Here is a 72089-nt window from a genome sequence, read left to right as displayed (position 1 = left end):
TTTTTTTTTTTTCCAACCATATATACTTTAATTACTTTCAACTACTTCGAAATTCAACTATATATATTAATTAATGCATCTATTTATCATCATCATTATTATTATTATTATTATTATTATTATTTAATTTTTTTGTTAAAAAATCTATTTTTATTTCATATTTATACTATAGGGCCTTAGATATCCAGGCGTGTAAATGATGTGCCCCTCTACAAATGGTCAGTGATTTGAGTCCTGTGATAAACAATATAACATAAGATTAAAAGTAGATTAGATTGTTGAGGTCTAGAGATTAAGTTACGATCTCATGTCTTTTCTCTATAGTTTTCATAGTTTGACTCTATTATCTTGGTCGTTAAACCGCTTAGACGACAATCAAAAAATATATATGTATTAAGGTTGGTTTTTTCAATTTTGGTCAAAAACCGTCATTAAACGTCTTGATAAAGAAATGTGAACTAGAGACTTGTGATGTTTTAACATTACCGTTCACATATATTTTAATAAATATTGAACTACAGACTCGTGATGTTGAAACAGTTTAAAGTCGAACCAAATTACATATTTAATTTTCGGTTAAGTTTTAAACTGAAGTGAGTTAGGTAATTGGTTACTAGTTATAGGAAACTCAATTTGGTTAAAACAGAAAAACCCGAATTATATTTTAGTCTAGTCCTATTTAACCCAAATCAAATTCGAATTTTGATTGAAATCGGAACCTAAAAAATTGAATAAAAATTTATTCTTTTGTTAAAATCTTGTTTTTCAGTTTGAAACAGAAACCACATTCTGTTTGTGGATTGATTTTGTCAAATTTATATTAAGTTGAACAGTTTTGTTTCGGTTCGAAAAATCGTTGAACTCATTAAGGAAGATGCTTTCTTGTGGGTTTGCAATAGGGCGAAGATCACACCTCCATTATGGGAAAAACGGGTAAACTTTGATGTAACGGATATTCTATAAGTCTCATTTTTTCTTGTCCTCCTTTTTTTCTTTGCTTGGTTTGTATTTCTTCCCGTTTCTTTCTGACCCTATATACATACATAAATAGAGTTGTTGCCCTTCAAAAGAAGTTCGACAGTTTTGAGCAGAAAATACTTCAAACCATGAAAATAGAAAACCGAATCAATGCCCTATTAGCTATGATATATAGCCATATAGGTTTCCCTAGTAATAAGTTCCGGTGTGGGCTGTTTTTGCATATAACTCAAAAATGTTTTAAAAACTGTTCGGTTTTGACTAATAGTTCAGTTTTACAGAGATTAAATCAACTATGGGCCAAAAATTGGGATTTGGCCCAACAAACACAATTATCTTTTTTCTAGTCAATAGTTTTGGGCTAAAACTCAACAAATATAATTAAAAACCTCGTTTTTTATTCGTAAAGTAGTCATTATATGAACATTTTCAAATTTTCAAATGAATTACTTAGAGCTAAGATTATAAGAATATATATATTATATTTTAAAAAATATACAGAGCGGGTTGGTTTCGATTGATCCAACTCGGTTCCAGGGCAAATGCAAGCCAGTAAGCCACACCGAAAGTTTGTGTTTTTATAATTTGTCTCGGATTGAGCGGGTGTATATATTTTAACAATGATTTTATATGATTTGATTTTTAAATTTACAAAATGTTTTTTTACCTCAAAGCTAAATTACATACATTTAGGTAAATTGTACATATCGGATAATTAATAGTCTTGGTAAGAGACTTCGTCCCAAGGACACGATAGCTTTTGATAATAAACAAGTATAACTATTGACCCGACAAACACAAATGGTAAGATTTCCTTTTTTTTTTAATTTTAAACTAAACTAATGCATCAATAAATGAAAACGTATAAATACCAACCACTTATAAAAGATCTTAGTAAATATGTAACTTGAGTCGATGTGTAACACCTTACACGAATCTCACATTCACATTTAACATGAGAGATGCATGGTTAAGTAGAGTACACCATCTAGCTAGGATTGCTCATTGGGGTGAAAATACTACTAGAATGGGTGTAAGTTCTCGCGTGGTCATCAAGAACAAAACTGCAAGCTAGTCGTGCAAAGCAAACAATATTATAGTCACGGCGCTATGTGTTACGTTGGCGTTGAGTGGCAAACCTCATCGATGAAGAAAAGTCCCTAGGCGGGATATTTGTAGCGTATTAGCTTGGCTTTAAAAGACGTGAGATGACTGGAAGAACGCATAAGTGATGGTGAAGCGTACGATTAGATGAAGTGCCCCTTGAAGCGGCTTAAATCGTTTGAGGCATTGGCATAGCCTAGACCTGCGTTTCATGCGTGTATTGCATACGATGACGCATTCGAAATTAACCATTAAAATTTGAAAATTAGAAACATGTTGATATGAAAAAGATTATTAGGTGGTTGGGTTTTTTGTTTTTTTTTTTTGTTTTTTTTGGTTTTTTTTTTCTAGTGTCATAGGAACATATTAAGAGGAAGAGATTTGAGTTTTTCAAATACTAAAAATGTGTGAACACTATTTTAAGTATTATTAATCCCACTATATCCTTGTAGGAAGTTGTCCTAACACACACCACAACTATTTAAAAATCTCCTTTTCTTAAAAAGCAAAGTTTGCCTTTTAATATGGAAATAAAACTTCCTAAAAATCATTTATCTTAAAAGCAATGTCCGTCTCCAGTGATTCAATCCAATATACATTTGGACTTGTAAGCCCATCTCAATTCTATCCTCTCTCTATGCAGGCCACTTCCAAACACAACAAGTTCTTACCATAAAAGCAACACAATTATGAAATTTATATATATGGTGTATCAAGCAAGTCTATAATTTGTAACCATTAAAGACAACAAGTCAACAACAAGATGACTTTAGACCAATTCTACAATATACAAGTATATATCTACGAATAACCCGAAACGCTGCATCACGAGGCCGGGACTCAAAGTTTAGTAATGGTAATGCGCAAAAGTCCGTCCCTGCACGAGTGATATTCTATCAGCTTCAAGTCTTTAAATGGCATTATGGAAGGCCATAGATTAAGTTATATGTCTAACAAGTGTAACATGTAAAACCAAACAAATTAGCTAAAAAGAAAACGGGTTGACCGAGTCAAAGTTGTGTAAAGTGTCACTTAATGCATTAAACCTCTCAAATCATATTGCTTCAAAATTTATATTGTTACTGAAATAATAAGGTTTTATAGTTCTATCCGTAGTAAAATGCCATTTTTGTCCCTGAGGTTTGACCACTTTTGCGACTTTCATCTAAGGGTTTGTTTTTCTGCATCTGGATCCAAATGTTTGAAATCTTGTCATTTTCATCCGACTCGTTAACTCCATCCATTTTTCTCCGTTAAATAAGGGGTATTTCTGTCTTTTCAGAATTTTTTTATTAAAATAAAAAACACTATTAAGAAACAAAGATACATCTCTGTTGACTTTCTAGAAATGACTTTTCTTATGAACATTGACAAATAGGTAAAAGTACGAAAATACCCCTGACTTAACGTTAAAACATGGATGGAGTTAATGAGTAGGATGAAAATGGCAAGACTTTATAACTTTTGGATCCAGATGCGGAAAAGCAAACCTCTGGACGAAAGTCGCAAAAGTGGTCAAACCTCAGGGACGAAAATGACATTACTGACACAATGATTGCTTAAGGAATGATAAGTGTTATGCTTGACCCGACCCAACCCGTACCAAAAAGACCCTTTTTCCCTGAACCCATTTTCACTTGCTACTCAACCGACCCGACCCATTTATCTTTCTAAAAAACACAACCACCATAGCAGTAAGGTGCTGACTTACAAAAATTCAGCTGAAACAGAATCCGGGTTCACACCGCAGGGTAATGGCCACTTGATTTCGAACGGTCCTTCTAGAATCTCCTTTTTGTAATATGAAGAGTTTGTACAACCATTAAAATAGCATGCTGCAGTCTTCCCATTGGTTGTTCGTACAGTCAGACTACCAACAAATTTGTTAGTGATTGTTAAGAATCGGAAAGAGGTGACAATGTCGACCCATTTGGTTATAAACGGGCCAACTTGGGTCATGTTTTATCTCAAACGGGTCAAATCAGTAAATTTAGCTACAAGGAGAACCAGTCAAACTGGTGATAGTCATCAAAACTATATTATAGTTGTTAATGGCGAATAGCGACAAATAGCGATAAGGCGGGCACTATTTTACAAATAGCGATACACTAGAAAAAAAAACTTTAAACAAATTTTATATGTATATGATCTCAAAATACCCTGGTATATACGCTAATTTACATATATATTTAACAAAAACCTAAAATCCAACTGGTATATACGCTAATTTACATATATTTAATCACTACTTGTAATTTAAAAAAAAGACTTAAATCCTGCTATATATGGCTCCTGTAGCGACCTTCGACCTATACGCTATACTATTCGCTATAGCGACCGCTATTGACAACTATTAATCAAAACTCAAGATTTTGTAATAACATTGTTTTTGTAATCATAACTTAACGCATCGGTTATTTCTAAAATCTGTTCTAAAATTTGACAAAAAAATTTGCAGGTTGGGCTGTTCCAACTTCCAACCCGTTTTATAAAAATGACCCGTTCTAACCCAACCTGTTTTGACCCATTATGCAAACTTCTTAGAAATAATCTTACGTTGTATTATCGACTTCAACTCTTATATCATCTATACTAATCCCGGGCAGTTCTATCAGCAGAATGTATTTTCCTACGGATTCTGCAATGTTCATCCTCGGGGATCTTGTCTTCTCTAATCCTGCACAATATGCACATTTTTTTCCAAAAAAAATAATAATAATAAATAACTAAAGTGCCAGTGTGCAAAATTTTGCAGAAATCAAGTTGTTGCTGATGAGTCAAAGTTTAATTACCGAGACGCTTAGTAGCATGTGTGTTGTTCTTGTGGCTGAATTTCATCGGTACATCGGTTATTCTGGAATATTTAGGTGGTTGTAATGAAGGTGACATGTAATCATCAACAGCATATTGAATATTTCTAACTTTTGGAGGATTGGAATTAATACTGGCTGGCTGAGAAAACATGGGTGTTGTCACAAGTTCAGATGATAAATCTTGTTGGGAATGAGTTGACTTTGAAGTCAAACTTGATTGGTCTACACAATCCTGCAAAAGAAATGGTGAATGTTAATTTGGTTAATCCGAAAGAAAATGTAGTGTTTTTTTTTTTTTTTTTTTTTGAACGGCCAACAAAACCAAAGATCTTGTTAAAAACGCACCAACTAGCTAGATAGTGTTTTTAAGTTATGAATTTTGTTAGTAATGATTGTGGGGACCACTATTTAACCGACGTTAAGACTTTCGTTGACCGGACCGTACCTGTTCTGTTGAAGCGGGCCTCATGTAACAACCTTGGGACTTCAAATTTTGTCTGGCGAAATGCATAGTATTGTCGCATCTCCTCTTGATAGAGGCTAAACCGCCACTGCAATTCTGAGGCAATAAAGCAAGCAAACGAGTGAAGTTTGTATAAACGACAGATATTGAGCAAAAGAAGTATCAGGGCTCGGGCTATTTAATCCGCAATTAGAGGTGGCGGTTCCTTGGCACGACCCGAAACTTGACATGAAAATAATCAGGTTTGGGTTGTCATATCTAACTCGTTCAATAAAAAGTTTGAATGCTTGTTGATTTGTTTAATCCATTTAATTAAACGTGTCGTGTTTGGGTTGTCAGATAAACTCGTTTAATTAAACAGTTTGACCGGTCATCATTTTAAAACTGAACACAAAATTTAAAAAATAAAATTATAAGGTCAACTTGCCAACCTGTTTGACTCATTTAAATAAATGTAAAAAAATATTTTTATAAGGTCAACTTGCCAACCCGTTTGACTCATTTAGCTAAATAGGTTATATGGTCGTGTCCGGTTACACGATTTTAAATGTGTATGGAGTTATGCCTAATGTTATTTGCACAAACATACAGGGTCGTGTTTAAGTTCATGAATTCAACCCGCCAGCTTGAAACCTACCTACCTACCCGACACGAGTGACACCCTAAATTCTACAACATAATATCATATTTATATAAACACATATTGATTCCTGGGCATAATAATCAATCAATGACATATAGCTACATATAGGCCTTAGTATTCATCAATCTTAAAAATAATCTGGATACAAAAGTACGTTTATACTGCAATATAATCTAATCTAATCTAATCTAAAAATATATCTTAAAAATAATCAAACACAAACAGAAGAATACCAGAGGGAAGAGATGAGGTGCAACTGCGGTGGCGGAGATATGATCGACGGCGGAGAAGTGAGCGCCAATCATCTCAACTCGGCGTCTTGCTGTTTCACTCGCCATCTTTGATATTTCTGCTGCTGACTGAAGCTGCTGCTTCAGTGAATATCACCATTTTAAATGGTAGAGATATTATGGGTTTTTATTTTTTATGGGTGGACGTACAACAACGTGTCATGTGCCTCACTCTCAGCTTCACCGGGTCGGGTCGGGTGGTTTTGATTTAAAAAAAATCTACCAAAAAGTGGCTTCTAATCTTCTATACAACCATCAAAAAAAAAAAAAAAAAAAAAAAAAAAAAAAATTCAAAAACTGGCTTCTATACTACCATCACGCACTATGGTTAAAACAAAACCTACAAGTACTTTTTATGCAAAGAATTTTACGTGTAAATTTATTCTTTTTGGGGTTATGTTTAAAGTCGGCTTCTCGACCATCATGAGATCGTGTCTTCTTATACACGATAACCGGATGGAATTCGTAAAAGGTAAACCCTTGCCCCCCCCCCCCAACCCGAGATTAAATCCCTGATTCGTCCATTCACCGAGATGCCCATTGAAAATAGCCAAATCAAGAATCAAATTTGCATCTCCATTTGGAAAACAGAACAATTAACCGGTGAACCAAGTTCTTTTGAAGAAAACCTACAACTATTTACTTGATTGTCACAGTTTGTTTAAAACTGATTTTGATCCAACGGTTTCCTTAGATGATAATGTTGTTTTTTTATATTTATTTATATATAAATAAACCAACTTGTAGATTCAATCATTCTTGTTCCAATCATTTGGATTATATTATTTGTAAATTGTAACTGAATTTTATATTAAACATTTTAACAACTTTAATTTAAATACAACTTGAAACGGCTTATTTTAACTAAATAAACTAAAGTTTACATAACAAATAAAACATAAAAAGACAATTGCTTTAGTATAGTTATTAACATTAGACTTTGAGAGATTTAGATATAGAAACACGTTATAGAATATTTTTTTGATACAATCATATAAGGCTGGGTGGTGTGGAGTGACGCCCCACCCCCGCATTAACCATTAATGTGCTGAATACGGTCATGTGGGGGTCAAAGGAGCTTCTCGTGAGTTTGTTGGTGGGCGGGAGAGTGAGGGTGTGGAGTGGACCCCATTTTTCAAACCCGTAGCCAATAAGAACATCCCACTTGAAGGAGGCGTCAAAGGGTTTGAGTGTATACCATTTAGCCTAATGATGATGTAAAATATATTTGTATATAATACTTGACTTAGTTGTCTAGTAATATGGTTATTGTCTTTTACATAAATAGTGTGATTTTAAGTTCTTATAAATGCAAGATTATCTGATAATTAGGTGTAAAGGATGTCACCTAAAACTGATTTCATGATAATTAAAAAACATAGTGAACAAAAAAAACATAAACCTAAATTCCAAACCTTACATGGGATTAAAGAGATCATCACCTGTGATCTAGTAGTAGGAGACTTGGGTTCTTCAGTGAAGATCTAAGTTTGATCTTCACTCGTGTGTCATTTATGTGGAATAAGGCAATAAAGGATTTGAGCTAGGCCTTGTGTGAGGTTGTCAGTTCGAATCCCGAGCCCACCTGGGTTTTCGTCCCACCGTGTGTTACGTCAGAGAGTTCTACTCTTGTTGTGGCATAACGATTGTCAAGTGACAGCTAGCGGTATGATTTCTCATGGAACGCCCAAGCCAAACTCTAAAACCGCTGTAGGCCCAATTAAGACAAAGGGGGTGTTTGGGTTAGCTTATTTTGGAGCAACTTATGACTTATTGACTTATAAACGTTAATAAGTTGTTTTATGGGTGTTTGGGTTAGCTTATTTTGGATGATTTTGTGTGTTGAGAAGTTATTTTTGAGAAGTCAGAATTTCTAACTTCTCACTTATGACTTATATAAGTCAATAAGTCATTTTTGAGAAGGATATAAGTCAATAAGTCATTTTTGAGAAGGAATCCCAAACACCCACAAAATAATTTGACCGGAGTAACACAACCGAGCTTTCTAATTTGGAGAGTCTAGCACAAGAAAGTTGCCTTAAAAAAACATTGGGTTAAAGTGTACTTTTTCACCAAAAAGTAAAAAAATTGTTCAACCATGGAAGCCAATGATCACTACACAAGACACATGGCGGCGGTGGCGGCTCCTTAAAGTCTACCCGTCTCTTCCATTTCTTTCCAATTTCAACAAACCCAGATCACAACCCCACCCCTTTTCTTCATTTCCCCCAAAATCAAACACACGGTTTCCCCTTCACCTTGGCTTTCTCATACCAATCACCAAACCTCTTCCTAACTTCAATCTCCAAAGTCAACCCCATCATCTTCTTCCCCAATTCTGGTCAAAGGTAAATCCCTTATTCCAAAATTACCAATACTTTCTTTGATCTAACCCCCTGTTGTTACATTTTAATATTATTAAATAGTCAGGGATCTCCAATTTGTTAACTTTCTTGAAAATATTTGGAAATTTGTGTTAATTGAATCTTTAACTGGAAAAGTCTTGGAATTTATTATAATTTGTGTTTGATTTTATTAAAAAATTGAATCTTCAACTTGAAAAGTTTTGTAATTTATGATAATTTGTGTTTAATTTGGTGTAAATTGAATCTTTAACTTGAAAAGTCTTGTAATTTATGATGATTTGTGTTTTATTTTATGTAAATTGAATCTTTAACTTGAAAAGTCTTGTAAATTATGATGATTTTTGTTTTATTTTATGTAAATTGAATCTTTAACTTGAAAAGTCTTGTAAATTATGATGATTTGTGTTTTATTTTATGTAAATTGAATCTTTAACTCGAAAAGTTTTGTAATTTATGGTAATTTGTGTTTTATTTTTATTAAAAATTGAATCTTTAACTGGAAAGGTCTTGTAATTTATGATAATTTGTGTTTTATTTTATTAAAAATTGAATCTTTAACTTGAAAAGTCTTGTAATTTATGATAATTTGTGTTTAGTTTTGTGTAAATTGAATCTTTACCTCAGAAAAGTTTTGTAATTTGTGATAATTTATGTTTTTGGGTTGTTTGTGGTCCTGATTCTTATTTTTTTTTTGGTGGGCAGAGTTATTGATTTGAAATAAAGAGGGGTTTTGATCCAGATGATTATATGATGGATGGGTCACAAGGGGGTTCAAGTTCATCGCCGCCATTTCTGAATAAAACATATGAAATGGTGGATGACCCTTTGACAGATCATATTGTTTCTTGGAGTCATACTGGGAGTAGTTTTGTTGTTTGGAATCCACCCGAGTTTGCTAGCGAACTGCTTCCGAAATATTTCAAGCACAACAATTTTTCTAGCTTCGTTCGACAGCTTAATACATATGTAAGCATGTTCTTTTACTTTTGGCATTACATTCTGAAAGTGATATGGAATTGAGAATTGTATCAAGATGGGGTGTGGAAGATGGTGTTTGGATGTGTTTATAACACCACCTTAGTTGTTTGCATGCATGTGCCTTGGCTTGTTGTTTATTATCTGAATATACGAGTGCATAACCCTGCTACCCTGATTAGTTTACCTAGCTTAATTAATCTAGTGCTTGAGATATTTAATTCCAAAATTATAGTTGTTACAATAAATGTGAGACCAAGGTTAGTGTTTAGACGGGTTAGGCAAAAGGGTTCAAGAGTCTTGATTTGCCTAACGCAGGTCGTGGGGTCCCCCACGTATGCAATACGTAGGGTCGGATCACTCTTCTATTGATTGCTTTGAGTTCAGGATTGAAAGAGATTCAACCCAGAACTGATGCATGCAATGTGATAGTGTTATGATAAGTAAAGAATAGAACAAGTAGAGTACAAGTTCTAGAGAGAGAGTAAGAGAGGAAACCTTTGACTAGTGATCCGTTGATGCAGTGAGGGGGTTGCCCTTTTTGGTAGGTTGGAGGCTTCGGACCTACGGGTAAAAGAGTGTCACTTCCCCACATGCTCTTTTGCGGCTGAGTGGGAGAAGTCACACGTAAAGTGTGATGGGACGTGACACTGTTCCATGCTTTTTGCTGTTCACTACAGCTGGTCGTCTTCCGAACCTTTTATCCTTTCAACCCTTTAAGTTGTATTGCACTTATAGTTAGTTTATTAAGCTTGAGCTACCCACGTCATCGATAGTAAGTTTTTATAGTTGACAGATCATGTAAGTAGCTTGCCAAAGGGTATATTAGTCAAAATTCTTATAAATAAAAAAAAAAAAAAAAAAACTTGCACATTGAGGAAACCATGGATTTCAATGTAAGAAAATTATTCTAGCGCTTCTACTAGTGTACTCTTATCCACAATCTTTTAGTTCTATATGCTCAACTTTTTAGCTTTTTTTGGCTGTAAGTAGAGGTGGCGTTTTCGACCCGTTTGCTTATGAATGGGTCTGTTTGGGTTGCGTATTATATCAAATGGGTCAAATATTCCTTTTAGCTAAAAGTAGAAACGGATCAAACCGATTACACATACCAAAAGTTTATTCTAGTGCATGCTACCATTCAAAGATTTAGATCATAATGTTTTACGATCATAACTAATTCAATAATTATTTTTTTAAAAGGAACCAAATATTGGACTACGAAGTGTTCACTAGTTAACCTTGTCATGTTGTCGATGTTGGTTCAAGTTGATTTTACGGGTACACATCTTTAGGCTGTTTTATATCATTGATGTGACTAAAAAATGTTATTTAAAAAAAGAGTAAATTACGTTTTTAGCCCCTGTGGTTATATCACTTTTACTATATTAGCCCAAAATAAGAATTTTTAACATATCTGCCCCCATGGTTTCTATAACTAACCATTTTGGCCCCTAAGTCTAAAGATCATGGGGGCCACAATGGTTAGTTATAGTCTTATAGAGACCATGGGGGCTAAAATGGTTAGATTTAGGGGCCAAAATGGTTAGTTATAGAGACCATGGGGGCATATATGTTAAAAATTCTTATTTTGGGCTAATATAGTAAAAGTGATATAACCACAGGGGCCAAAAACGTAATTTACTCTTAAAAAAATATAATTCTATTATATGATGACATCTGCTGAAAATGATTTTTATAGGGTTTTAAAAAGATAGATCCTGACCAATGGGAATTCGCAAACGAAGAATTCATAAAAGGTCAACGACACCTTTTGAAAAATATTCACAGACGGAAACCGGTCCATAGCCACTCAACAGTACCGACACAAGGGGCTAATATAAACCAATTATCTCCTTCAGAAAAAAAGGAATACGAAGACGAAATCAAGAAACTAAAACACGAAACAAGTTCTCTTCGGTTTCAGTTACAAACCCACAAGCAAGAAAATCAAGAAAACGAACACAAGTTAACCTTTTTACTCGGACGATTAAAGACCATACAATCAAAGCAGAAGAACATGATGTCGTTTCTTGCTCAATTACTCGAAAATACAAGAACGTCTTCCTCACGACATTTGGAAACAAACAGCAAAAAGAGAAGATTACTAATATCGACATACTTACATGACGAAGCCAATGCAGAAGAAAACGAAAATTTGGAGATTCACGTGCTAATAAAAAAACTCGATTCATCGTTGAATTTTTGGGTGGATTTTGTGAACGAAAGCGTAAAACCTTCGGGTCAAGAAAAACATGATTCAAAAGTGGATCATGCTGACAGCCCTATTGATGTTTCGTTGGTCTACGTTAATCAAGATTCTCGGGTGAAATCTAAATCTTCAGGGATCGACGTGAATGTAGAGCCAGCTGGCGGTGGTGGTGATGCTGGTGGTAGAGTGGTGGTACCGCCAGTGCAAACGGGGGCGAACGATGTATTCTGGGAACAGTTTTTGACTGAGACGCCTGGCGGTGGTGACACGCAGGAAGTTCAGTCTGAGAGACGAGATGTAATTAAGTCTTTGTGGAGTGCAAATAATGTAGATAAAATTACAGAAAAAATGGGGAATCTTAGTAGTCCTTCTGGTAAGCTTGACGTTCGATGATCGTAGATGTTTAACGTCATCGAGGATTTCTGGTTCATACTCGCGTCGCGTAACGGTTGTTAAAATGTTGTTGAATATTAGTTACTTGTTTTAAGCATTGGATTTTTCTGTCTTGGGGAGATGTTGTTCAAGGCTTTGTTTTATTTGCATTTGTGTGTCTGTTTATAGCAAAATGTCACTTCAAGTGGGCGTATAGAAAGTTTTAGATGTTACATTTGAGTTTGACCCATTTGCCCCCATTGATTTTTCCGCCCGTAGTGTTTAGTTTTACCGAAAATTTTCGGAAAAAGAATTTGTAGTGTAAAATATTGAATTTTTAAGAGTCCAGTCCCCACCGATTTGGATTTTAAGAGTCTGACCCTCCCCACTGGCTACTAGCCAGGGGAGGATCTTAGTGATATTTGAGGCGGTGGTGATAGTGGAGGCGAGAAATGCTTTATGAGCCCAACATCCCTTCAGCTCACAACAAATGTGGATCTTCCTAGGGTGTTACATATTTAATGTGAAATGGCTCCTGAATAATTAAAATTAGTTTTGTTACAGGTGAGCGTAAAGGATTACCTAAAACCAAGTATTTTGATCCCCAAATAATATCACAATTAAAATAGCTTAGTTTCATTATAAGAGGACCCGGGGTGGTCCGTGTTCGGCCCCCCATCACTCGTGATGGCCAATGTGTACACCGCCGCCGCCATATTGTTAACGCGTTATATTGTTAACGCGTGCTGGCCATAACGCGTTGAAAAAGTAGCCGTTGAAACATTCGACCGTTGATGAACGGTAACTTAAATAAAAAAAAAAATCCACTTTATTTATATATATATATCCACATTTAACCATTTTTTCACACACCAAACTCTATCTTTTAACCATTTTAAACCCATTTCACCCAATTTTGTATATCTTTCTCAAATGGAATTCCCTACCGATTCGACGTTTCCGATGTCTAGCGATTCCGAGTCGTCTTCCGACAACGACACACTAAACTATTTTGTGTCGGTGTATAACGAGCTTGATGCCGAGTCGTCCCGCCCAAAGAAGAAGATGGTCGGCCGTGATCGTATACGTGCCAACGAAGTTTTGATGAACGATTATTTTGTGGAAAACCCGCTATACAATTCCAAAACTTTTAGAGATCGTTTTCGTTTACCCAAAGAATTATTTTTAAAGATTGTTGGAGACATCGAGGCAAGCGAGGGATGGTTTCAAGAAGGTTACGATGCGAGGGGCAAACCAAGTTTCACGCCGATTCAAAAATGCACGTCCGCCATTCGCCAACTAGCGACAGGTAACCCACCCGATCAATATGATGAATACCTAGCTATGTCTGAAAGAACTTCACGTGAGTGTTTGCAATTTTTTTGCAATGCGGTTATTAAGTTGTATTCTAACGAGTTTTTACGAAAACCGACGAGCCACGACATCTCTCGTATTTATGCCGCACACGAGGCTAGATGACATTTTCCCGGGATGCTCGGTAGCATCGATTGTACACATATCGAGTGGAAAAATTGTCCAAGAGAGTTGCGAGGGGCGTATGTGAGGGGAGACATCAAAAGACCAACCATCATACTAGAAGCGGTGGCGTCGAATGATTTATGGATTTGGCATTCGTATTTCGGTGTCCCAGGTTCAAACAACGACATCAATGTGTTGCACACGTCGTCGTTGTTCCAAAGCGTAACGGATGGTACCGCACCTTCCTCTCCTTTCTATGTGAACGGTCGACATTACAGACGAGGCTTTTATCTTGTCGATGGTATCTACCCGTCTTGAAATAGTATGTTTTAAAATTAATGAAATTTTTAATTTTAGTGTTTTATTGTTAATTTCTAATTTAAAAATAAAAGTTAAAAAAATTGGGAGGGAGTGATAGAATCCATCACTAGTGATTCCACCCCTAGTCCATTTCTATCACTAGTGATGGAAATATGGTTGATGACATGGCATTAGTTGATTGGATAGTGGGAGTGATGGAATCCATCACTAGTGATTCCACCCCTAGTCCCCTAAGGGGAGGAGGGGTGGTTCACTAGTGATAGATTCTAGTGATGGGAGCACCCAATCAAATCATGCCATGTCAGCACCCAATATTCTATCACTAGTGATAGAAATGTAGTGGGGGTGGTATCACTAGTGATAGGGATTCCAATGTACAAATATTATTGCAAGACACATGTTCCATTTTTTGATTTGCAACGCTTTATACACTCAACGAGTGATAGATTAACGAGTGATAGAAAGGGGCGGCGGCGGTGTAGAGTGATAGAATAACGAGTGATGGGGTGGTATCACGCACCACCCCGCCTGCCCTAACACTATGAGTTGAATACGCTTGACTCAAATAATATAGTTTCAAAACACCTGCTAAAATTATGATCAAATAATTTGTTTTCAAGCATCTACTCGTTGCAGTGATGACTACATAATGCAAAGATTTGGGTATATCAATCACTCGAAATCACATTATATTTTGTGAAAACTCTCCTAACTCGTTTAATATATTTAAGAACGAAAACCACCTATTACAATGTAAATCTTCTATTTATACTAAAGAGCTTGATAAATAAGTAACACAGTTCTAATCCTACTACCTTTTAAATCATAAAAAAAAACAACTTTTTTGAATGGCGACATTCAACATTTGGTCTCATCCCCCACGTTGGGAGACCCATCACTCTACTTCGGCTAGTTATGTTGTCTTAGCCGGGCTCATGTTGGTTTCAGAGTTTGGCCGGCTAGTTATACTGTCTTAGCCGGGCTCATGTTGGTTTCAGAGTTTGGCTGGGCGTTCACAGAAAAAACCACACAGATACTCACGCAAGCGTTTAACAAGGAGTGACCCCCCCCCCCCCCTATGTGTAAAACCTATTGACTCCCAAGACTTGAACACACGACCTAAGACTAGTTCAAACTTCTATTAAACTAGAAACGCAACCCGCCGCGATGCGACGGGGGCGATATTTATATTCAATCGGTTGCCATTGAGTCGCATCGATTGAGTTAATTACATAAGATAGTGTCTCAGCTGGAACACACTTTCTTAAACACCAATGATTGTCCAAAAACGATACCCGTGCTTATCGGCGGGTCTGAACTTGGTAAACCGTCATATTCCTAAATTAATATCAATTTATTGATGTCTCATGCTTGTATTCCTAATTAGTAAACACCAATTGATGTCTCATTGTATTCTCTTATTGCAAAATAAAAAGTTGCAAGACAAAAAAGCCAAATCTACATTTACATACGAAAACAAAAACTACATTTATAGCATAAGGAGCGTTCCATTTTTTGGATCTTTTGTTCTAGCCGGCTCGTTTTTGCAACCTCATTGGAGTGCATAGTCAACAAAGTTGTCGAGGTTCCATTATTGTTCCTTGCATCTGCAAATATAACTTGAAATTACCACTGCCAATTCTCAAATCTTGAATATAATTACTTACCCTCTAAGTTTTCTTTCCTCCAGTTCGCAACCAAAGCCCACCAAACTAAAGACAACCCGCTCCATTGTTAATTCTTATACATCAATTAAGCATTCAAAAGTTGTAAATTATCAAACCATTATGATCTTATTGACCGAAACTGCTACGGATTTGCGGTCACTTATGCAAGCAATCAAACTATACAAAGCATCAAAAAGAAGTTATTAAAAACACAAACAAATTAATACTAAAATCGAGGTTGACGAACCTGAGAAACTTGAGTAAAGAATTGACAATGAGGAATTTAGAAGACAAATAAAAGAAAGGAGAACACCACCGTCAAACAATCAGCACGTCTTTGCTACAAGAGATAAAAGCCGCCTTTTATGGCTTGGATAATCAAGCAAAAGAACCTCGGGCTCCTTTGGTTTCATATAGAAGACTCGTCTTATAGAGAGTACCTTATTGAATAGATAGAAATAAAACTAAATAGATAGAATTTAAGCTAATCTATGGTTCTTATAAAAGCAAATTAAATATAAGCATGTCAGCAATTTGTAGTACCTTTGTCGTGTTCATTGAACTCGCTACAATTGTCACACGACCAGATGTCAAGGGTGCCATAAGAGCTTCAAATCTATGAAATCAAGTGTCGCGATGTATGACAAAATATTAGAGAGTAAAATAGAAGATAATGATATATGAGCTATGAAACTTATAATTAAAAAAATCTTGAGCGGATCTTTTATTGCACTCAAATATTGCCCTTCTAGTGAAAACAGCAGCAACATAATTCAACGAATTCAACAAATTATGTCTAGGAATCTGTAGTTTGCCAAACCTGAATGTTGATTAAGGTTATTATCATGGGCGGACCTAGCTTTTGGCCAGGGTGAGCGGCCGCACCCCTAGAAAAAAGAAATTTAGTGTATATTTTAGGCAAAAAACCGACCGCACCCCTTGAAAATATAGTTGAACACCTCATCCGCACCCCCAACAAAAAAATTATGGGTCCGACACTGGTTATTATTAGTATCAGAAGTGTCTTATACAATGATTTTTCCTTTCAATTCATACCAGATAAGGTTGTTATCAACACCGTCCAAACCAATTTTATGACCACAATTGGCTATACGAACATTTTGACACATTATCATCTTTTTACCTGATCTGGGCTATAAATGCATGTACCATTGACTTCAAGTTGTGCGAAAACAACTGCATGTTTAGCATGCTGAAAACACAAACCAACATACTATATAATTTACAGCAGTACAGTATAATGGTATAACTAATGTGTTACGTATCTTATTTATTTTAGTTTTATTACTATTGTTAAGTCAAGGGATTAGGATGTTATTTTGGTTTAGTTTGGGGGTGTCTTGTGTAAGTGTCTTGTTTATTTAATTGGTTTACGTATGGAATGAAAATCAGCCAGAATTTGAGTCAAATTTCCTTCTATCTCTTAGCTTTCTTCTTCCCCAAGGTTTTAACCCTATCATAATGTATACATATTATCCTTTGAGATAATAACAAACCAAGTTCAACTTTGAAATAAAATGTAGATGTTGTCTAAAGTGTAGCAGGTAGGCGAGAAAAATTTGAAGCCATTTTCGTCAAGGTTGTGCTATGAAGTTCACAAATCCGCTATTTAAAATTTTGGATTTTCTTGAGTAATAACCTAGATTAGAGAAACTAATGATCAACAGTTGAAACTAACTATCTATTTTGGGTCACAAAAAAATAATATTAGTAGGGCTGTGAAGTTGTTACTTTGTAATAGGACCAAAATATTCAACCTGTATAAGACCATGTGTAGTGGTAGAACACTATAATGCCCCCACCATAGGGCGTTTTGCGCCATGTGGCGTCCTAGTCAGCAAGGGGGCATTATAGCAAAAGTGGTGTAGTGGGTATAATGCCCCATAATGCCCCATTCGAAAGATGGGGGGTCGAAAGATGGGGGGTCGAAAGATGGCAATGGTCGAAAGATGGGGGGTCGAAAGATGTCAACGGTCGAAAGATGTGGGGTCGAAAGATGGCAACGGTCGAAAGATGGGGGTCGAAAGATGGTGGCAGCGTTATAATTTAAACGCCGAACGGGATTTTTTTCGAAAATCACGCCGGAAAACGCCCCCTGTAGTGGGGGGTTGGGCGTTTTAGGGCGTTTTGGGGCAATTTTTTTTTAAAAAAAACGCCCCATTACGCTTGGTCTAAGAATCATGATTCATTAAAAGCCTTTTTCCAATTTCCACCTTTTTTCTATCCAACGGATTTAAAAATTAGGAAAAGCATGATCACTCATCACTAATCAAAACTACTTTTTCAGTATCGTCCCTAAATTATGTTGCCTAATTTCACATGTTGTTATTAGTTGATTTCGAGTATGTATGACGGCCAGTTCCCAGGTTTTTAGTTACGAAGTCAATTTTGCCAAATCACATACTCTTATATGCACACAACAAAGAAAAACCCTAACCTATGAACCGGATGAAACAGAGATAGGCAAATCGAACAGCAGATGGAAACGGGGCTTACCGGAACCCTGACGTCTTCTAACATCGTCTGATTAGGTTTTCGACGCATCGGAACCCTAAACAAAGTTGACAAAGTCGGATTACGTGCGTCTGATTCCGTGAGTCCGAAATACTGATCGATTGAAGCTGAATCTAGGACCGATTTGATCGTCAATCGGCACTTTTGTTGGTGAGATATTCGGCAACTGATCGATGGCCAGGTTGATGCGTTGTTGAGGAGAGTGAAGGAGGTGCCGGAGCGGATGTAGGAGCGACGGGAAGATGGAGAAGAGGGCGGTGGGAGATAGGGTTTCCATTGACGTTTTTGTCTCCCACTCTCTCCTGCGATTTTGTGGGATGAATTTACAACAAATGTACAATCATGAATGCTCAAAATACAAACACTAAAGCATGGAACAAAATAGAAACACATGTTACAATATGTTGCAAATTAGAGTATATATAAATAATCTAAATCTTATCCACCAACTCTTTTAAACTTCTTATGCCAAATCACAACTTCAACCCTTTAACTCTCACAACTTATCAAAATTCACCTTTCATTATTAACTTTTTCATGGTTTCAAGTAACAATAATGAACTATTACTCACATCTGAATCCATATATCTCTATTCAATCATCATCATCATACTCAGCAATTCCACCAATAGCAAAGCTAACGTAAAGTCTGAGGAGGATAAGATGTAGACAACCTTACCTCTACCCCATAGGAATAGAGAGACTGCTTACAGTAAGACCCCCGGCTCGATAGTAGTTTTGCATCAAGCCTTAGACATAAGGCAGATAACACTCAACGCAATTAATGAATACCCAAAAAGTGACATCAATGCCTTTTTATCCAAGTTCCATTAAAAAAAAATATAACCTACATTAGGCTACGAATTTCATCATCATCATTATCAACATGGCTAGAAAACAAATCTTTACAAAGCTCCCCATAAAACCTACACACCAAGTTCATGAACACTGGACTCTTGAGGTTCTTCCAACAATATAGAAGCTCTTCCACATCCACCAAATCCTTCATTTTCCCTTCTTCTGCTATCATTTTCACTAGATAATTCTCAAACCTCTGGCAAGCGTCTTCACCATCATTGTCTTCTTCCACCATCGCTGCAAACATATTATAAATCCTCGCGGTTTAGTCCAAAATTATACTAATGTGTAAAGATAATAGCAATGACACACCCCTAACTGTGTGTGTGTGTATATGGTGCTGTCACAAACAAGCTTAGAATTGAAACACATTGAAACCATGTCGTTTTGGTTAATTTAAAGCAAAACCACGTCGTTTTCTAAGTTTAGTACATATATGGAAACTATTTTTCCTGATTTTACTCTCCGCATCAAGATTACTTCGTCTTTGTTGTTTTTTTTATCACTTAGACAATCATCTTGTTTGTGTAATGACGAGTGCTACTTTTCGAGTTCATGATGCATATGTCACAAATGTGACGAAAAAAGAAGTTAAATAAAAATTACCATTTGTCACAGATATGTTGAAAAAGTTAAATAAAAGCTGATTTTTGTCGGATATGTGATACAGAAAAAAAAATAAAAACAACTAAATAATTATTTTAGTCGCAAATGTGACATAAAAAAGTGAATTAAAATTACCAATTTGTCACAATGTTGCAAAATAAAAAATTAAACAAAAGTTGACATTTGTCGCAAATTAAAAAAAAATTGTAAAGAGTATTAATTATACAAATAATAATATTATAAATAATAAATTTAATTTTAATAATAATAATCACGAAACTGTATAAGAATTTTCGTCATTTGATTTTTGTCGAAAATGCGTAGAAAAATTGCGTAGAAAAACCATTTTTTACTGAGTTTTCCGCCATAAATTTTTAGTCAAAAATGTTGTTTCCTACGCAACTATGACGAGTATGTGCGTCGAAAACTACATATTTCCAGAAAATTTCTAGCAATGCATGGTGACCGAAAGAATTTTTCGCATGGAGAGTACCATTAAAAAATTGTTTTTTATATCGAAAATGTTAGTAGTTTTGACATAGTTTAATGAGGTTTTGCATCTAAATTTAATTAGGTATCTTACAACACCATATCTATTTTTCTCTTACTTTAATACGTATATATCAAAATATATATATATATATATAGGATAATGCTAGATAAAAAACCCTAAAATTCTTAGAAAACTCTGGAAACCCAAATGGGAAGCCATTTTTACCCAACCTCCCGACATTTTTTTTTTTTTGAAAAAAATTACACATGTAATATACATGTTTTAGAGTGTTTTGGGCCAAAAAAAACAAAAAAGCGCCGAAGGGATTTTTTTAAAAAAAATAAACAAATTTCAGCTCCTAACACGTGTTAAGCAAAAAAAACAGAATTTCGCTGAAAATTGCTGAAACTTGTTTTTTTTTTTAAAATATCCCTTCGGCGCTTTTTTGATTTTTTTGGCCCAAAAGTCTTAAAAACATGTATATTACATGTGTTATTTTTTTCAAAAAAAAAATGTCGGGAGCTTGGGTTTTCTCGGGTTTTTTATATATATAGGGTTTTCTATCTAGCCCTACCCTATATATATATATATATATATATATATATATATATATATATATATATATATATATATATATATATATATATATATATATATATGCGTGTGTAAAGACAGGGTTAGAGTCATGAGAAAACCATTAAAAACTACTATCAATAAATCAATTCTTTTTCTCATTTTTTAATTATAAGGTTCGTATTGTAAAAATAAATAAAAAAATATATATATGTAGCTCGCGAAACTGCCTATATGTTGCTCGCAAAATTAAGTATATGTATCTCGCGCACACGACCTACATATAAATTTTTTTCTTTTTGTTTTTTTTTTTTTTTTGGTTTTGTAAAAGATAAACATATAAAAAATGAAAAAAAAATTAGTTCCTATATAGATATAGAATCAATTGATATGTTGTGATACATATTTTCCAATGCCCATACCAGTTCTTGCCATCTTGATATATGCTGGGGTAGGAGGTGATGGGCATGGTGCCTTTTGCACATACCCACCGTCTGAAAAGCTCTTGAGCTCCATCACCCGATCCATGTCCTTTTTCGTTCTTAACGACCTGAAAAACGACGTTAAACAACCCAAATGGCGCGTGTTTTTTGGTTTTGTTTTGCGAGGACGAATAGATCTTCTTATAGAGATTGGTGTTTTGAATTTAAAGAGGCGAATGAAGCTTTTGCATGGGCCGGTAAAGAGTTTCTTGCATGTGAAGGTACTAATAGAATGTTTGGTGACCATGTTTGTGGGTAATAGCTTGTGAGTGAAGCAATAGGGAAGAATGATGATGAGTTCTTGAGAACTTGTTTAAATGGAGGTTGGTGTTGTAGTGAGTTGTTATTGGATAATTTTGTTAAATGGAAGTTGGTGGATTGATGAGTGGCTTTCACATCTTTTCTTCAACAAAAAGAAGTGGTATTCCATGATTAATATTTTAGAAATATATAGTTATTAATTATAAATTAAAATCATTTCCCTTTTGGATTGTAGTATTGATTAAAGAACCAATAAAATTTCTCTCGCTCAAACTAATTAACTGAATTGGTGTAACTTTTACCTAAATTATAAAATATAAACCCTCTAGATGGAGATTTCCATCTTCTTTCTAACAATTTTTTTTTTAAATATGTATGGTGGTAAATATATTATATCTATACACCTCAGCATAAAAGTTGATGGACATTTCTCCACCTTGATAGTTTACCATATGAATATTGTTAAGTTGTGATGTCTCATGTGGATGGACCAAATTGATTGTTAGTTTTGGAGTTAGTTATGCTAGTAAGACTATGTGTTGTGGATTAATGGATGAGTGTCATGTCACTCATTAACGGGTTTAACATCGCGTCCCTTCGTTAATCGCTTTAGTTAATGGATGTTTAGTGAATGCATTGGCGTCATTAATGAGAATACGGTGATGATGATGGTGGTCCCCCACCCCAATCTAAACCAATCACATCCTTTTGTTTTTGTTTTTAATTTTTGATCTAGTTAATCCACAACAGTGGCGGAACTAGAACATTAATTCAGGAGTATCCAAAAAAAAAAAAATTCACCGTGCAATCATACAATATAAAAAAAAACGACAATAAATAAATAAAGTAAAACAAATATCTAAAAGACATAGTTTAACAACGAAAAAAATAAAAGTATAAACATACAATGAGTTTTTTTCCCAAACTACTGTTGGCGGAAAAAGTATTTACCATTTTGGTGTTCCTTCAAAACTATTTACCAAAATGGTGTTTTTCTTCATTTTGTCTTTGCCTTTTCTTTTAATCAACATAAAAAAACTTAATAGTTTTTTTTTTCTATTCAATAGAATAACAATATTGTTTCTTTCTTTTCCTTGTTAACTCTATTTATTTACATGAATAAAATTATTTCTTTCTTTTTCCTTGTCGACTCTCGACTCTCTGTTTATTTACATATTAATATCACCTTTTAAAAACTTAAACTTAAACATCTACAAAACAATAATTCTTTGTTTTCCAGAGTATATTTCTCATCCAGTGAATATAAATAATATTGTAATTACATTAGTAAGTCAAGGAAACAGTGAAACGACGTGATAAAACTATTAAGTCTCATTACAATAAAGCCATCAAGTAATCATTTTTTTTATCATATCACTAAGTTAATATTGAAGAATAAATTCATTGTTCAAAAGTTCAAAACCACGTATTTCTTGACTTCCTAAAAGTAATACAATTTGTAGTATAAGTTTCACTGCATTTTTTAGAATCAACCGTTTTGATTTTAAAATTGTTTTTTCTTGCTATCTCAACCTAAGAATGTTAGTATAAGTTTCACTGAGGTTATTGTTTGATTAGTGTTTTTGTATGTTTCTTATTTCATTGTTTAAACTTACACTATATGATCTTATAGTTTGTCTTTTACATGGGTTGGTTGATGAAAAATTTATAACGAGATGGAATAAGGTTATAATATCGATTTAATAGAAAAAAATTAATAAGTTTTTTATGTTGATTAAAAGAAAAAGGTAAATACAAAACAAATAAAACATTAATAGGTTGATTGAAAAAAAAAACATATTTAGTTGTTTGAAAATAAAAGCTATAATTACAAAATAAAAATACGGACATTGGATTGATTGAATAGAAAATTAATGAGTTTATTATGTTGGCTAAAAGAAAAGTAAATACAAAATACATGAAAACACCATTTTGGTAAATGGTTTTGAAGGAACACCAAAATGGTAAATACTTTTTCTACCAACACTTTTTTGGGAAAAAACTCAATATACAATCTTCAAAGGCTGGGCTATTATTTAGTTATTTGGGCTTATTATTTAGTTTCTAATTGGGCTTATAATTGACTTGTATCATCATCACCAGCTGGGCTTATTATTGGGTTGTAAAATTTTTTTTTGAGGGGTGTCCTCGTAGTTGTTTAGAGGTGTCCTTTGTATAAAAACCGAAAAAAATAAAAAAATTTACACTACTGGTAAAAAGTTGAGCCGTAGCCCGGGCTACGCCTGGATATAAGCCAGGTCCGCCCCTGATCCACAACGCATAACGAGTATTTAATTAATTGTCAAATTCTTATTTGTCAGTTACGTGACAGTAATGTGGCAATTGGTTTAGCTAATCCACAACACATAGCCTAAATATTAGGCCATAGTTGGAAGTAGACATCTAGTTAAACAAGTGAATTGATGGAATCCATAATTCATGCATTTTTACAACGAAATTAAAACAAATCATGAAAATCAGAGGGAGAACTTAGGCCATAGTTGGAAGTAGACATCTAGTTAAACAAGCGAATTGATGGAATCCATAATTCATGCATTTTTACAACGAAATTAAAACAAATCATGAAAATCAGAGGGAGAACAAAAGGGTAAAAGTTGGTCAGATAAAGAAATTTGGAATCAGTTTTTACGCAAATCGTCTATCTTATGGGTCTCGTGTCTTCAAATAGAATAAAAGTTATGTTCGTTGTTAAGTTGGTCCCTCTGTTACGTCACTTGCTTTTATCCGGTTGGCCCAAATATGAACATGTCAACTATTGAATCAGCTTTGTATCAATTGCAAGCATTGCCATTTGCACAGCTTTTTTGGTCAACTTGGATTAGATAGTGCATAGTTTATGTAGACCCAATTCTTAGGTCGATCGGTTGTGAAATTCTGTAAAACAAGTTAACTATAATCTCACTAGTCAATACTACAAATAGTGACGGATCTAGAAAACCCTTAAGAGGCACCGTTTCAAAGAAAATGGGTAACGAAATCGAAAAAACGTCAAATTTTTCAAAATTTACACTAAATTTATACTACTGTCAGAGCGTCAAGGGGCAACGTAGGTTAACGCTTATTAAGAGATACATCCGCCCGTGACTACAAACATCATGTAATTGTAGCTTCTAACATAGTTACAAGTTTTTAAATTAATAAGAAAACCTCATGTACATAGCCTAATCATAATCACATAACTTATTGCTCCACTTGTTTACTCTCTAATTATTGTTTTGGATCGCATGTTTCCCTAAAAAATTATTCCTAGCTAGATAAATATAATAATAATATATCTTATGCGTCCATCTCAATCTGTATTTTCTCTCATATTTTTGTCATTTTCTGCTTTTTGCCAACTTTTAGGTCATGGAAGCACGGGGTGTAACATTAAACGTACTATCTCCTATTGAAGATTTGGTGGGCAATTTCCCGTGTTAAAAAAATGCTACCCCTCTCATGTGGGAGTATATTCAATTCTTAAATGGGCTAAATAAAACCATATATGTGTGTGTGTTTAATTGGGCTAAACCCAAAACCCAATGGGCTGTTAAGTGTTAAGAATCAGAACCCAATGGATTAGGCTGTTTGATTTTATACACTCATTAAATGTAAACAAAACTACCTAGGGAAAGGGAATTACTCGAACACTTTGAGCGCAACCGGCCAAAGTGGTTTAATTTCCTTAGGGTGAACGGGGCACCATGCGGGGAGTGGGGCGGTGACCCAAGTCCCCGAGCGGGAACACCGTCGCCATCCCCGCGGTAAGTGAATTCGGTGACCAAGATCGGGGAGGGTTCACCGCGTGAGAGAGGAGAGAGAGGGGGGTGATTGTTTGTTAATGTGGGTCCACTCTTTTTCCACCAATCATATTTTTTTCTTCTTTTTTTATAAAAAAATAATTGTGTGAGTGGAGTGATGCCATCAAATTGAGGGTGTAAGGGGAGTTTAAGAGGGGAGTTGACGTGGTATAACCTGATTGGGTGTGTGTAAGAGAGGGGACTCCCCTAAAAGGGGAGTACCCCGCTCACCCTTAGGTATGCCTAAAGAAATGTGTGTGTATATAAATATGTATTGTATGACAGTGTCAAAAATGATTGTAGTGAACATTGTTCATTTCGTTCTTTTTTTGTTATTAACCAGAGGGATTCCCTCACCTAATGTGGTGAAAATTCGATACATGTACAAAACATAAAATAATATTTACAACATAATACGGTTTGAGTTACAAAGTTAAGTTTTGGTATGGTGGCCGCTTCGAAAAGTGTAATGTCAAAATATCGAAACCAACTTCCGCCCACGATAAATTACATAAAATCATACTATATTATTATAATACATATAAGAAGAACAAAAAGGTAAATTTACATACTATTCTAATACTTTAACTAATTACAACCTTTAAAACATAAGGTACGATGATTTAAAATATATTGTTGACTTATAAACCAACTTTCACTCACGATTTTTAAACAACCATAACTATTTCATACGTTAACATTAAAAAAGAAATACACCATAAAAACAGATATTTTACCATGAGCCTCTTTTATTTAACAAAAAAATACTAACATATTACATAATTACTAGTGCTTGTGTCGGTGTTACCCACATGCCACTAACACACTTTTAAGGCCATGTGTAGTCATAAGACCATATGGAGCCCCATAGTGGGGGTTATGTGATAAGTGACAATTGTGTAAGAAAGGGAGTAATAAACTAAAACAAAAATAACTTGTTATTATTATTATTATTGGAACGACGACTTTCTTGCATTAGGCTACTGCACTCCCCAAATTGGAGAGCTCTGATGCCCCACCCGACCAGATTATGTTGTCTTAACCGGGCTCACGCTGACTTCAGAGTTTGGCTTGATCGTTCCCCTGAGAAACCATACCGCCGGCTACCACTTGATAGCTGTTGTGTCACCACTCACCACAAGAGCATAACTCTTTGGCACTTCACACGATATGACCAAAACCCGGGTGAACTCAATATAGAGTCTGACACCTCTATAAGGCTAAAGGGTGTGGGGGGCATGGGTTGGATCATCAATGCCACATAAGACCATTAATAAATTGTTGCACCATCCCCTTGTCTCATCCACCATGGTTGGCATGGATTAAACTATGGCAACCATGAGCCTACTTTCCTTTTTAAATATTTCCTTTTCCTTTTTCACAAAAATAAATTAAAATAAGAAAATAATTGTTTGGGTCATTACCACACCCTTAAGGTAATGGTTTTGGATGGTGGATTAAAAGTAGATGACATGACGCTGATGTGGAAGGTGATGGTGACCATAAGGGTCATGATCACACCCTATAGCCTAAGAAGACTACACTTTATGTATAATCACCTAATTTACCAAAATAACACAAATGGAGATATAACTTCGGTCTTTATTGGAGAACCCACGACACTCTACCACTCTACCAATGCGGTGGTGGATAAAAATAACTTCTTATTTATCTAAGGATTTCTTTTTCATCCAAACAAGACAATCAATAATCTATCTTTTAACTTGAAATTTACTGAAAGTATCCAGTCTATCCATCAATTCATCCCCTTTATGTACACACAACAACTTCTGAACCAGAAACGACGTTGACAACAAACCTAATTATAACAATACCCAACAATCCTTTCCTCCTCCTAAATTTCATAAGATCTCCATTATATTTTCCACCATTTCTGTCGGTGCCACACTTTTCTTACTCAAATTTCACACAAAGGTACGGTTTTCATTCCAATTTTAGTTTCATAAGCACACAGTTCTTGATTTAGTATCATTTTATTTGATTTCGTGTTGTTTATGGTCATCAATTGAACTTAAGTTGTTCAAAAGATTATTGTTTATGAGCTGGTTATTGGATTTCTGATTTAGACATTTCATCGAACAGGTGGTGTGCATAATACTTGAATCAACTTGATTCGTGAGTTCGGGTTAAATTCGGATGAGATCCGAGTGATTTATTCGATTTCTTGAGTGGGATTTAACTGAGGAACACTAGTGTTTGAGGAAATTGTGTTTCATGATGATATTATAGATCTTGATTTGAGTGGTGTGAATTGTGAAGATGAGTGGTGGTAGCAGTACTGAAATGGTTTCTGCTGCTAGCCCGAGAAGAACACACACAAACGAGAAACGGGTTTCTTTCGATATTGAAAATGATACAAACGGAGGGTTGAAATATTCAAACACAACAGATTTTGTTGATAGAAATAGAGAGGGTTTGGCAAGCAACAAGAGCCCGATTGTCGTTGTCGATATACTCAAAACGTTGTTTTTTATACTCGTTTGGTACACATTCAGCATATTACTCACATTGTAAGTCGGGTCCCTTGATATTTGATGTTAGGTTAATGTCATCTTGAATTATAGTGTCATATAATGTGTTTGTCCAATGTTTAGGTATAATAAGAAACTATTGGGAGATGATCAGGGGAAATTCCCTGCTCCTTTGTTAATGAATACGATTCATTTTGGAATGCAAGCCGTTTTTTCAAAGGCGATTGTATACTTTTGGTCCGAAAGATTCCAACCGACAGTAACTATGTCATGGAAAGACTACTTTATGAGAGGTAAAAACTTAGCAAAATCTTGGTTACTTTAAGCATTTATATCGTCAATGTAATATTCATGTACGCTAGCATTGAGAATCAGCTAGCCCGGATTAGTTATTTTTTAACATTTTTTATACTAAATTGACCAAATTTAATGAACTCTTCTAATTACTAATCCTACAGATCCACTTTGAATTTGACAGTTGTGCCAACTGCTATTGGAACAGCACTGGATATAAATTTGAGCAATGCATCACTCGTTTTCATATCGGTTACATTTGCAACCATGGTCGGTCAAAGTTCTCACTTCTCACTTAACTTAATGTTGTAAAAAGTCAACGCGTTTAACGAGATTTATCTCTTGTTCTGCAGTGTAAATCTGCTGCTCCTATATTTCTCCTTATATTTGCTTTTGCATTCAGGTAAATATTATTTATAAATCTTGAAAGCATGGTTCTCAGAACCGGACCGGACTGGAAACTGCCTACATAACTAGTCCGGTTGAGTACTCTTGAATTGGCTTCATTTGGGCCATCCATTTATGTGCCGGACCGGTTGTTGAACCAGCTAATAAGATCAGTAACTGGGCCGGATTTAAAAAAAAAGAGTAAAATGACATTTTTGTCCCTGAGGTTTGGCTACTTTGCGACTTTCGTCCAGAGGTTTGTTCTTTCGCATCTGGAACCAAAAGGTTTAAATCTTGCCATTTCCATCCGACGCATTAACTCCATCTATTTTTAACGTTAAGTCAAGGGTATTTTCGTCTTTTTACCTATTGGGTGTGGATGGGGAGAAAGTCAACAGAGGTGGATCTTTTTTCTTATAGTGTTTTTTGTTTTAATAAAAATGTCTAAGAAGACGGACATGCCCCTCATTTAACAGTGAAAAACGGATGGAGTTAACGAGTCAGATTAAAAATGCAAGATTTCAAACTCTTTGGATCCAGATGCGAAAAAACAAACCGTTGGACCAAAATCACAAAGGTGGCCAAACCTCAGGGACGAAAATGGCATTTTACTCCAAAAAAAAAAAAAAAAAAATCCTTTCCACATTTGTAGGACTGTTATCCATACCAAAAAATAACGTAGTTCCATATTTAGTTGTAAGTTAATGCCATATACGTTAAAATAGCATATGTTGATTTCTACGCATAAATATCTTTTTATTGTGTAGGTTGGAATCTCCAAGTTTTAAACTTTTAGGCATTATGTTGATAATATCTGCTGGAGTTTTATTAACAGGTAAAATGTTCTATTAGTCTTGTAATTATATTTTATTTAATTTAGTCTAACCCATAACTTGATAAGCAATATTCGCAAGTTACATGCTACATTTTGTATAACTTATATAATTCATTGCTTGCTATGATTCAGTTAGATTCTAGTTACAATTTTTAATCACACATTTGGATTTTATTCATTAATTTATAATTACAGTTGCAAAAGAGACCGAATTTGATTTGTGGGGTTTCATTTTTGTTATGCTTGCTGCTGTTATGTCGGGTTTTCGTTGGACCATGACTCAGATCCTTCTTCAGGTACGCCTCATCTCTGATTTTGATGATTATTAGAGGTTGCAAGATGGACGGTGACGGTTCAAGTCCGACCGGGCTGGGTTGGGTAGTACTTTTTTTGTTCAGTTTTTAATTTTTCCATAAATAGCTAAGGCGTTAATCATGGTTAGAGAAACAATATTACAACAATAATCATTCAAGACTTTGAATACATCGATTAATGAGGATGTATGCATCTAAACCCGTTTGACCCGCCAGTCCCCTTTGACTTACTACCTCTTACGACCATTAAACATGTATACAAATAAATTTACTTTTCCCTTATTTGATCTTAATTGTTTCAAATTACTAAAACATGTTTCCATCTTTTCCGGGTTGGTCAACCAATTGGTCAATATTGATTCCTATCCAACCTAAAGAAAGAGGTCTATGGTAAGCAATCCCTTTTGTTCAAATTTTCAATATCATTATTGTTCAACCTCATTTATATTTAATGATATTAAACTAAAAGATATATAATTATTCAATATTTATGTTGAATTTTGTTGGTTTTTAACAGGTTTGAAAAATCCCCTGACGTTAATGAGCTATGTAACCCCTGTTATGGCCCTATTAACCGCTTTGCTATCGCTAATTTTGGATCCTTGGGGCGAATTTAGAACTAGCAGTTATTTTGATAGTAAATTGCATATCATGAGGAGTTGCTTCTTGATGCTCTTTGGGGGAACTCTTGCCTTTTTTATGGTAATAATTTTTATTCATATTTTACATATTTATTTTTATACGGGTGGTGATACGTTACTCTTTTAACTTATTGCAGGTATTAACAGAGTACATCCTTGTATCTGTGACAAGTGCAGTTACAGTTACCATAGCAGGAATCGTAAAGGAAGCTGTCACTATTCTGGTAAAAAGTCAAGCTAAAATATTTGATATTTGATGCAAACTAGTATTATGCTCCCACCGCGTTGCAGCAGGGCCGTAAAACCGTGCCAAATAGCACCAATGCCACACCATCGCCAACGACCACCAACACTGAAGTTGCGGCGTGTTTATGCGAAGAAATTAGACCGAAACTTAAAACATAGAAAAAATAACTAAGTCGATCTAGGATCCGCACATCGCGACATACATGTCCAACGGGAAAATATAGACGACGTAAAAACGTTGAACCACACACGCACGTTGTGCCGTGTTAACTCGCAAAATTTAGAACGAAGCGTAAAATGAAACGTAAAAACGTTGAACCACACACGCACGTTGCGCCGTGTTAACTCGCAAAATTTAGAACAAAATGTAAAATGAAAAATTTGCGAAAGATGAGAAGTATAGGGGACCAAAGTTGAAAGTAAAAAAGTTTTGAGGTTAAATTGCAAAAGATGAAAACTTTGGGTTAAAAGTAAAAAATCAAATAGTTTGGGGTTAAAAGTAAAAAATCAAATAGTTTTGGGTTAAAAGTAAAAAATCAATATTTTTTGAAAAAAAACCCCTAAGCATTAGTTACAACACATCTATGCACAAACATGCTGTAAATTTATAGTATGTAAATTAGAATACGGTAGGTTTTTTAACCATAATGAAACTCGCATACCACCCCTTTAGTTAGGGGTGGGTTCGTTTTAGAAGTGATTATGTTGCATTTAAGGATTTGATGTGCTTCTACTGTTTGAAGTTGTAATGATCAAATGTTTGATCGTTTGACGAGTTCTGATTAAATAGATTATTTTGTTAATATTTTTTCTTGTTTGTCTTCAGGTAGCAGTATTTTATTTCCATGATGAATTTACATGGCTGAAAGGAGGTGGTCTTGTCACCATCATTTTTGGTGTGAGTTTGTTCAACTTGTACAAGTAAGTCATCAAACCCATCAAATTATATTGTGAAAACTATTGGGTTACCACCTGCGCTCAGCAGCGGGTTTGAAACGTTGATAAAAATAAGCAAATCGCGAGAGTTAAAGTTGTTTGATGTTTTAGTTAAGGGGCTAAACTTGTCATTATTAAAGTTGAGGGGTTCAACATGTCATTATTAAAGTTGAGGGGCTAAAGTTGCTTATTATTGAAATTGAGTGTTTAAAGTTGTTGTAGTTATGGGGCTAAACATGTCATTATTAAAGTTGAGGGGCTAAAGATTTTGAGTCCAACTTTTTAACACTTGTACTTTTGATTTTGGACTCGAGTGGTTATAAGTATATCCATTAAAACACAGGGACTCAAAACGTTAAAAAATGAACGGTTAGGGACTCAGGGCGTTAAACTTTTTGATTTTGGACTCAAGTAGTTAAAACCACTAAAACACAGGGACTCGAAAAGTAATTTACTCTTATTTATTAATTTTGTCATAATTCAGATATCAGAAGTTGCACAACGAAAAATCGAGTCCGGATGAGCTGGCGGGATCTCAAACCTCAGTCCATGCAAAATATGTTATTCTGGAGGAAATGGACGATGAAGAAACCGAAGAAACTAGACCTTGATCAATGGGTCATCGTACATTCCATCATAGGTAAGATTTTAAACGTAAATGTAGATGCGATGCTCTTTTTGCCAAATGTAGATTTTGACGATTAGCCCGAACAATCAATGTTGAGTAACTGTCTACAACGCTCGTACATTACCCTTCTGTATTCAACCGCGTGTACACTAACATATGCTGTATTTTTTTTTTCATTCTGGTTTTTCTCTTTGGAGAAACATTTTTGCGTTCGTTCGATTTTGTTGGTGGTGTATATGTCTAGTTTGTGATAATCAATAAGTGTTTAAATGTGTTCCAATCTGTTTACTTATGGATGGCTCAATTTAGATTTTGCTTTGTTTCAATCAGAACAAATTTAAATAATTGCCCAAAAAGGAACCGGGTCAAATGGGCAATCACAACTAGGGCTGTAATCAAGGCGTTTCAATCAGAATAGATTTAAAAAATTGCCCAAAAAGGAACCGGGTCAAATGGGCAATCACAACTAGGGATGTAAGCAAGGCGAGTCAAGTCGAGCCGAGCCAAGTTTATAGCTCCAGCTCGGCTCGTAAAATGTTCGAGCCAAATAGATACGGCTCGTTAAATTTTTTTTATCTTTTTTACAAATATTGATAGCATAAAAAACAAAAGAAAATAAAAAGTACACATACACACACATACATACATATTGCAAGAACCGTGAGAACGAGTGAAAAAAACAATCAACAACAAAAAAAAAAATAATAATACAAACCTCACTGTAATTAAAATACATCAAAAAAAAAAAAATACAACATTGAATAGTCCATTTCTCCTCTCAAAATTACTCTTATTAAATTTTTTTACACGTGTAAATATGTTATATTTACACATGTGTAAATAGCAAACTTATACATGTGTAAATTTTCTTTATTTACGAATTCACGTAAATTTAAATATGTAACTTTAATTTCTAACGTTGTATTCGAATAATACTAACAAGTGTAAAAAATTTTGAATTTGAATTGTTTTTTGACCTAGTTCTCGTGGTTTTTTTCACTCGTTCTCAGGGTTCTCACAATATTTAGCGTTCCCATTTAACCTTTCCCTATATATAGAAAAAGTGTATCGTACAATATGGCTTAACGTACGAGTCGTACGCAATATCAAATTCGCACGTTATGTTAAAAAATGAAAATCGCATGTTCAAAACAAAATGAAAATCGCATGTTCAAAACAAAATGAAAATCGCATGTTTATAAAAAAACCAAACTTCGCATGTTAGTAAAAAAAAAAACAAAATTCGCATGATGTTAAAAATACCAAAATTGCATGTTATAAATCAATTTTCGCATGTTGATACTGAATCTCGTACGCTTCGTATGTTAAGCTATATTGTACAATAACCGGCCTCTATATATATGTGTGTGTGTGCGCGCGCATTAATTTTATTTTTCTAATATAATAAAGACCCAAAGGCATTATAAAAGTGTTATATGTATATTTTTTTATTTATTCTCATATTTTTTTAATTAATTAAACTTAAAATGTTAACACCTCAACCTCTTCACACACATATATATATGTATTTTTATTTTAATACATTTAATATTAAAATTAATTTATATAAACAGGCTCGTTTACAACCAAGCTTTTTCCGAGCCTCAAGGTTTTTGAACAACTGAAAACTGTGTAATGTCTTCCCCGTCTCTTTTAATCATAATTGGACAAGCTTGTATGTGTCAACCTAGACCATTTTGACGCATGCTAAAAGCGGCATATTTTAAACTGTTATCCAACCCATTTTTGTATCATCATAATTGGAAAAAGGGCATACATACATTTCAACCTAGAGTCCTAAACCATTTTGACACATACTAAAGGTGACATGTTTTAACACTTATATCTAACCCATCAGGTGGCCATCTTTTTATACAATAATTGAACAGAAGTGTGTACGGGTCAACCTAGACCATTTTGACCCACACTTAAATTTACAAAACAACTATGGGGTGTTTGGCTTAGCTTTTTGAAACAACTGGCTTTTCAAAATGACTTTTCCACCTTATACAAAAGGTTGTTTTAAAAAGTCTTTTTCACTTGTCCAAACATTACTTTGACGTATTGGCTTGAAAAAACCAATGGGTCAATAAGTTGTTTCAAAAAGCTAAGCCAAACACCCCCTATGTATTATTCAAACAATGCTGCAGCTTTAATGGCTGCCAAAATCACGCAATTTATGTCCTTGACAAGAAATTAACTTGTCATGGTTTTGTTTTTGTAACAATTAAGACCATCGGTAATGGTTAATGCCCTTTAAGGGGCATTTTTTGTCACATCACCATCATAATGCTTCATGTAATGTAGTAATGGTTAAGGCTTCTTAATGCCCTTTCATATATTAGTTTCCTTGTTTTTCCTCCTTATTGGGCATTATTCTAGAAATGCCCATGGGGGATGGTGTAAGGGCACTATCAAAACCTTTCACGCCCCTATAAAGCCCCATTACATATGGCCTAATAACAAGACAACAATCACTATCCGCTACAAACAATTAAAACTCATAACCAGGTGAAGTACCTTAACCTTTTTATTTTTCTAAACTATTCTCAGGGCAAAAGACCCGAAAACTTAGTTTTAACCAAAAAAACCTCATAAATTGTATCGTCTTTAAGCAGCTTTTGTGACTTCATGGATAGCTTTTGCCAAGTATTCGACATTGCCGCTCGTCACACCTGCCATACTGTATCACACACACATCTTGATCAAATTTTATCCAAAAAAAAAAACAAGTGCAGTTTAAATAATTGGGATTTGTTTCTGGGGTTTCAGAAGTATTATTACCTGATACGGCCATTGCGGGTCATATAAATATGGAATTCTTTTGTCAAACGATCTACTTGTTCAGGAGTCATCCCGCTATAGCAGAACATGCCGATCTGTTGAAGATTATAAACCATGATTATAACTTATGGTTACTAGAGCTAACAATGACTGATGAGTGGGTTAGTAAAATTACTTGATTAGTTATGTGTTCCCATGATAGGGGAGAACCCAGCTTCTCAATGTTTTCCCTAAGAGAAGTTCTCATTCCGATTATACGGTCAGCCATACCCTGAAAAGCGAAAAACAATGATGGCTTAATGCACAACTTTATTATTCTTATATAAAGTATCAAATTATAGAATACATATTTGAGTATTTGATGACCTTAATCAAATATCGTTTTTAGGTATTTTGGTTGATTAACAACGACCAAATAAGGATTATGACCCATTATTTTCGTTATTATTTTTGTTTTATATTTAGCAAGGGTATTTTAAATGCATGGGTATTTTAAATGCATGTACATAAAGCGAAAAAGATCGAACTACCCTTTAAGTTAACAAAAAAGACGGAAATACCACTGACTCAACGGAGAAAAATGGATGAAGTTAATGAGCCAGATGAAAATGACAAGATTTCAAACCTTTTGATCCAGATGCGAAAAAACAAACCTTTGGACAAAAGTCGCAAAACTAGCCAAACCTCAGGGACGAAAATGGCATTTTACTCTTAATTTTTTTTATGTTAAGGTTTTATGGTTTTAGAGCAGCTCAACCTGTTTCTTTTTTAGCTTAACTCTTTTGTTTTTTAACCCGTTAGGCCGTTAGTGATAAAACATAACCAAATTGATCATTATTCATAAGCAAATAGGTCAAAATTGTCGCCTCTAGTTGAGAACCTTGGCTTCCAATTAAGATAAAACACTAAAACGATACCGAGTACCTTAACTTCCTTGAGCCACAATTGCTTTAAATCTGGATCACTAAGGATAGTTGAAACAATAAGGGCACCATGAACGGGTGGATTACTGTACATAGGTCTTGCAAGTTGCTGAAGTTGACTTTTCACGGCCACAGCTTGTTTTTCATCTTCACATACCAAACTGCATACAGAAGTTTGTAACTTTGCATTACAAAATAAATTCATAAATTGTTCAATGTTGGTAAACTGTAGTAGTACAAAAACATCAGGAGCTATGTGTATGATGTATCTCGTCATCCACACGGGAAGAAAAAAGGGTCCTTTTGTAAAGAATATTTGGTTTAACTTTTAAGAGAAGAAACAAAGATCAAATTAAACAAACAAGTAGGACTGTAAACGAACCGAACGTCATGAACTGTTAGTGAACTTGTTCGGCGGGAAGTTCAACGACGAACGAGCATTAACACAGTTCTTTGTTCATTTAATTAAACGAATGAACATGAACACACGTTTTATTCCTTCATTTATGTTCGTGAATGTTATTCGTTTATTTACATTTGTTTATGCTCGTTTCAATATAAATACATACGTAATCAAGGGCGTAGCTTTCAAGGGGCCGGGAGGGGCGCCCGACCCCCCGAACTTTTCGCTCAGTAGTATTGTGTATGTAAGTTTTGTGTAGAATTTTTTAGGTATATAAGTTTTCGACCCCCCGGTTTTATAAAAAAACTTACTTATATAGAATTTTTAGGTTCGGTGACTTCCAACCCCCCGGTGGAAATTTTCAAGCTTCGCCACTGTACGTAGTTATATTAATATGAATATTAAACATAAAAAGAACTTTTTAATTACATATATAAATATAACTAATTGATAATTGGGCTTTCTAGCAATAAAAATGGGTTTTGCAATGGAATTTATCGTAATTAATCACAAATTCTTATAAAAAAAATTACTTTATGTTTAGTCAATTATGTTCATTTGTGGTGTTTATTGTTTGTTAAATTATGTTCGTTTATGTTTGTTTACGTTCTTGAACTGTTCGTTAACGTTTTAAACAAACGAACACGAACAAAAAAATGCGTTTGTGTTCGTTCGGTTCAACGACAAGCCTACAAACAAGTGATAGAGAATTACCTGAGGCAGCCGACTCTTTGGCCATAAAGACCCATATTTTTTGCATATGATTGCGAGCATCCGATTAAATGACCATCCTCAAGAAAAATCCTAATGGATTTCGCATCTCTTTCTGGATCACCACTTGCAAAGCCTTGATAAGCCATGTCAAAGAAAGCAAAATGACCTTTGACCTGAATATATTAACATTAAAAAGTACTAAATAAACACTAATAACTTAAATAAACAAGATAAAACGTAAAGTACACGGACAGTCCCTGTAGTTTTCCAAAATTTTGGATTTGGTCCCTAGCTTTTCAAAAGTACACGGATGGTCCTGGTGATTTGCACTCTGTAACGCATTTAGTCCCGAACTTTTGCCAAAAGTGCATGGATGGTTTGTAACACATTTATTCCCTAACTTGGACCTCCTGAAACCTTTAGATTTGTTGGCTGAGGACTAATTTCGCTACAAGGTGCAAACCTCAGGGACCATCTATGTACTTTTTAAAAGCTAGGATCAAATCCACAACTTTGGAAAACCACAGGGACTATCTGTGTACTTTACTCTAAAAGTACTAAATGTACCAACCTTAAACTGGTACGATATTTCTTTCCATTGTTCAACTGTAGGATCGACTCCGGTGGGATTATGAGCACAAGCATGCAGCAAAAAGAATGACCCATTTGGTGCATTCTGAGCAACAAGCAAAAAAATGTTAAATAGGAAAAACCGAGTATTGTTTCGTTAAAATATTTAATACATGAACGTATTCTTGATACCTTAACGTCATCCATCAGTGAGGCGAAATCAAGACCTTTTGATTCCGGATGATAATAATGGAATGTTCTTTGTGGTACATTAGCATCTCTCCATATGTTATGGTGGCTGAGATTTAAAATATCATAAGTCATAACCCAACAAAATTGATCGAAAACAAAAATATTGATGGTCAACAGTCAAACTTGTAACATGATATTATGAGTATACTTACTTGGACCAGGTAGGGACTGGAATATAGATCTGGGAATCAGGGGAAAACCGTTTTTGAAAATCTGCAAAAATTCTGCATGCGCCAGTGCCGGAAAGAGCTTGTATTGCTGCGATTCGTTTATCTTTAATCAAGTCGGAATGTTCACCGTATGCCAACTTCAGTGTTTCCTCAACCATGTTGTTGCATCCTCCCATTGGAAGATACTCCCTGAAGATAGATGGTTATATAGGAGAACATGGAACAACTTATAAAATTTTCAACTATTCATTTTAAAAAAAAAATTGGATCCAATAAATACACTGTTTTCTTCGATGATATAGCTTTTCCACCTGATCAATACCGGCATCTTAAAGGTTTCATAGAAAAAGAACCCTTAAAAATCATCACTAAACCAAAATTCCTAAGTAAAATTCATTTTAAGTTGCGGATGGATGTCAGATGAGCAAAAGAATTTAAACAAAAAGCTGGAAAAAGCTTCATAATGTATCTTGTAAGAATGTAAGAAGTCATGTGAAATTGACATGATAATGAAATATGGATGTAGCACTACTAATAGTTTCTACAATGGATTCCCACTTAAAAATCCTTCCACCCTTTACTGGGATATTATCACTAACTATAAAAAGAAAAAAATGCCAATCATGGTACCTAAGAAACTGTAGATGGTGTTAAATCCATAGATAAAACAAAAGAATCTTTGTTATCTTAATTCTTTCTTAATAAAAGCATAAAAAAAAGGTTAACAGAAGTAACCATGAACCATCATATTCAAGTAACCAAAGATGGCATAAATTCTAGGCAAACTTTAATAAAACTTTTGTTATCCCAAACAGAAACTAAGAACTCAAGAAAACAAATTTACTATACAACTCACTCTCTGCATGGTTACAAAATCACTGTAGCAACATTCTTTGCAATCAACCACAACATTTCTACTCTATTTTCAACTCAGATCACTACAGAAAACAAAACAAAAGAAGTCAATTAACTCACATATTCAGGTTTCCGGCAACTCGTCTTTCTGCTTCTCTAACACACTCCAAAACAACAGGCTTCCCATTATCATCACGATAAGCTCCCTTCCAAATTAATTAAAAAAAAAAAAACAAAAAACTAGGGTTTAAGTAATTGAAGATTTGATGAGTAAAACCACAAATAATATCCTTCAATTGAGACTGCTTACAACGCCAACATTAACTTTATGGGGGCTAGTATCGGCTAAAAAAGCTTCAGTGACACCGAGAATGGGGTCTTTGGGTGCAGGCTCAACGTTTTTCCACCAGGATGATATGGATCGCGAGGCCGCCTGTAAGGTCGAGGAGGTTATGGGTCGTCTGGTGAGTGCTGCTCGTATCGCCATTGATTGAAGATTGAAGATTGATGGTGTTTTGGGTGGGTTACACAAGTCTGTCTGTAGTGAGTGAGTGTGGTGGGTGGTTCGATGGAATAAATAGCCAACGGAATTCTGATGGGGGTGACTGACGGACGATATTGGAATGCGTAAATATAGGCTCAATGCGATTCTTTTAATACTTTTGTTTTCTTTTGTACACTTTTTTTTTTTTTTTTTAAAAGCAAAACGGAACATTTTATAAACCAAATAGTCAACAGGTTCATAGCAAGGCGCTATGATACCAAACTAAAAACAACTTGAAACATCAACAAAGAAACTAAAAACAACTTGAAATACAGGACATGAACAAACTAAACTTAATTTCACCATGAAAAATATAACCAACTCTCCCACGAAATCAACGGTACCTTTGTTTTATGTTTCATCCACCGAAAGGATTCTTCTTTAGTTTCTTCTATCATCTTGAAACTCACCATTTTTTGCTCTAAGGTGTGTTTGGCATAGAGCTTTTAGGAGCTTTTAAGAAAAAACTTCTACTCAATAAAAAGTCTTGTTTGGTTGAAGGAGCTTTAATCCTTTAGGTTAGGAGCTTAGCTTGAAGCTTTTGGTTGAACGCTAACTACTACTAGGGTATGTTTGGCAAAAGTAGCTGGTAGCTGGTAGCTGAAAGCTGGAAGCTGGTAGCTGGTGGCTGGAAGCTGGTAGCTGTATCTGGTAGCTAGTAGCTGTAGCTTTTTAGATATATTTGGTGTTTGGTAGAGTAGTTGAAGCTTTTAATAAAATGTATAAAATTACCAAAATAGACATAACTAAAAATTTAGAAAGTTGGTGCATTAAAAAGTTTCTTATTTTGAGAGGTTAAAATAGTCATTTTTCCCTAAAAGCTTGTAGCTCCTTCTAAACGCTACTAGTAGTAGCGTTCAACCAAAAGCTTCAAGCTCCTAACCTAAAAGCTTAAAGCTCCTTCAACCAAACAAGACTTTTTATTAAGTATGAGCTTTTTCTTAAAAGCTTAAAGTTTGAAGCTCCTAAAAGCTTCTAAAAGCTCCATGCCAAACATACCCCTAGTAGCGTTTTGAAGGAGCTACAAGCTTTTAGTGAAAAAATAACTATTTTAACCTCTAAAAATAAGGAACTTTTTAATGCACCAACTTTCTAAATTTTTAGTTATGTCCATTTTGGTCATTTTATACATTTTATTAAAAGCTCCAACTACTCTACCAAACACCAAATATATCTAAAAAACTACAGCTACTAGCTACCAGCTACCAGCTTCCAGCTTCCACCTACGAGCCACCAGCTACTTTTGCCAAACATACCCAAAATATTCTTTCGTTCTGATTCTTCCAAATAATCCAAGTTGTCAATAAAAAAATTGCGTGCACGACTTTCAATCTTGGCTTCGGCCAGTTGTAGTTGTTTAATGAACTGAATATCTCACCGAGTGTTTCCCGATTCGTTGTCGCCGCTGGTGTTTTAACCCATGAACCAACTTGATTCCATACTTCTTCCGCCATACCACATTTTACTAACACATGATTCGGCGTTTCTTTCTCACTTTCACAAACTTTGCATACTCCTGACGGTATTGGTACACCTCTTTCCCTCAACTGAGTGGCTGTCGGAATCCTTCCTTTTAAAGCTCTCCATACAAACATGCTACATTTCTGTGCCGCCCAATTGTTCCAAAAGAAATCGTCTACTGGTTCATTTAAATTTATACTCCTTGATAATGTATTTCTAATGCTCTTAACAGTGAATTCCTGCTCGTTTTCCCCTTTCCAGAACCAGCAGTTGCTGTTTTCCGACATCACTGCTTGATTTAAGCTTTCTTTCATCGCCTCCATTTGCTGTTTTTCGTTATCTGTATTCGGTATTTTCAGCCAGACCCAGTCCCACAGAATTCCTTCGTTCAATCGCTTGTAACAGTCCTCAACTTTAGCTCTTTTGTTTTTTGCAAGCTGATATATTAACGGAAATTTTTTCCGTAATGGCTCCTCACCAAGCCATACATCCACCCAAAACATCATTTTGTCTTCTATTCCAACTTTGCTTTTAAGATTCTTTAAAATCTCCACACCCCTTTTTGTCATGTTTTTTCCTACTTCAGCAATTGTTTTACAAACCCCGGTTTGCTCTTTCTTCAACGGTACCACATATATCCTTTTCTTATTTTTATGAATTGCACTTATGACTTTCACCCATAAGTGATGCGGTTCCATCTTCAAACGCCACCACCATTTGACTAATAATGCTAAATTAAGGTCCCTAATACTGCCTACTCCAAGCCCACCAAACTTCTTTGCTGCAACAATTTTTTCCCACTTGACCCATCTCATTTTGTTACTCATATTACTTCCACCTCATAAAATTTTCCTTCTAATTCCTTCTAGAGTTTTAATTATAGCAATCGGACATTTATATAATGATAAATAGTAGTTAGGTAAGCTTCCTAGAACGGATTTAACAAGAATTACCCGTCCGGCGAAAGATAAAAGTTTTGCTTTCCAGTTTGATAATCTCCTATTGAATGTGTCGATTACCTCCTTCCAATTTTTTATGCGATTCATGTTTGCACCGACTTTTAGACCCAGGTACGTGAAGGGGAATTTTCCTGGTTTAAAACCGAAGCTAGCTGCCTTCGCTGTGACCTCTTCCTCTTCAACTCCTACACCGAACAATTGACTTTTAGTTGGATTTACTTTTAAACCTGACACAAGGTAATAGCATCTTAGGATCCTTTTCAGATTTCTGATGTTATTCTTTTCCCACTCTCCAACAAAAATTGAGTCATCTGCAAATAATAAGTGTGTTATCGTCAAGTCTTCCTTCGGCAGTTTTACTCCCGTGATGATTCCTGTTGATTTAGCCTTTGTCATCATTACGTGTAATGCTTCCATTGTGATTATAAATAGAGATGGAGAGAGTGGGTCCCCTTGTCGTAATCCTCTCTTGTAGTGAAATTCATCCGTTGGTGCCCCGTTTACTAAGATCGATCCTCTCCCAGTGTATAAAATCCTCATTACCCAATTCTTCCATTTAGGCGGAAAGCCCATATTCGTTAAGATGGATATTAGAAATTTTTAGTTTAACGTATCATAGGCCTTTTCGATGTCTGCCTTAAACACAAAAATCTCTTTTTTAACTTTTTTCGCCCACCCCACAATCTCATTAATAATCAATGGTCCATCTATTATGTTTCTGCCTGAGATGAAAGCCGACTGTGAATTCGATACTACACTATTTAAGACTCTTTTCACCCGATTTGCCAAAACTTTCGGTATTATTTTGTTGACGACTCCTATTAATGATATTGGACGAAAATCAGAAAAAACTAACGGGTCGGTTACCTTTGGGATAAGCGATATGAAAGACGAACTACATGAGTGGTGTATTAATCCATGGATAAAAAATTGTTGCATCGCTTCCATAATTCCTTGTTTCAGTTCCTCCCAATACTTCTTGATTATTGTGAATGTAATTCCATCGGCCCCTGGAGCCTTTTCACTCCCACATTCCCATATTGCATTCTTCACTTCCTCTTCTTTGAATTGTTCAATTAGTTCCACTTTCTCATTTTCCGTCAACCTTTTAAATCCATCCATTCCCATCCTTGGCCTTAAAGATATGGGTTCTTTGAATTTTTCCTTAAAAGCCGCCATAAATTTTTCTTTGATAACATTTGCATCAGAGACCCAGTCACCATCTTTCCATAACCCATTTATCCGATTCCTTATTTTATGGCTATTGACTACTGCGTGGAAGTAACCAGTGTTCTCATCCCCCAAGGCGATCCATTTAACTCGTGACTTTTGAATTAAATCTTTTATTTTCGCCTTATTCCATTCTTTTACTGTTTTTTATACCCCTGCCATAACTTGATTTCAGAAGACGTAAGGCTTCTCCTTTCCGCTTCTTTTCTAATCTTTGTATGTTTTTCTTCGCGGTTGCCAGCCTCTCCTCCTCTTTTACTTTCTCGCTGTTCCTCCATATTCTCAGCTCCTCTTTAATTGCTTTAAATTTTATAGCTAAACATTCGTCCTTGAATCTTGAGTCACTATCTTTCCCCAATCCTTTCCTCACCGCTTCATCAAAACCCGTTGCATCTATCCAACTATGAAAAACACGAAATGGGGTTGGCCCAAAGTTATTGTCCGTAATTGTCAATACCAATAGGCAATGGTCTGACACATCTATATTCAACGCCATCAAAGTAGCATTTGGCCATTTCATCATAAACTCTTCACATACAAGAACTCGGTCAATTTTACTAAGATTTCTCCCATCCCCTGATATAAACGTGTATTTCCTTCTGCCCATATTATACTCTTGTAAACCCGCATTCATAATAAAGTTGTTAAAACACAATGCACCCCCCGCATCAAACTGTGAGTTGAATCTATCTTCGGGAAAACGTACCTCATTGAAGTCGCCTAAAAAGATCCATTTACCTTAGATTGTCTGCTTTATCGATAACAATTCATTCCACAGTTGTCTTCTGTTGGTTTGTATTGTCGAAGCATATACATTTACCACGATTATATCCTCATGTTCCCCTATCACCTGTCCTTTCACTAATATAAAATTTTGATTTTTCACCTCTAAATTCTTTTTGAATATCCCAGGACTCCATATTGATACTAGCCCCCTGATCTTCCGTCTGCATCTACCTTAGTGTACTCAAATGCCGTGTTATCCCAAAATCTATTGATTATTCTATCCGGTAAATCGCTAAACTGTGTCTCCTGTATCACTACAAAATTTAACCCGTATCTCGACAATAGACCTCTAACTGCATTCGCTTTCCCCACCCCTCCTGCCCCTTTAATATTAATTGTGCCAAAATTCATTATAAACCAATTACCTCATGTTCTTCGGTCACTGTCCTCTTTATGAAGTCTTCCTTCCCAATCAAGTTTACCCTGATTGCTGCCCCTACTTCCTTCGTTTGGCGTATTTCTTCGTTTAAATCTTCTGATGACCATTGCTCTGTCGATTGCGGTCTCTCTACTGTTGGGGTATCTTCTACAAGTGTATCGCCTGAGGGTGAGTCTTCCTCCCAATCAGTATTGTAACCATCATCTGGAGTCGCCCCTCCATTATTATCATTGAAGAGATCCTCAATTATCGCTTGAAGTTTTGCATCTTTCTTACTTTTCCTCTTTATTTTCAGTGGAATTTTCTGTCTGTGCTGAAATCTATCGTTCTCGTTCACCTCTATATTGATATCCAGAAGTTTCCCTTTGTTTATTTTTGAGTTGGGCTTGAGATTGTGGGCTCTTGCAGCAGCTAAGATTATCCTTTTCCTCTTCTTTTGTTGGTTTGTTTTGGGCCCATATGGTGTTTTATTCCTAGGTTCAAATGGTATCGGCCCATGTTCCATTGATTGCCCGGTCCCACCCCACTGAGCTGACTCACCCTCTGTTGTGGCTACATTAACTCCTACCTTTTTTGGAAAATTCTACCTTCCCATTTATTGTTACATCGTTTACTGTGGTATTAACATTGGGAATCAGATTTTTGTTCGAATCATCTCGTTCAACCGTTTCATCTCCCTTTTGATCTTTCGTCTTTTCGTTTCCCTTCTCCGATGATTTTTCCGGTGACTTTCTCTTTTCGTTATTGTCCTTCTCCGGCATCTTCTGTTCTCCAATTGGCTTATCGATTACCATTTTTTTCGGTGACTTGTATTGGGTGTTATTGTTCTTATCATTTTCCATTTCCCTGTGACATTTCTCTTGTGTTTCTTCCTGTTCGTTTCTGAATGAGACTCTTCTCCTTATTAAACAACCAGGTATCCACGGCTCCTCCACCTTTGAGATCCATACGTTAAATGCATCTCCCTTCCAATTTATTGGTACAACTTCCTTAATATTGAACCCATGGTCTACCTCAACTCCAACTATGTCGAATTGAAGATTTAAGTCATATTTGTCAGCTTCCAAACTTTGTATTACCCTCTCGTACCTTCCTGCGATTGCGTTCATTACTTCCCCCATCCATAGATGTATAGGTACCCCTCTAATCATTATCCATGTAGTACGTTTATATGGCAATATTTGACATTTCCATACTTCTAGCTTCTGAAACCAACTCCCCCGTTGTTTCTTTTTATCTTTCACAAACAACTCCATGTCCTTTACTTCTTCAAACGTGACGAGTACTTTCAATCCACCCAAATAACGTATTGTTCCTTTATCCGGCCTTAGATCTTCTACACATTTATCCGCTATCTTTAGTTGTTTGATGTTATGAAACTCACACACCACCACTTTGTTACTCTATTCTTTTAAGGCTTCAGATTCATTTGCAAACCTCATGGTATCATTTTTTCAAATACAGCTTTCTTTCCACTCACCATGTCTGCATACGATAATCCTTCCCTAGTTCTTGAGTTTTGTACTTCTACCTGATCGTTGTTAAACCTTGGATGTCTTTCTTCTGCCCGGGCGTTCATTGTTTCATAATTCATCGCTTCCTTTCTACCCCATGTTACTTGTTTCTTCACTATCGGTTTGTTGACAACTTTTACAAATCTCACCACCTTTGCTTTGACTCTCCATCCATAGAATTCCACCTGATTCAAAGGTTTTGCCATTTTCTCTCCGTCTCTTATCTTTACAAATCTGAGAAAACCAAAACGCTTTCCCCATTTATCACATTTTCTCGCAATATATGCATCCACCAAGTGTCCGTAACTCTTGCATTCCAACCATAGTTCCCCATCGGAGACTATGAATGTTGGAGATGTAGAAAGTTGTAGCGTCCTCTCTTTTGTATTGCTTATCGTTTTCATGAATCCTTTCGCCGTTATCCGATCGATTGTTTCCCACACCTGAGCTCTCACCTAACTCTTTCCCCATCATAAGACGGATAAAAATAGAACTGCTAGAGAAAACCCAAACCACGAATGGATGAATCAATCAACCAGTTAGAATGGAAGGTTATGTCAAGACTGCACCCGAACGCAAATCGACTAAACCCTACACGCTAATCAGTCTTTATCATCATCGTCGAGCAGTTTGACGATTACCGGCTACCGTTGAGATTCCGTCAGACTATAGTACGAGACCGCCGGAGAAACCCGCACCGCGAATGGATGAACCAATCAACCAATTAGAATGGACGGTTAGTTCAAGACTGCTATCAGTAAGCAAATCGACTAAACCCTACACGCTAATCAGTCTCAATCGTCATCATCGAGCAGCTTGGCGATTACCGGCGATTGTTGGTTTTTCTGTTTAGAGAGAGAGAGAGAGTTCAATAAAAATTTAATTACCTTGTTTGATGTGTTCACATTATATTTTTGAATTTTGAATAGAAAAGAACATATATTTTTTTACATGAGATTGGTTAGTTATATATCATGTTAGATGAAAAACATATATTTTTTTACATGAGATTCGTTAGTTACATATTATGTTAAATTAAAGGCAAATATTTATTATATGATCGTGAGCTTGTGTGAAAAATATAGAAAAGAATAACTAAGTCGATCTATGGCTCATGCGTTGCGACAAACCTATCAAACGGGGAAAAATAGACGCGCTGAGACGTGTCTGTCAAACGATAAAATTAGATGAAAAAACGTTGAACCCTACATGCACGTTGTAGCGAGTTAAGTCGGAAAATTTAGAACGAAACGTTAAACGGAAAACTTGCAAAAGATGAAAAGTATAAGGGATCAAAGTTGAAAGTAAAAAAATTTTAGGGTTAAAATGTTAAATTGTAAAAGATGAAAAGCTTTGGATTAAAAGTAAAAAGATCAAAGGGATTAAATTGCAAAAGATGAAATTTTTTGAATTAGATATTAATCAAAGGGGTAAATTACCAAAGATTGAAACTTTAGACTTAAATTGCCAAAGATTGAAACTTTAGACTTAAATTGCCAAAGATTGGAACTTTAGAGTTAGAAATGAAAAACTCACCTTTTTAAAAACTCCCAAAGCAAAGGGTATAACAACCATAAACACAAATATGTTGCTTATTTATAGTTTTATAATATCTAAATACTAAGGGAGAAGGGGACACTCAATGGTAGTACTTTAACCCTAACAAACCAACACCCGCCATGTCAAATTTAACTCAAAGTACCTATTAGCTAGTAAACACTAGCGACACATACCCATGCCATAAACTATCTTTTTTTTTAATTTAAAAAGTCAAATGCCCCAACCAAGCAAAACCCACGAACCAATCCCAAGGTCAACAACCTCCTCAAACAACTTAACCCTTACACGGGTTATCCTACTATCTTAACCAACCTGCATTGCCTACCCTTGGAGGTGGCGGCTGTATTCTGGCACTAGCTGGAACACGTGGAGTGCCCCGTCCCCCATAATAAACGATTACGATTAATGTCATATGACATTTTCTCCTTTAATTTATTAATATTATTAATTAATACATTATTGACATTGGTAGATAGATAATAAGCATATAACACCATATACAAAAAATAGATATGTAAAACTTATCAACACTCAATTATTAATATTACATTATATTACATTACTAGTTTATAGACCCATGTATTACATGGGTTTTAGGATAAAAAATGAAAGGTTTTAAAATAATCATGGAGTTGATCGAGTTATTTGGGGAAATAAACGAATTTTCCATTTATATAAACTTGAATGAGTTTTTTAAAATAAATATGTTATTGTTGAGGTTGGTTGCGTTTGAAGAACACAACGATTGTAAGTTTTAAATTATTTTTTTTATATTTCATATTATTTCTTGCATCACACATCATAAATATAAATTTTGATATGAATACATATAACCCGAAGATGAACTATGCATACAAAATTAAAAAAAATATATAACATTACTCGTTTTAAATTTAAATGATGCGTTTACGAAGTAAGAAATTTGTTTTTGAATACAAAATAATTAGTATATTTTTTTCAAATTAATATTTTCATATATTAAAAAGTGTTATCAAAGTAGAAGATGGAATGGAATTAATTCATGATCTAAGATTATATATATTAAGCATATATATATTGTTTATACATAGGTTTAACATTTGTGAAAACGATAATAACAAATTATAAATATGAAGAGGTTTTAAATTTTTGGTTACGTCAAATATTGATGGGTGTATAAATTTTTGTTATCCCATCTTCTTTTGATAAGTATGCTTTTATTTATTAAAGTATAGATATTTATATTAAAGTATAGGTAAGTAGGTAACTAATATTAATTGTTAAGAATTAAGAATTAAAAATTAAGAGATATAATATGAATATAAGATTATTTCTAATATATATTAAATTCAATTATTTAATAGTCTTTATATTAATTTACTTATTACTTATTGTTATATGATTGAGGTAGCATGATAAATTGTCACATGGCATTTTGGTGAAATTATTTAGAGTAAACTTCCGTTTTGCTCCATGTGGTTTGGTCACTTTAACGGTTTTGCCCCAAATCTTTAAAAATAGCCATTTTCCTCCAATAGTTTGTTATGGTTTTTTCATTTTGCTCCCTGCGGGGAGCAAAATGAAAAAACAGACAATTTAGATGGAGTTAGAGACAGAGAGCAAAATGAAAAAACCATAGCAAACTATTGGAGGAGAATGACTATTTTTAAAGGTTTGGGGCAAAACCGTTAAAGTGACCAAACTATGGGGAGCAAAACGGAAGTTTACTCAATTATTTATATATTTATTATAAGAGAAAGAGAATGCCATGTGGCATTAAAGGTACTCTTTTATTAGTATTAGATATTACATTACATTACAATTACATTACATTACAATTACATTACATTACAATCTATTAATTACATTACAATTACAATTACATTACATTACATTACATTACATTACATTACATTACATTACATTACATTACATTACATTACATTACATTACATTACATTACATTACATTATATTATTATTATTATTATTATTATTATTATTATTATTATTATTATTATTATTCTTTTTTATTATTGTTGTACATTAATTTTCAAAGCTTGTGAACAGTGCCTAAGCCATGTGTCAATGTCTGATTTGTTCCTTTTTTTCATTACCTGATTTTTTTTATTGTATATGTATCTTTTGTTTCCATATTTCCATATTTTCATATAATTGTGCCTTTGGTAAAGTGGTAAATATGAGGTGTGTTTACTCACATGTCGCTGGTTCAAGCCTCACATTCATCCCTTTTTACTTCTTTTTTTAAGGTTGGGACACATGCAATAATTATCTCTTCAATCCACATAACCATCACCCTTTCATTTCTCTCTTTCAAAAACTCATACACATCTACTCCTCCTGGTGCTGGTCATGAGACTCGACCAACAGACCCCTAGATAAAAATCCTGACATATTTATGGTCGAATTGGTTGGCCCCTTTTGATTTTGGATATTAGAGTTTGTAACCGAGTTGTTGGTTGTGCTACAAAGACTGCATTGAACAAAGTACAACCATGAGAATATATATTCATAACGACATCTCGCCAAAACACATGTGAGTATGATTGTCACAACCCCCGATCCCTCAGGAACGGGCGGCCGTGAGCCAGTTTCGGTGGTATCGTGTATTGTCTAATTTGGCAGCGGAATTCTTCATCAGGACCGTAGTTAGGAAATATTTTATCAGAGTAAAACCACCATATTTTCATAATATTAAACACATGGGATAAAACCCAAGTTTTACAGTACATGCATTTTCATAGGAATAAATCCTATTTTATTTAATAAAAACATCTATTTTATTTTAGGTAACTTTATAGCCACTTTTCCAAGCCTTCAGTGCTCTCCAGCTGGCTTTTATTGGCTTCACACTAAGTTACCTGAAACACGTGTTTAAAACATTTTATCAGCAGGAAATACTGGTGAATGAATCCCAGTTTAATCAAGTTTAAATAAAAAGTCACAGTGAACAGTATTGAGGGCGCATCCGCAATTACATTTGTTTCCAAGTTATATCAATTACCACCACACGGTAATGTCGTTCCGACTTATGGTCATGTTACTCCTTTACCAGGTGGTAACAAATTTTGTATACAAAACCCCAAATTTACTGACTGTAATTGTATTCTTACAAATACTCAATAACTGTCATTTGCATGGAAAGATATTTAAGGTTTTGTAAAAACAGTTTTCAAAAAGAAGATTACTCACAAAAATGAGTACATAAAAAGAAGGATCACTCACATTGCTATTATAGGGCTTTTCTTTGTGATTCCCTGGTTATAATCGAATTAAATAAACAATGCACACGTGTTAGTATAATAACCCATTTTAACATTAGTAATACCCTCTCCGAGACGGCATTCCAACGACTACGTCGGGCAGAACCACGACAGCCGTTACGGAACCCTAGATCAATCGGACAGAGTATCTAATACGTATCCAGGGGTTATGATACTTACAACGAGGCAGAGCTTCGCTAATTAGGGGGGTATAATGCCCGCTTATAAAGCCTAATATTCAGAAATTGTGATTGAGAAACGATTGTGAGCGAATTCCGAATGAAATCCGATGCGTTCTATATATAGTGCTGAATTCTGTCTCTCTCGCGGCCCGCGTAAAATAAGGCAAGGCTTTACACGGCCCGCGTCAACTCTAGTCAACGCGTAGCTGGGCTGAGTCATCGAGTTGGTTTGCCGGGTGTTGGGCCACGTGGCCGCACCGGGCTGCGCCACCTTTTAGCCTCTCGCGGCCCGCGTAAAGGTTATGAGGTACCTTACGCGGCCCGCCTCAACTTAAATTTTCTTGTTTTTCATTTATTTTTAATGTTATATTGTATCTCGGGCTCGGTTTTTACATACGGGGTGTATTTAAAAACATATAGGGGTATTCTAAATATATTAGGGGTGTCAGAAATATTTTGGAGGGTTGATACATCTTGGTATAACACCTGGATTATTTAATAGAATATATAGTGCACTCACACTTAAGTATATTAACCCAATTACACTTTATCCCTACGTCACGAGACAGAACCCCAACGAATTTAGGCAGAGCCTTGACATACGTTACGGGACCCTACGTCACTTGGACAGGGTATCAGTGATCAAGGGTTAAAACACTTAAAATGGGGCAGGGTTTTATTATTATTATAAAAAATAACAAAATAGAATTTTTAGAAAAAGAGAGAGCTGGCGAGAGAGAAAAAGAGAAGGAAAGAAATGGCATGAAATGAGAAGTCTTGCTTGCTTATTTATAGTTGAAAGGTTTACTTGGAGTGCACACCAAATTGGCATACATACACGTAGACAACTTTCATTCAATGTTAGTTTGTTGATTTTTATTATTATTTTATTTATTTTTCTTCTTTTGATTTCATGTATATCACAAAAGCACACGTGCACTTACTTTGAAATATTTTGATTTATTTTATTATATTTATTATTATAATTAATTCAACCGCTTCACCTATTTGGCGCGTATAATTTCTAAAATATGACATTTTATTAAATAATGAATATGCCATTAGAATGAGAATATTTTTGTCTACATTTTAAACCAAGTTTCATTAAAAACAGAGTAGGTTCAAATATAATGTATTTTGAACCAATGTATTTTTGGGAATGTTACATCCTCCCCACCTTGTTTTAAATCTCGTCCTCGAGATTCCCTGAAATATGGATGAATATTTTTAGTTAGTTTAGTTTCTAGGTATATTCTGGTTCTTGCTTTGAATTTCACTTTACTTTGACCAGAACTATTCTCTATGCTTTGAGATTCTTACCTTTAATTTATATGATCTTTTAATGGATTTAAATTCTTCATTTACCTCTATAACTTTGAAGAGGTACAACTAAAGATTTATCATTTAGGTATGTATTCCTGTCATTTCAAATAAATTTAAGGGTTCCGAATGGTAAATCTTAGTAAAATCATAGGGGAAGAGAGTTTTTGTAAGTATATCTAGTCGTGGTTACTCTTATCTTGTCAAGAGCTCTTAATAAAGGTAAAACGATTCTCTATAAGTTTTTAGATGTTTTGTGTCTTAGCACAATTTTTTGGTTACAGGCTTCCTAATGCATTAATAATCGCAAAGGGAAATCTTATACTTTCCTTGGCGTCCCAACTTATAGGGTTCCCGTCGTTCATCTTGTCACACGAGTTTTGAGACTGATGATCAAACGAAATAGTGTTTGACATCGGAATTATAGACGTATACGAGAGATTCCTGATAAATAAATCTAAAATTATCATTGACACACTTGTTCGTGATTTATCCCTAATTGTCAATCATTATAGTCTTTGGATTTCCTCATAGATATACATATCTATATAATCATATATTTCACATACTATAATATACACACCATTCATCAGGTCAATGTATTTAACAGATTCAGATTTTCAAAAATAGGTCAGACATCAAGTCATGGTACTATTTAGGGAATTTCATTATCATAACATATACCTCATCTCACCCGGTCTCGCCGGAGAGGTACCCCCATCTCACCCGGACAAGCTGGAGTGTATACCACATCATACCCAGGCTTGCCGGAGAGGTAGTTATCATTGTATTTCCCATAAATATAATTTTCTCAAATACTGATTTCAGAAGTACATCATTTATTATGGCTTATATCAAGGAACAAGGAAATTAGTATTCTCATGATGGATCATATTCTAGAACCGAGTAGTATCAATAAACAAGAAATAACGGTGGCCAAGTGTTATTGCTTATTTATCATACAAGCACTGTTCTAGTCATCATCCTCACGGGATACCAATAACCATCACACTTTATCCACGCAAGTAATTAGCTTATCTCAAAGCTTTATACTAAGGCATTTTTCTTAGATTCAAGTCTAAATATTGTCCTGGTTGTTACCAATGAATATCAATATCGTAACTCTTTCATTTAAGCATAGATATTATTATGGTTGTAGTTTTCTTTTGGTTGGAGAATGGAGTTTCAATTATATCATTGTCTCCATTGATATTATAGCTAGGTTCAATGTAATAAGTATGCTTCCAGCTAACTCTATTCATGCTTATATATTATGAGATTCCGATGCACGGAATATTTTATTGAGACAGATAGTATTTTAAAACATAATATGTTTCAGGATTTATTCTTATAATGGCTTCGTGTTTTCATAAAAATCACCAATGATATTTTCTCTTATATTTATCTTACAAAAGATATTATGTTGGGTATACCATTAAGAAATTCTATCATGTATATACATGTGTATTTATTATTTAGAAACAAACGAAACTTTCAAATTTCTAGTTTAATATTTAAACTTATGTAATATATATACGCACATATATAAAGTAATAACTATACCTCCGATGGTACCAATCATCAAGCTTATTTCCATGACTTTATTTTATCCTTATCAAATATAATGTTTTGGAATTAAAAGTTTAGGGAAATAAATTACTCAAAATATAAATTTTCTGGACTCATAAGAACAATTTCATTTTTAATGGGTTAAACTATACCAGGCTCATTATTTATTTTACCTCAATAATTTCTCCTCAAGTACTATCTATATATCTATTCCAATTATCACATTCCTACCTTTTTCCTTTTGTATTAATCATAATATACTTTTAAGATTGAAAAGCATTATTTAGAAGACTATGTGCATATATGACTCATGACATGGTATTTATGGGTTACCCAGAGATATATATACTATATGTAAATTATTTTCTGTAATTGAAAACTTTAGTTATAGCAATGCAACGGATATATATATTAAATATTAATATATAGTATAAACTTAAAACACATTTTTTTTTTCAACCTTGTGTAACGTACTTCATCCCATACTATCAAAGTATGTATATATTCGAGATCTATATATATATATATATATATATATATATATATTTTCAAGTATTTAATTAAATAAATCTTTTATAGATTCACGTAACCGACTTTTAAAAATTTATTTGTGTTATGGATACATCACTGATATTTTATTACCACAGTTACTTTTTATGAAGACCTCCATCTCCATTATTTAATCAATCACAATTTAATCTCATCTCTTTTATCTTTATTATAATCTTTTTAAAGTATGAGAACTTCGAAACTACTTAAAGTAAGTTTAACATTCAATTTATCAACTCAACTCATTTACTAATATTGTATTATTTAGCTATTATACATTAGCCAGCTGACTCGAATACTTTTCTTTATAATTTAGGATACACAATCCTATAACTAATATCACTGGTTAATCCAATAATCTTATATTAATTATTTCTATGCATAAGACCTATTATGGACATACCTTAATATTAAAGATTTGTAGAAATGCTTTCAACGTTTAGTTAGGCCTTTCTACATAGTCCAATCAACCCAAATCTTTTAAAAAATTTAAATGATTTTATTTAATCATGAATACCCATCATATTCATTTAACCATTTATTTTATCGCTAAGTGTTTTAATAGAAATCTTTACAAGTAATCCCAACATCAGTTATTTCATAAAACTATGAAAGTATGAAGTCTTATGGTCAACTGGTTACAAACCATAAGGAATAAAATAAAGTGGAAATTTGGTACACCTGGGTTTCAAAAACTTGCTTTGGCTCAATCCACTAAAGCAATTTTTTTTAAAATCATTTCGGTTAATTTAATAGCTTCGGTTTTATTTATTTAAATATAATTTATTTTGAAACAATATTATTAAAACCACAAAGTTTTAAAACTTTATACCATATATTTCAATATGTATTTTAAACCAAAGTAAATGATTGGTTCCAAAAGAAAGTCATGAACATGATTGCTTTGTTAACAACTAACTTAGTTTGATGTATATTATAATGTTATTTGAGTAGGTGGTATTAATTATCACAGGCAAATTTTTTTTTTATAAGTACAAGCATCTGGGTACAATAATAAAAATAGATTGATTAAAAACGGCGAACATTACGACTTATATATATATATATATTTATATATATATATATTTATTTCAACTAAAACTGGGGTTCGAAATATACTAGTGATCATGCATCCATAACTTATTATAGTCTATCTAGGTTATAGGAGTATTAAGCTCAACATACTTTTATGTATGGTTTTATTCTATCTTTTTCTTTTACTAGGTTGTTTATTTAATGGGCAAAATTTCTTTTAAAATTTCTGGCTCATAGGTGGCATGGGTGCTGATACTGGTTTTGCTGTTCAACTATTTAATATAAGTTAATATTTACTTCTGTAGTGGCTAACATATGGAGATATACCCATTGTTTATCTTCCCATGGTAGGTTATTGCCTGTTTCCTGAGTTTGTGCATTTGTTTCCTTATTAATTATTACTTCCTTTGGTTGTGACTTCTTTATTTTCTTTATTTTCTCTTGACTCTTTTTTTTAAGGGTATACTATAACGTATGTTTATTATAAGTATACTATACTACAACGTGTATATTATTTTACATACAATTAGTATTGTATATTAACACGATTTCTGGATTTAAGGTCAATTCAGGAATTTACCATAATCTATACCACCATTCATAAGGATAGATCATGGTATAGATCATGAAGTCTATGAATCAACTATAATAACATACTTTTATTTATTTAAGGTGGATACATAATGTTATTCGATTTCTTATGTAAGTTTACCATAAATTATGATTTTAGATTTAATATCTAAAATTTATACCCATGATCTATGAATATTTTTACAAAATGAACGTGTATTAGTATTTCCTAGTAAGGTTGATATACACATAGTAGTATATATACACACACACACACATATATATATATATATTATGGTACATTCATTTATTTAAAAAGAGATCTCACTCAAGGTGATACCTTAAGTTACTAATTGTATAAGAGTGTAGTATAATACATCTGCCGAGGTAGCCTATGGGTACGTCTAGTCATATTGGTTACTCATACTCTGAACTCAAAACATAAAAACCATAATATAAATATTAAGATTTATCTACACAGAATAACACATAAATTGTTATATTAATTTCCTAACACAAAATTTAAAACTTAAGTGTCAGCAGAACACTTCTTTGGCTTGAACCAGTGGCATAGCTTTGATACCACCTTCTGTCACAACCCCCGATCCCTCAGGAACGGGCGGCCGTGAGCCAGTTTCGGTGGTATCGTGTATTGTCTAATTTGGCAGCGGAATTCTTCATCAGGACCGTAGTTAGGAAATATTTTATCAGAGTAAAACCACCATATTTTCATAATATTAAACACATGGGATAAAACCCAAGTTTTACAGTACATACATTTTCATAGGAATAAATCCTATTTTATTTAATAAAAACATCTATGTGACAACTCGTATTTCGGACCTACTTTGTGTAACGTATGTGAACGTATTATGATTATACGAACCTTGATTTACTGAATGTTATATGCATGTATGTATGTTATTGGATGTGTGTATGTATTTAATGATTCAAACCGCACAAGTATCGCACAACACACATCACCCGCACAAGGCCATTGGGCCGCATTGTTTGCACACGGACCCTTGAGGCGGCCCATTGAGGGTTCGGCCCATTCTTTGGGATTAGCTATCAATTAGGGTGTTTGTAACCCCCAACCATTTTTACCAAAACACTCTCACACACAAGAAAACCCTAGTTGCTTCTTTCTCTCTCTCGGCTTGCTTAGAACTCGACGGCAGGACCATCATCTCGATCGGACCACACTCTCCTTCTTGTAATCGGTTAGTATGATGTTTATGCTTTCGTGTTAAGTGATGTTTTGATTACATGCGTAGATCGAACCGATTAGAATTGCATGATAATGAACTAGGGCCGGTTAGATTATGTGGTTATGTTTGGTCCTCGGATTGATTGTTATGATGATAAATATAATCAGTTTGTAGTTGTGGTTAACTTAGAATCGAATGTTTAGATATAAAGAAATCGGCTTTTATGATATATAATGTTCACGTAAATCGGATTGTACGACATAATCTAGCTAAGTGTAGGTTGTTAATCGGCTACTATGATATGCAATTCGGATTGTTAACTTGATTAATTGGGTTGTGAATGGGTTATGTTGTTGATAGCCGGACCCATATTCATGTGAATCGATAAGTTGTGTTCATACTTTGTTAGGGTTCATATGAATTATGATGAAATTGCCATGTTTTGATCGAGCATGTTGATGATAGAAACTGTTAGTGTGGTTGATTGATAATCACAAGAATGGAAACCATTGAATTTAGTCAAAGGAATTAATTTGATGTGTGTAACTGATTGCTTGAATTGTGGAATTTGTTCAAATAATCGCACAAGACTTCTTGGTGTACAAGAAGTCCAATCACACAATCGGACCAAACGCACAAGCTGGCCCAAACGCACAAGGGTCACTGCTCGCACAAGACCTGACCCGGTCATACAAGGGCCAGTCGTACAACAGGTCCTAGTCGCACAATACGATCTCAGACGCACAAGAGTTAACAGATCGCACAAGGTCACGGATCGGATTAACTGATTTGGGCCTTAAGCCCAATTCTAGTCGCACAACTCGTCCGAGTCGCACAAGGTCCACTGATCGCACAAGACTTGTTATTTGAGTTAACGATTTGGGCCGTGAATGTTAAATCGTTTGTTTGTTTGTTGGGCCGGTTTATATCATCTGGGCCGGGAGGTTTTTGGGCTGGACTTGATCGTATAAGGTTAACCGGGCCGCACAATGTGTTGTAAATATTTTGGGCCGTTATGCTATTGGACTGTATATATTTGATTTGTTATTTAGTTGGGCCGGGTAAGGTTTGGGCCTAGACTCACATCGCACAAGATGGTTGGGCTCGCACAAGTTCCTTGGCCCAACCATCCGAATAGCACAAGTGGTGTATTCAATGTGTTGACTGTTTACGTGCATACGTGTTTGCCATGATGTATACGTGCACTATTTGAACCGAACCTGACTTGTGTGGTAACCCTGTTAGGACGTGGTTGACCACCCTTAGTTCAAGAGCCTTTATTTGTGTATCTGCCGAGCAAACCAAGGTGAGTTCACACAGCCAAGGCATGGGATTCCCGGGTTGGGAATTGGGTTGGATATGTTATTGTAAAAGGAGTTACTCGTACTTACGCATATACCAGACTATAGACCATCGTCCTCAGGTTAGTCAGGACACGTTACGTAAAGCCTACGTAACCCAGTATATTTGCCATATGTCTCCCGGGTCGGGAGGACACGTTACGTAAAGCCTACGTAACCCAATACCATCCACTGGCTTCCGGGTCGGAAGGCCGCGCTACGTAAAGCCTGCGTAGCCCCCACGCGTACCATGTCCTCGGGGAAGGGCACGTCACGTAAAGCCTACGTGACCCTGTACGTTTTCCTGTTCTCGGTAAAGAAGAACACATGGTCGGAAGTTAGTCTAGTAAGTACCATAATGAGAAGCCCGTTATAAAGGATAAACGTGAGAATTCCTCACCAATAGAATACACTCGCTTGGGAAGCCTTATTAGATGAACTTACGCATGATTATTACAAACTTATTTCCTGTGAACTCGCTCAACTAGTTTGTTGATTATTTGCTGCATGCCTTGTAGGGCCTTAGGTATACTTGGAGCTTGCACCAGAGGAGAGGCGGGTCGTTGTGGACAAGAACTCGTGAATGCCTATTAAACACTTTTACATTCACACATTGATACTTATGTTTTGGGTTTTACATTTAATGCTTCCGCTACTTAAACAGTGTTTGGTTTTGGAACATCAATCGTATCTATTATGCTATGTTTGATATGATTGATGGCTTGATCCTGGTCAGTCACGCTCCCAAGCGGTGGTGTTCCGCAGGTGGATTTTGGGGGTGTGACAGATTGGTATCAGAGCCATTGGTTATAGAGAACTTGGTATTAATATGGGAAAATGTTTTTATTAAAACCGGACTATAACCAGAACAGTGCTCTCAACGATCCACAACGACGCTTCGCTCCACGTGCAAGACTCGACATCCTAGGTAATAAGGTTTATATCCATTACCTGTTTGCTAGAACTGCTTAGAACATTGCTCGCATTACGCTTAGATACACATGCCTTTGTTATATGAGAACGCTTATATGCCTACACTTTTCTGTCATCGCCCTACTCGCGAACCATTCTTACGTATGCTACTTGTTACTATGAAGATCATGTCTGGACGAATCAACATGACACAAGCCCAGCTAAAGGCTCTCGTTCAAGCTCAAGTTGCTGCGGCACTTGCAGCCGCACAAGCAGGAGGTATATCCTGCGGTTATAGCACACACTAGGATCTTTAGATCCTACACTCCTAAACTAGCCCTTGTAATTAAACCTTGTCCTATTCGTACACAATAGGTCAACCAACACAGCAACCAGTCTGCATTTTCAAGAATTTTATGGACTGTCGTCCAGGTACCTTCGGCGGCACGGAAGGGGCAGTTGGACTCCTCCATTGGTTCGTAAGGCTCGAAACTGACTTCGAGGTGCATGATTGCCCTGAGTCTCGTAGAGTGAAGTTTGCTACTAGCACACTCGAAGGTGTTGCATTAACCTGGTGGGAAGCACAGGTTCAGATGTTAGGGCTGGCAGCTGCTAACGCCACTCCCTGGAACGAGTTTAAGGACTTAATTAAGGAAGAGTTTTGTAGTCGAGAAGACATCCACAAACTAGAGGAAGAGTTCCTCAACCTACAGATGGTGGGGTCTGAAATTGAAGTTTATACGAGGAGATCAAACGAGTTAGCCACATTTTGTCCTACTATGGTAGACTCTCCCACCAAGCGCATCGAACTGTATCTCAAGGGTCTAGTGCCCGAAATTCAGAGTCTTATGACCACAGCTAACCTTGGCACTATCCAGCAAGTCACTCGACTGGCTCATCGTCTCACAGACCAGGCTGTGGAACAGAACAAACTACCAAAACGTGCTGAGACTGATACTGCATGTGCTTCTAGAGATAACAAACGCAAGTGGGATGAAAACCAGAGCACGGGATGGATTTTGGATGACTACTATTGGCCCGGACAGCAGTTTACTAGTAATCATGGGCAGAGAAGATATCTAGGAATTCACCCATGGTGCAACCATTGTAACAGACACCACAGTGGACGGTGTCGCAAGGAACGATGTCAGAGATGTCTTAAGATTGGTCATGAAGCTAAGGATTGCCGAAACTCACGTCCTGTAGGCCAGGAACAACAGCCTCAAGCCCCACAGGCTCAGTGGCAGCAGCAAGGTTTCAGAGAATGTTTTCAGTATAGTACAAAGGATCACTATGAGAGACGTTATCCACAATTGAACTGGAACCAGAACCACGACCATGGAAGCAGGAATGGCAATGGGGCTAACAGCGGGAGGAACAATGGAAACAATGACGCCCACGACCGTGTGACTGGGATGGGTCAGGGTGATGCAAGGGACGATCTTAACATAATAATGGGTAAGCTACTTCTTGTTGACTCTTATGTTACTACATTGTTGATTCGGGTGTGAATACCAATTATATGTCCTTGAAGTTAGTCGAATGATAAATCATATACCAACTCCCTTGAACACCCAACGTGTCGTAGTGTTAGTTAATGGTAAAAGTCTAGAAGCTATACTTAGTTCAGGGTTGTAATCTTATCCACGCTGGTCAGACGTTCCCTACAGACCTCATTCCTATAGTTCTGGATAGCACCTATAGCTCACGCACCGTATCGCGTAACTTTAACTGAACTGGAAGAACTGTCAAAGCAGCTATGAGAGCTCTTGGAAAAGGACAACATTCGTCCAAGCTCTTCGCCTTGGGGAGCTCCAGTACTCTTCGTGAAAAAGAAAGACGGTACGTTCAGGATGTGCATCGACTACCGTGAACTCAACAAGGTGACGGTGAAGAACCGTTATCCTCTTCCACGCATAGACGACTTATTCGATCAGTTGCAAGGGTCGTGCTACTATTCGAAGATAGACTTGAGGTCTGGGTATCATCAACTGAGAGTCCGGGATGAGGACGTCTCCAAGACAGCCTTCAGAACTCGTTACGGTCACTACGAGTTTCTTGTTATGCCATTCGGGTTAACGAACGCGCCTGCCGTATTTATGGACCTTATGAACAGGGTATGCAAACCCTACCTTGACAAGTTCGTCATTGTCTTCATCGACGACATTTTGATTTACTCCAAGAGTCAGGAGGAACACGAGCAGCATCTTCGTCTTATATTGGAACTCCTTCGGAAGGAACAGCTGTACGCCAAGCTTTCTAAATGCGACTTCTGGCTTCGTGAAGTCCACTTCTTAGGCCACGTGGTAAACAAGGATGGGATCCATGTCGATCCATCCAAGGTAGACTCGATCAGAAACTGGCCTGCACCGCGTACGCCAACCGAAATACGCCAATTCTTGGGTCTGGCAGGTTATTACAGACGGTTTATTAGAGACTTTTCGAAGATTGCTCAGCCGCTTACGCTACTGACACAAAAGGGTGTTACCTATCGCTGGGGAGAGCCCCAGGAGACTGCTTTTCAGCACTTAAAGGATAGACTTTGCAGTGCACCTATCCTCTCATTGCCAGAGGGCACAGATGACTTCGTGGTTTATTGTGATGCATCCATTCGGGGACTTGGATGTGTGTTAATGCAGCGCGACAAGGTTATCGCTTACGCCTCTCGTCAACTCAAGGTTCATGAACGCAACTACACGACGCACGATTTAGAGCTGGGAGCTGTTGTTTTCGCGCTTAAGATATGGCGACACTACCTGTACGGTACCAGATGCACGATTTACACCGATCACAGGAGTCTCGAGCATATTCTTAAGCAGAAGGATTTGAATATGCGTCAACGACGATGGGTCGAGTTACTAAACGATTATGAATGCGCTATCAAGTACCATCCAGGCAAAGCCAATGTTGTGGCTGACGCCCTCAGTCGGAAAGACACTCTACCACGGCGCGTGCGAGCGCTACAGCTTACGATTCAGTCTAATCTTCCTGCTCAGATTCGAGCTGCTCAGATAGAAGCATTGAAGCCTGAAAACGTCAAGGCTGAAGCCTTACGCAGCTCACGACAACAGATGGAACAGAAGGCAGACGGCGCCTATTACGTAACGGACCGGATTTGGGTCCCACTTTATGGCGGTTTACGCGAACTTGTAATGGATGAAGCTCACAAGTCTCGCTATTCGGTACATCCAGGGTCGGATAAAATGTACCACGACATCAGCACTACTTATTGGTGGCCTAGCATGAAGGCCCACATCGCTACGTACGTTGGAAAATGCTTGACCTGTGCGAGAGTCAAGGTCGAATATCAGAAACCAGCTGGCCTACTTCAGCAGCCTAAGATACCTCAATGGAAATGGGAAGAAATTTCCATGGATTTCGTTACAGGCCTACCTAGATCCCAGCGTGGGAATGATACCATATGGGTGATCGTGGATCGATTCACCAAGTCTGCACACTTCCTACCTATAAAGGAAACGGATAAGTTCTCCACTCTAGCAGACGTATATCTCAAAGAAGTTGTTTCGAGGCACGGGGTACCCACATCCATCATTTCGGATCGAGATGCACGATTCACGTCAGAACTATGGCAAGCGATGCATAAGTCTTTCGGCTCAAGGTTAGACATGAGCACAGCATATCATCCTCAGACGGATGGGCAGTCTGAGCGAACGATTCAAACGCTTGAAGACATGCTTCGGGCATGCGTCATTGATTTCGGCAACGGCTGGGAAAAGCACCTCCCTTTAGTGGAGTTCTCCTATAATAATAGTTATCACACCAGCATTCAAGCCGCTCCATTCGAGGCATTGTACGGGCGTAAATGCCGGTCACCACTCTGCTGGGCAGAGGTAGGAGATAGTCAGATCACGGGTCCAGAGATAGTAGTGGACGCCACAGAAAAGATTGCACAAATACGACAACGCATGGCGGCAGCACGCGACCGTCAGAAAGCCTACGCGGACAAGCGTAGAAAGCCATTGGAATTTGAGGTCGGGGACCGGGTTTTATTGAAAGTCTCACCCTGGAAGGGTGTGGTACGTTTTGGCAAACGGGGCAAACTGAATCCGTGATACGTCGGACCCTTCGAAATCATAGAAAAGGTTGGCAAAGTAGCATACAAGTTGAACCTACCAGCTGAACTCGGGGCAGTTCACAATGTCTTTCATGTATCGAACTTAAAGAAGTGCCTATCAGATGAAAACCTCATCATTCCTTTTAAGGAACTCACTATCGACGAGCGGTTGCAGTTCGTCGAGGAACCAGTAGAAATCACGGACCGGGATGTGAAGGTCCTCAAACACAAGAGAATCCCTCTTGTTCGAGTTCGTTGGAACTCCAAACGTGGCCCAGAGTACACCTGGGAACGCGAAGACAGGATGACAGAAAAGTACCCCCAATTGTTCGCGAACAGTACACCCACTGCTGAGACTGAAGCTACTACTTCGGAATTTCGGGACGAAATTCCAGATCAACGGGGGGAGGATGTGACACCCCAGGAAAACCAGTGAACAGTACAGTTCACCTAGCTTCCTCAGTGAGTGCATACCAAATTTCGGGACGAAATTTCCAATTAGTTGGGGATAATGTGACAACTCGTATTTCGGACCTACTTTGTGTAACGTATGTGAACGTATTATGATTATACGAACCTTGATTTACTGAATGTTATATGCATGTATGTATGTTATTGGATGTGTGTATGTATTTAATGATTCAAACCGCATAAGTATCGCACAACACACATCACCCGCACAAGGCCATTGGGCCGCATTGTTTGCACACGGACCCTTGAGGCGGCCCATTGAGGGTTCGGCCCATTCTTTGGGATTAGCTATCAATTAGGGTGTTTGTAACCCCCAACCATTTTTACCAAAACACTCTCACACACAAGAAAACCCTAGTTGCTTCTTTCTCTCTCTCGGCTTGCTTAGAACTCGACGGCAGGACCATCATCTCGATCGGACCACACTCTCCTTCTTGTAATCGGTTAGTATGATGTTTATGCTTTCGTGTTAAGTGATGTTTTGATTACATGCGTAGATCGAACCGATTAGAATTGCATGATAATGAACTAGGGCCGGTTAGATTATGTGGTTATGTTTGGTCCTCGGATTGATTGTTATGATGATAAATATAATCAGTTTGTAGTTGTGGTTAACTTAGAATCGAATGTTTAGATATAAAGAAATCGGCTTTTATGATATATAATGTTCACGTAAATCGGATTGTACGACATAATCTAGCTAAGTGTAGGTTGTTAATCGGCTACTATGATATGCAATTCGGATTGTTAACTTGATTAATTGGGTTGTGAATGGGTTATGTTGTTGATAGCCGGACCCATATTCATGTGAATCGATAAGTTGTGTTCATACTTTGTTAGGGTTCATATGAATTATGATGAAATTGCCATGTTTTGATCGAGCATGTTGATGATAGAAACTGTTAGTGTGGTTGATTGATAATCACAAGAATGGAAACCATTGAATTTAGTCAAAGGAATTAATTTGATGTGTGTAACTGATTGCTTGAATTGTGGAATTTGTTCAAATAATCGCACAAGACTTCTTGGTGTACAAGAAGTCCAATCACACAATCGGACCAAACGCACAAGCTGGCCCAAACGCACAAGGGTCACTGCTCGCACAAGACCTGACCCGGTCATACAAGGGCCAGTCGTACAACAGGTCCTAGTCGCACAATACGATCTCAGACGCACAAGAGTTAACAGATCGCACAAGGTCACGGATCGGATTAACTGATTTGGGCCTTAAGCCCAATTCTAGTCGCACAACTCGTCCGAGTCGCACAAGGTCCACTGATCGCACAAGACTTGTTATTTGAGTTAACGATTTGGGCCGTGAATGTTAAATCGTTTGTTTGTTTGTTGGGCCGGTTTATATCATCTGGGCCGGGAGGTTTTTGGGCTGGACTTGATCGTATAAGGTTAACCGGGCCGCACAATGTGTTGTAAATATTTTGGGCCGTTATGCTATTGGACTGTATATATTTGATTTGTTATTTAGTTGGGCCGGGTAAGGTTTGGGCCTAGACTCACATCGCACAAGATGGTTGGGCTCGCACAAGTTCCTTGGCCCAACCATCCGAATAGCACAAGTGGTGTATTCAATGTGTTGACTGTTTACGTGCATACGTGTTTGCCATGATGTATACGTGCACTATTTGAACCGAACCTGACTTGTGTGGTAACCCTGTTAGGACGTGGTTGACCACCCTTAGTTCAAGAGCCTTTTATTTGTGTATCTGCCGAGCAAACCAAGGTGAGTTCACACAGCCAAGGCATGGGATTCCCGGGTTGGGAATTGGGTTGGATATGTTATTGTAAAAGGAGTTACTCGTACTTACGCATATACCAGACTATAGACCATCGTCCTCCGGTTAGTCAGGACACGTTACGTAAAGCCTACGTAACCCAGTATATTTGCCATATGTCTCCCGGGTCGGGAGGACACGTTACGTAAAGCCTACGTAACCCAATACCATCCACTGGCTTCCGGGTCGGAAGGCCACGCTACGTAAAGCCTGCGTAGCCCCCACGCGTACCATGTCCTCGGGGAAGGGCACGTCACGTAAAGCCTACGTGACCCTGTACGTTTTCCTGTTCTCGGTAAAGAAGAACACATGGTCGGAAGTTAGTCTAGTAAGTACCATAATGAGAAGCCCGTTATAAAGGATAAACGTGAGAATTCCTCACCAATAGAATACACTCGCTTGGGAAGCCTTATTAGATGAACTTACGCATGATTATTACAAACTTATTTCCTGTGAACTCGCTCAACTAGTTTGTTGATTATTTGCTGCATGCCTTGCAGGGCCTTAGGTATACTTGGAGCTTGCACCAGAGGAGAGGCGGGTCGTTGTGGACAAGAACTCGTGAATGCCTATTAAACACTTTTACATTCACACATTGATACTTATGTTTTGGGTTTTACATTTAATGCTTCCGCTACTTAAACAGTGTTTGGTTTTGGAACATCAATCGTATCTATTATGCTATGTTTGATATGATTGATGGCTTGATCCTGGTCAGTCACGCTCCCAAGCGGTGGTGTTCCGCAGGTGGATTTTGGGGGTGTGACAATCTATTTTATTTTAGGTAACTTTATAGCCACTTTTCCAAGCCTTCAGTGCTCTCCAGCTGGCTTTTATTGGCTTCACACTAAGTTACCTGAAACACGTGTTTAAAACATTTTATTAGCAGGAAATACTGGTGAGTGAATCCCAGTTTAATCAAGTTTAAATAAAAAGTCACAGTGAACAGTATTGAGGGCGCATCCGCAATTACATTTGTTTCCAAGTTATATCAATTACCACCACACGGTAATGTCGTTCCGACTTATGGTCATGTTACTCCTTTACCAGGTGGTAACAAATTTTGTATACAAAACCCCAAATTTACCGACTGTAATTGTATTCTTACAAATACTCAATAACTGTCATTCGCATGGAAAGATATTTAAGGTTTTGTAAAAACAGTTTTCAAAAAGAAGATTACTCACAAAAATGAGTACATAAAAAGAAGGATCACTCACATTGCTATTATAGGGCTTTTCTTTGTGATTCCCTGGTTATAATCGAATAAAATAACCAATGCACACGTGTTAGTATAATAACCCATTTTAACATTAGTAATACCCTCTCCGAGACGGCATTCCAACGACTACGTCGGGCAGAACCACGACAGCCGTTACGGAACCCTAGATCAATCGGACAGAGTATCTAATACGTATCCAGGGGTTATGATACTTACAACGAGGCAGAGCTTCGCTAATTAGGGGGGTATAATGCCCGCTTATAAAGCCTAATATTCAGAAATTGTGATTGAGAAACGATTGTGAGCGAATTCCGAATGAAATCCGATGCGTTCTATATATAGTGCTGAATTCTGTCTCTCTCGCGGCCCGCGTAAAATAAGGCAAGGCTTTACACGGCCCGCGTCAACTCTAGTCAACGCGTAGCTGGGCTGAGTCATCGAGTAGGTTTGCCGGGTGTTGGGCCACGTGGCCGCACCGGGCTGCGCCACCTTTTAGCCTCTCGCGGCCCGCGTAAAGGTTATGAGGTACCTTACGCGGCCCGCCTCAACTTAAATTTTCTTGTTTTTCATTTATTTTTAATGTTATATTGTATCTCGGGCTCGGTTTTTACATACGGGGTGTATTTAAAAACATATAGGGGTATTCTAAATATATTAGGGGTGTCAGAAATATTTTGGAGGGTTGATACATCTTGGTATAAGACCTGGATTATTTAATAGAATATATAGTGCACTCACACTTAAGTATAGTAACCCAATTACACTTTATCCCTACGTCACGAGACAGAACCCCAACGAATTTAGGCAGAGCCTTGACATACGTTACGGGGCCCTACGTCACTTGGACAGGGTATCAGTGATCAAGGGTTAAAACACTTAAAATGGGGCAGGGTTTTATTATTATTATAAAAAATAACAAAATAGAATTTTTAGAAAAAGAGAGAGCTGGCGAGAGAGAAAAAGAGAAGGAAAGAAATGGCATGAAATGAGAAGTCTTGCTTGCTTATTTATAGTTGAAAGGTTTACTTGGAGTGCACACCAAATTGGCATACATACACGTAGACAACTTTCATTCAATGTTAGTTTGTTGATTTTTATTATTATTTTATTTATTTTTCTTCTTTTGATTTCATGTATATCACAAAAGCACACGTGCACTTACTTTGAAATATTTTGATTTATTTTATTATATTTACTATTATAATTAATTCAACCGCTTTACCTATTTGGCGCGTATAATTTCTAAAATATGACATTTTATAAAATAATGAATATGCCATTAGAATGAGAATATTTCTGTCTACATTTTGAACCAAGTTTCATTAAAAACAGAGTAGGTTCAAATATAATGTATTTTGAACCAATGTATTTTTGGGAATGTTACAATGATATTGCTTATACTAATCTCTATACTTATAAATGAAAATGATGTTACACTTGGCTTAGTTTTAGCCCTTCTCTTTTAATTTTCTTCTAAATTGATTAATTCATATGCTGCCACGTTGGAATTTTATACACGTGTCATCTTCTATTAGTTTTACCCGTTTTTTCTTCTCCTCCAATTTTCTTCTCCTGCGTCTCTAATTAGGTTTTTTATTTACAGACCCAACCCTTCTCATACTTCAGCCGCCGACGTGAAGAAAATCCTCCCACCCACCGTATTCGATCTTATTTTTTCAACTATCAAAGCATCCCCCCACCGTATTCGATCCTCAACCATCTACACCAGAAGAAACCTAAACGACATCGCCCCTATTTGTCTTCTATCTTGAAGATTCAGATTGATAAAAACAAAATTGAAGATTCGGATTGTATTTTTTCGTGATGATGAGGAATCGAAGATCTGGAATAAACCCTAATCTTAAGATTCAGATTGTATTTGTTCGTGACGATGATGAACTAAGGATGATTTCAAACTATTTGATTGAACCCTTTTCCTCTCCTCACTGACTTTCGGTTTTTAAAGGATGGTAACGTATCGCCTCGCCGTTGTACAAGTGAGTTCATCTTACCTATAGTCTTGTATGCTTTGTTTTTTTTTGTCAAGAATTTTAGGGGTTTAATTGATGAATGTTTGCCATAAGGATCCCTTACAGATTGGTTAATAATTAACTCTTGTTCAAAATGGTTGATTCATATGCTTGAGTTAACATTTAATTGTTGATTAGATTAAACTTTTATTGTTTGGTTTATTTTTCCATATATCATGTTTTAACACGACTTTTACTGTTTTGGTTTATTCATCACTTAATAATTCTCACTTTATAAATTTCTTTTTATGTGAATTCCATACTTGTAACGAGGCTTGGGTCGCTGGCTTCTCTAGAAAAAGCGTAATATTTTTTTTTGCAAAAGATGTCAAGCCTAAAATTGTCTTTGTATCACTTGCAAGTTGTTTAAAAAGTATAAATAAGAGGTGTGTAGTATTAATATAACTGGAAGTCTGGAATGGTATTTTTTTTACTTTTCATTTATATGGAAATCTGTAGGTGATGGTTAGCCGTTAGCCTTTTTGTGACATTGATATTGATGATATGCATCTGCAGGTTGTTTTGTAGCTAATGAGCCCATGTTTGTGATCCAAGCTTACAACACCTTTAAATAGACCGAGACCATGGTCCATATCCGGCTCATTCGTTCTCAAAGAGCTTCAAGGGAGTTTTGGGTTTGTACTCTATGATGTCAAGTCTAAAACTGTGTTCGTATCACTTGTAAGTTATTTAAAAGGTTACATATGAGGTGTGTAATATTACAATAACTGGAAGGGTATTTTTGACTTTTGTTAATATGGCAATTTGTAGGGTGCAGATAGGGAAGTGAAGCTCTTCCGGGGCATAGCAGATCATGGCCCTATGGTAATTTCTGATAACTTGGTGGCCATTAAGTCTATTAGAGGCGAGTTGCTAACATATCATTTACTCAATTTAAGAATATTAGAGTTGAGTTAATATACATATCATTTATATCATTTACTGAATTCAAGAATATAAATCACATAGTGTTCATCATGTTTATGTTGATAAATCCTGAATCTTAGGAGCTGGCCATTGTATTTATTTCAGGCAAAAGACCAAGGCTGAGGATGAGATTCGACTTTTTGTTTTTTTTTTCTCTTCTAAAGTAAGCTACTGCATCTTCTTAGAGTCAAAAGTGTAAACCGGCATCTAGGTTGCCCCATAAAGATAACGCAACTGTCAAGAAGCTAAAGCCCAGTTTCGTAAGTTCCCAAACTCGGTTTGTTTTGGTATGCCTTACATCCAATAATTGGTTCTTTTAAATTGGAATAAAATTTTCATTTTTTGGTCAGATATAACCGAGTAAATGTTCAAAATGATTGTTAAAAATCTAATCATATATTTTGTCTTACATGTGGGATATTAGAAGATTTTGTGTTATTATTAAAACTTAAAAGCACATATGTTAAATGCTAATAGTTGAAACATGATTTGATCATATAATTTTTTTTTTGTTACAGGCAATGATTTCTAACCAGGGCAGTATGTTAATTCTACAAGAGACGTGTATTGATTCAGCGGGGTCCTTGGTGGTGTATGAGTTGGTGGATAACCTAGCAAGGCATGTGGTGATGAATGGGGGGTGATTCGGCTTATGTGGCTCTTTTGCCGTCAGGGTTTGAGATAGTCAGGGTTTGAGATAGTCCTTGACGACCTGGTAATCGTGTTGTGTCGGATACAGAGAATGGTGGGGCGGGTGGATCTCTTTTGATTGTTGCATTTTGAAGTTTGATATATTTTGTATTCTTTATGCTTTTAGGAATATATTTTGTATACTTTATGCTTTTAGGAATGTGTCTACTGTGAATTTTGATTGCAAGCTTGACCTTAAGGCGATTGGCCTGCAAGCTTGTAACGCAGAATATAGCCCCAAGGTACAAGTTTTCTGACAATATGTAAGCAATCTTCCTTTATAAATTGTAACGTTGTTTCTTAATCATGGAAATCTTGGTTGTTGATGATCATTTATTTATTTTTATACAGTGTTTTGCTGCCGTAATCAATGTTTCATAACATAATATATTATATTAGCCCGTGTATTACACGGGTAACTAACCTAGTAGCAATCAAAAGAACATTTGACTACATCAGCAATTCAGCATAGGCCATCCTATTTGAGGAATCCAAGGCATCTCTCCAACAGCAACATCAACATCAAAAAGGCAACTCATAAATAATAGCACAACTTTAATACCTTATTGATATAGGTAGATAATAAACATATAACACCACATATAAAAATAAATATGTAAAACTTATCTACACTCATAATATCTTTATCGTTCAGATAAGGATTACTTATATCACGGTTAATACATAAAATATTAAATAATATAATTAAATGAATTATTTATGCCATTAACTTCGTACAAGTCTCCCTTAACATGTATAGCGTTATAGAATTAACGCACCACCCGTATTCTTAAGGTCATGTTAAGTTAAACAAAATTGGTCTCGTGGTGCTGTAAACGTTGAATAATCAATAGAGACCAGATTAAAAGTGATTGCTCGGTGTCGTGTCTATCTTCTACTCCTTTCTTAGTCGTAATAAACGCACCGAACACGTCGTTTCGGGACCGAAGCTCAGTCAAACTCGCCGGATCCTGGATTCAGCAGTGGTATCAGAGCTACGGTACCGATTTAATCGATCTAACAATCGGTTAAATCACCCAAAGCTCATCAATTTTGGGTTAAACGAGAGTTTTGACGTTAAACAGAGAAAATCATCAAAATAAAGGTCAATTCACGGACGGATTTTAGAATTGAAGACATCATTTTGTTCGGAATTGATTCGCGCACAATCCTGTGTAGTTTCATCATGAAATTCACACAAATAAAGATTCTGGATCGAAAAAACGTGATTCGGAGTGTTCTTGAGCTGTTAGAACATATCCGATCAGATGACATTCCGATCGGATGACCATCCGATCGGACGACCATCCGATCCATGTCACTATGGGGTGTTTGAAAGATCAGTTGTTTTTCACTCGAAGGACCATCCGATCGGATGACCATCCGATCCACAAACACATGTTTGTCCACTTTGTCATTTGATCGGATGATCATCCGATCCACAAACACAAGTTTGTCCATTTTGTTGTTCGATCGAATGACCATCCGTCAGCATGCCATTCGACCAGATGATCAAATGCCTAAAAAAAGGAATTTTTTGATCGCAACGACGAGGAGAGTCACTAGAAAAAATTTGGTGATTGATAATTTTTTCGGGTTTTTAACGACCAAGTTGGGTTGTTCGGGGACACCGTCGGGGGCTTCAGTGAATAGATTTGTTGATGCGATCACGGATTGTGAAAATTAGTGGGGTAGTCATGATACTGGTGCAGAAAGTTTTTCTTTCAGGGTATCTGACTATTTATGGGCCAAAACGTAAAATCTGC

General features: G+C 36.0%; 5 protein-coding genes and 2 long non-coding RNA genes across 11 annotated transcripts; 3 read left to right on the top strand and 4 right to left on the bottom strand.

Moving 5' to 3' along the window:
* Positions 1–2749: 2749 nt before the first annotated feature.
* On the bottom strand, positions 2750–6393 carry LOC110882571. The gene is made up of 6 exons (XM_022130561.2): positions 6235–6393; positions 5341–5454; positions 4875–5127; positions 4639–4759; positions 3794–3952; positions 2750–2959 (listed from the first exon to the last, which is right to left on the bottom strand). Exons 1-6 carry the CDS (start codon positions 6337–6339, stop codon positions 2923–2925), a joined length of 789 nt encoding a protein of 262 aa, XP_021986253.1. The 5' UTR covers positions 6340–6393; the 3' UTR covers positions 2750–2922.
* A 1995-nt stretch (positions 6394–8388) lies between these two features.
* Positions 8389–12400, top strand: LOC110882563 (heat stress transcription factor A-4c). The gene is made up of 3 exons (XM_022130555.2): positions 8389–8639; positions 9360–9623; positions 11335–12400. Exons 2-3 carry the CDS (start codon positions 9405–9407, stop codon positions 12235–12237), a joined length of 1122 nt encoding a protein of 373 aa, XP_021986247.1. The 5' UTR covers positions 8389–8639; positions 9360–9404; the 3' UTR covers positions 12238–12400.
* Positions 12401–15413: 3013 nt separating this feature from the next.
* Positions 15414–18615, bottom strand: LOC110882550. Of its 4 annotated transcripts, XR_004883232.1 has the most exons (6): positions 18201–18615; positions 16828–16896; positions 16227–16299; positions 15931–16123; positions 15684–15860; positions 15414–15623 (listed from the first exon to the last, which is right to left on the bottom strand). It is a non-coding gene; the product is annotated as an uncharacterized LOC110882550 (long non-coding RNA). The 4 variants fall into 4 exon arrangements; XR_004883231.1 differs by having other exon boundaries at positions 15684–16123; XR_002560129.2 differs by having other exon boundaries at positions 15414–15860.
* A 369-nt stretch (positions 18616–18984) lies between these two features.
* On the bottom strand, positions 18985–21535 carry LOC110940685 (transcription repressor OFP17). The gene is made up of 2 exons (XM_022182238.2): positions 21171–21535; positions 18985–19313 (listed from the first exon to the last, which is right to left on the bottom strand). The coding sequence occupies exons 1-2, from the start codon at positions 21475–21477 to the stop codon at positions 19066–19068; spliced, it is 555 nt and encodes a 184-aa protein (XP_022037930.1). The 5' UTR covers positions 21478–21535; the 3' UTR covers positions 18985–19065.
* Positions 21536–26993: 5458 nt separating this feature from the next.
* Positions 26994–32340, top strand: LOC110882534 (probable sugar phosphate/phosphate translocator At1g06470). 2 transcript variants are annotated; one of them, XM_022130538.2, is made up of 12 exons: positions 26994–27226; positions 27395–27822; positions 27907–28076; positions 28242–28347; positions 28431–28480; positions 29232–29299; positions 29495–29595; positions 29991–30003; positions 30131–30315; positions 30392–30478; positions 31327–31421; positions 31921–32340. In XM_022130538.2, the coding sequence occupies exons 3-12, from the start codon at positions 28054–28056 to the stop codon at positions 32045–32047; spliced, it is 855 nt and encodes a 284-aa protein (XP_021986230.1). In that variant the 5' UTR covers positions 26994–27226; positions 27395–27822; positions 27907–28053; the 3' UTR covers positions 32048–32340. The 2 variants fall into 2 exon arrangements, with proteins under 2 accessions (XP_021986230.1, XP_021986222.1); XM_022130530.2 differs by having other exon boundaries at positions 26997–27226; positions 28262–28347.
* A 2026-nt stretch (positions 32341–34366) lies between these two features.
* LOC110882526 (aspartate aminotransferase, mitochondrial) lies at positions 34367–39345 on the bottom strand. Its single transcript, XM_022130525.2, has 10 exons — positions 39046–39345; positions 38856–38941; positions 37863–38069; positions 37651–37756; positions 37460–37564; positions 36889–37061; positions 35773–35932; positions 35024–35119; positions 34849–34943; positions 34367–34747 (listed from the first exon to the last, which is right to left on the bottom strand). Exons 1-10 carry the CDS (start codon positions 39220–39222, stop codon positions 34675–34677), a joined length of 1278 nt encoding a protein of 425 aa, XP_021986217.1. The 5' UTR covers positions 39223–39345; the 3' UTR covers positions 34367–34674.
* A 28894-nt stretch (positions 39346–68239) lies between these two features.
* LOC110882521 lies at positions 68240–70671 on the top strand. The gene is made up of 5 exons (XR_002560120.2): positions 68240–68673; positions 69223–69387; positions 69478–69531; positions 69739–69893; positions 70152–70671. It is a non-coding gene; the product is annotated as an uncharacterized LOC110882521 (long non-coding RNA).
* The last annotated feature ends 1418 nt before the right edge of the window (positions 70672–72089 follow it).

Source organism: Helianthus annuus, chromosome 16, assembly GCF_002127325.2.
Source record: "Helianthus annuus cultivar XRQ/B chromosome 16, HanXRQr2.0-SUNRISE, whole genome shotgun sequence".
NCBI classification, from domain to species: Eukaryota; Viridiplantae; Streptophyta; class Magnoliopsida; order Asterales; family Asteraceae; genus Helianthus; species Helianthus annuus.
This window is presented reverse-complemented; position numbering and strand designations above follow the sequence as displayed.

Excerpts from the sequence above, each read along its gene's own strand:
- LOC110882563 (XM_022130555.2), top strand. The coding sequence starts at position 9,405 with ATGATGGATGGGTCACAAGGGGGTTCAAGTTCATCGCCGCCATTTCTG. Across the intron at positions 9,624-11,334 it reads TTCGACAGCTTAATACATAT|GGTTTTAAAAAGATAGATCC; the intron begins GTAAGCATGTTC and ends TGATTTTTATAG.
- LOC110882526 (XM_022130525.2), bottom strand. The coding sequence starts at position 39,222 with ATGGCGATACGAGCAGCACTCACCAGACGACCCATAACCTCCTCGACC. Across the intron at positions 37,565-37,650 it reads CACTGATGGATGACGTTAAG|AATGCACCAAATGGGTCATT; the intron begins GTATCAAGAATA and ends CTTGTTGCTCAG. Across the intron at positions 37,062-37,459 it reads AAATATCGTACCAGTTTAAG|GTCAAAGGTCATTTTGCTTT; the intron begins GTTGGTACATTT and ends TAATATATTCAG.
- LOC110940685 (XM_022182238.2), bottom strand. The coding sequence starts at position 21,477 with ATGGTCACCAAACATTCTATTAGTACCTTCACATGCAAGAAACTCTTT. Across the intron at positions 19,314-21,170 it reads TATCAAGATGGCAAGAACTG|CGATGGTGGAAGAAGACAAT; the intron begins GTATGGGCATTG and ends ATATGTTTGCAG.
- LOC110882534 (XM_022130530.2), top strand. The coding sequence starts at position 27,572 with ATGAGTGGTGGTAGCAGTACTGAAATGGTTTCTGCTGCTAGCCCGAGA. Across the intron at positions 30,316-30,391 it reads GAACTCTTGCCTTTTTTATG|GTATTAACAGAGTACATCCT; the intron begins GTAATAATTTTT and ends AACTTATTGCAG. Across the intron at positions 30,479-31,326 it reads AGGAAGCTGTCACTATTCTG|GTAGCAGTATTTTATTTCCA; the intron begins GTAAAAAGTCAA and ends GTTTGTCTTCAG.
- LOC110882571 (XM_022130561.2), bottom strand. The coding sequence starts at position 6,339 with ATGGCGAGTGAAACAGCAAGACGCCGAGTTGAGATGATTGGCGCTCAC. Across the intron at positions 5,128-5,340 it reads GGCCCGCTTCAACAGAACAG|GATTGTGTAGACCAATCAAG; the intron begins GTACGGTCCGGT and ends TTTCTTTTGCAG. Across the intron at positions 2,960-3,793 it reads TCTGTTTCAGCTGAATTTTT|GGACGGACTTTTGCGCATTA; the intron begins GTAAGTCAGCAC and ends TCACTCGTGCAG.